Consider the following 72,089-nt stretch of genomic DNA (forward strand, 5'->3'; position numbering starts at 1 on the left):
ATCTATGCCCCAAATACAAGGGCACCCACATTTGTGAAAGAAACATTAATAAAATTTAAAGCACATATAGATGCCCACACATTAATAGTGGGAGACTTCAACACCCCACTCTCAACAAAGGACAGGTCAACAAAACAGAAATTAAACAAAGAAACAATGTCTCTGACAGAGGTCATGAATCAAATGGACCTAACAGACATTTACAGAACTTTACACCCAAACAGAAAAGAATTTACCTTCTTCTCAGCACCTCATGGAACCTTCTCCAAAATAGACCATATAATGGGTCACAAAGCAAGCCTCAACAGATACAAGAAGATTGAAATAATCCCATGTATCTTGTCTGATCACCATGGAATAAAGCTGGACCTCAACAATAACAGAAATAGCAAAAAGCCTACACACACATGGAAACTGAACAACTTGTTACTAAATGACAGCTGGGTCAGGGAAGAAATAAAGAAAGAAATTAAAGTCTTTCTAGAAACCAATGAAAATGAAGACACAACATACCCGAACTTGTGGGACACAATGAAAGCAGTGCTAAGAGGAAAGATCATAGCACTAAGTGCCTGCAAGAAGAAATTCGAGACAGCTCATTCAAGCACCCTAATGGCTCACTTAAAAACCCTAGAAAAGGAAGAAGCAGACACACCAAGAAGGAGTAGACAGCTGGAAATAATCAAACTCAGGGCTGAAATCAATCAATTGGAAACAAATAAAACAATTCAAAGAATCAATGAAACCAAGAGCTGGTTCTTTGAGAAAATCAACAAGATAGACAAACCCTTAGCCAGGCTAACTAAAAGGCAGAGAGACACCACCCAAATCAACAAAATCAGAAATGAAAAGAGGGATATAACTACAGACACTGAGGAAATCCAAACAATTATTAGGACTTACTTCAAAAGTCTATATGCCACAAAATTTGACAATCTAAATGAAATGGACAATTTTCTTGATCGATTTGACTTACCAAAGCTGAATCAGGACCAGGTAAATCAACTAAATAGTCCTTTATCCCCCAAAGAAATAGAAGCGGTCATCAAAAGTCTCCCATCCAAAAAAAGCCCAGGACCAGATGGCTTCAGCGCAGAATTCTACCAGACCTTCAAAGAAGAGCTAACACCAATTCTCTTCAAACTATTCCACAAAATAGAAACAGAAGAAATATTACCAAATTCATTCTATGAAGCCACAGTCACCTTGGTACCTAAACCTCACAAAGACTCAACAAAGAAAGAGAATTTCCGGCCAATCTCCCTTACGAACACTGATGCAAAAATACTTAATAAAATACTTGCAAACCGAATCCAAGAACACATTAAAGATATTATCCACTATGACCAAGTAGGCTTCATCCCAGGTATGCAGGGTTGGTTCAATATACGGAAATCCATCAATGTGATCCACCATATTAACAAACTGAAAGAAAAAAACCACATGATAATCTCCCTAGATGCTGAAAAAGCTTTTGACAAAATCCAACATCCATTCATGTTCAAAGTATTGGAGAGATCAGGGATACAAGGCACATATCTAAACATAGTAAAGGCGATATACAGCAAGCCTATAGCCAACATCAAACTGAATGGAGAGAAACTTAAAGCAATCCCACTGAAATCAGGGACAAGACAAGGCTGCCCACTCTCTCCATATCTCTTCAACATAGTGCTGGAAGTCCTTGCTAGAGCAATAAGACAGTTGAAGGAGATCAAGGGGATACAAATTGGAAAGGAAGAAGTCAAATTATCACTATTTGCAGATGATATGATAGTATACGTGAGTGACCCCAAAAACTCTACCAGGGAACTCCTACAGCTGATAAACACCTTCAGCAAAGTGGCCGGATACAAAATTAACTCAAAAAAATCAGTAGCCCTCCTGTATACAAAAGACAAAAGGGCTGAGAAAGAAATTAGGGAAACAACACCCTTCACAATAGCCACAAATGACATAAGGTACCTCGGAGTAACCCTAACCAAGGAAGTCAAAGACTTGTATGAAAAAAATTTCAAATCTCTGAAGAAAGAATTAGAAGAAGATATGAGAAGATGGAAAGATCTCCCATGCTCATGGCTTGGCAAGATTAACATAGTAAAAATGGCCATCTTACCAAAAGCAATCTACAGATTCAATGCAATGCCCATCAAATTACCAACACAATTCTTTACAGAGATGGAAAGAAAAATTCTCAACTTCATCTGGAATAACAAGAAACCCAGAATTGCTAAAACAATCCTCTACAATAAAAGATCATCCGGAGGTATCTCCATCCCTGATCTTAAGTTGTACTATAGAGCAACAGTTTTAAAAACTGCATGGTACTGGCATAGAAACAGAATGGTGGATCAATGGAACCGAACAGAGGACCCAGAAATAAACCCACACACTTATGGACACCTGATCTTTGACAAAGACGCCAAAACCATACAATGGAAAAAAGATAGCATCTTCAACAAATGGTGCTGGTCTAACTGGATGTCTACATGTAGAAAAATGAAAATAGATCCATACTTGTCACCCTGCACAAAACTGAAGTCCAAGTGGATCAAAGACCTCAACATAAAACCAGACACATTAAATCGGCTTGAAAAAAAAGTGGGAAATACCCTAGAACTCATTGGTACAGGAGAAAACTTCCTGAACAGAACACCAACAGCACAGGCTCTAAGAGCAACAATCAATAAATGGGACCTCATGAAACTGAAAAGCTTCTGTAAAGCAAAGGACACCGTCATCAAAACAAAGCGACCACCTACAGATTGGGAAAGAATCTTCACCAACCCTTTATCTGACAGAGGACTCATATCCAGTATATATAAAGAACTAAAGAAGCTGAAAGGCAGCAAACCAAGTAATCCACTTAAAAAATGGGAAACAGAGCTAAACAGAGAATTCTCTGTAGAGGAATACCGAATGGCAGAGAAGCACTTAAAGAAATGCTCAACCTCACTAGCCATTAGGGAAATGCAAATCAAAACAACCCTGAGATTTCACCTTACACCCATGAGAATGGCCAAGATCAAAAACTCAAGTGACAACACATGCTGGAGAGGTTGTGGAGAAAGGGGAACCCTTCTCCACTGCTGGTGGGAATGTAAACTTGTACAACCACTCTGGAAATCAATCTGGCGCTTTCTCAGACAACTAGGAATAGCGCTTCCTCAAGATCCAGCCATACAACTACTGGGCATATATCCAAAAGAGGCTCAAGTACACAAAAAGGACATTTGCTCAACCATGTTTGTAGCAGCTTTATTTGTAATAGCCAGAAGCTGGAAACAACCCAGATGCCCCTCAACTGAAGAATGGATGCAGAAATTGTGGTACATCTACACAATGGAATATTACTCAGCAATGAAAAATAAGGAAATCATGAAATTCGCAGGTAAATGGTGGGATCTGGAAAGGATCATCCTGAGTGAGTTGTCCCAGAAGCAAAAAGACACACATGGTATATACTCACTCATATAGACATACAACATAGGACAAACCCACTAAAACCTGTGCATCTAAAGAAACTAAGCAAGAGAGAGGACCCTAACTAAAATGTCCAATCCCCATCCGGAAAGGCAAAGAGGATGGATATCAGAAGAAGAAGAAAACAGGAAACAACCTAGGAACCTACCACAGAGGGCCTCTGAAAGCCTCTGCCCTTCAGACTATCAAAGCAGATGCTGAGCCTGATGGGCAACTGTTGGGCAGAGTGAATGGAATTTTAGGTAAGAACTGGGAAATAGTAAGAGCTGGAGAGGACAGGGTCTCCACAAGGAGAGCAACAGAACAAGAAAATTTGAACACAGGGAACTTCCCAGAGAATCATACTCCAACCAAGGACTATTCATGGAGATAACCCAGAACCCCTGCACAGATGTAGCCCAGGGCAGTTCAGAGTCCAATTGGGTTACATAGTAATGTGAAGAGGGACTGCCTCTGACATAATCTGATTGGCCTGCTCTTTGATCACCTCCCTCTGGCGGGGAGCAGCCTTACCAGGCCATAGTAGAGCACAATGCAGCCACTTTTGATGTGAACTGACAGACTAAGATCAGAAAGGAGAGGAGAACCTCCCCTATTAGTGGACTTGGGGAGTGGCATGCAAGCAGAGGGAGGAGGGAGGGTGGGATTGGGAGGGGAGGAGGGAGGGGCTTATGGGGGGATGCAGAATGAATAAAGTGTAATTGATGAAAATTTTAAAAAAAAAATCTAAAAGAAATGGACAATTTTCTTGATAGATTCCATCTACCAAAATTAAGTCAAGACCAGGTAAAAAGATTGAATAGCCCTATATCTCCCCAAGGAAATTGAAGCAGGCATCAACAGCCTCCCCTCAAAAAAAGCCCAGGGCCAGATGGTTTCACTGCAGAATTCTACCAGACCTTCAAAGAAGTACTAACTCCAATTCTCTCCAAATTATTCCACAAAATAGAAACTGAAGGAACATTACCAAACTCGTTCTATGAAGCCTAAATTACACAAAGAGCCAACAAAAAAGAGAACTTCAGACCCATCTCTCTTATGAACATTGATGCAAAGATACTCAATAAAATACTTGCAAACTGAATCCAAGAACACATCAAAGATATCATCCACCATGACCAAGTAGGCTTCATCCCAGGCATGCAAGGGTGTATCAATATACGGAAATCCATCAGTGTAATCCACCATATAAACAAACTGAAGGAGAAAAACCACATGGTCATCTCCCTAGATGCCGAAAAAAGCATTTGACGAAATCCAAAACCCATTCATGTTTAAAGTCTTGGAGAGAACAGGAATACAGGGCACATGCCTAAACATAGTAAAGGCAATATACAGCAAGTCTATAGCCATCATAAAACTCAACGGAGAGAAACCTAAATCAATCCCACTGAAATCAGGGACAAGGCAAGGCTATCCACTCTCCCCATATCTCTTCAACATAATTCTTGAAGTCCTAGCTAGAGTAATAAGACAAGTAAGGGAGATCAAGGGGATCAAATTGGAAAGGAAGAAGTCAAAGTTTCACTATTCACAGATGATATGATAGTATACCTGAGTGACCCCAAAAACTCAACCAGAAAACTCCTTCAGCTGATAAACACCTTCACCAAGTGGCAGGATACAAAAATTAACTCAAAAAAAAAAATCAGAAGCCCTCTGTATACCCAAGACAAAAGGGCCGAGAAAGAAATCAAGGAAACAACGCCCTTCACAATAGCCACTAATAACATAAAGTAACTTAGGGTGACTCTAACCAAGCAAGTGAAAGACCTGTTTGAAAAAACTTCAAGTCTCTGAAGAAAGAAATCAAAGAAGACATCAGAAGATGGAAAGATCTCCCATGCTCATAGATCAGTAGGATTAACATAGTGAAAATGGCCATCCTGCCAAAAGCAATTTACAGGTTCAATGTAATTCCCATCAAAATACCAACACAATTCTTTACAGACCTCTAAAGAAAAATTATCTACTTCATATGGAGAAACAAATAACCTAGAATTTCCAAAACAATCCTGTACAACAACAGATCCTCTGGAGGTATCTCCATCCCTGATCTCAAGTTGTTCTACAGAACAATAGTAATAAAAACTGCTTGGTACTGGCATAGAAACAGAAAAGTGGATCAATGGAAACGATTAAAAGACCCATAAATAAACCCACACACCTATGAATACTTGATTTTTGACAAACAAGCCAAAACCATTCAATGGAAAAAAGACAGCATCTTCAACAAATGGTGCTCTTCCAACTGGATGTCTACATGCAGAAAAATGAAAATAGATCCGTATTTATCACCGTGCACAAAACTAAAGTTCAAGTGGATCAAAAACCTCAATATAAAACCAGATACTCTAAATAGGTTAGAAGAAAAAGTGGGGAAGAGCCTTGAACTCATTGGCACAGGAGACAACTTCCTGAACAGAACACCAACAGCACAGGCGCTAAGAGCAAAAATCAATAAATGGGACCTCATGAAAAGCTGAAAAGCTGAAAAGCTTCTGTAAAGCAAAGGACACTGTCGCCAGAACAAAACGACAGCCTACAGATTGGGAAAAGATCTTCACCAACCCAACATCTGACAGAGGGATGATATCTGGAATATATAAAGCACTAAAGAAGTTAAAAGGCAATAACTCAAGCAACCCTATTAAAAAAGGGGGTATGGAGCTAAACAGAGAATTCTCTGTAGAAGAATATAGAATGGCAGAGAAACACATAAGGAGATGTTCAACATCCCTAGCCACCAGAGAGATGCAAATCAAAACAACCCTGATATTTCACCTTATACCCATCAGAATGGCTAAGATCAAAAACTTAAGAGGCAATGCATACTGGGGACGTTGTGGAAAAGGGGAACCCTCCTCCATTGATGGTGGAAATGTCAACTGGTTCAACCACTATGGAAATCAATCTGGTGCTTTTTCAGACGATTAGGAATAGTGCTACCTCAAGATCCAGCTATACCACTCCTGAGCATATATCCAAAAGATATTCAAATACACAACAAGGACATTTGCTCAACCATGTTTGTAGCAGCTTTATTTGTAATAGCCAGAACCTGGAAACAACCCAATGTCCATCAACGGAGGAATGGATAAAGAAATTGTGGTACTTTTTTTACACAATGGAATACTACTCAGCAATTAAAAACAAGGTAATCATGAATTTTGCAGGCAAATGGTGCTATCTAGAAAAGATCATACTGAGTGAGGTATCCCAGGAGTAGAAAGAGACACATAGTAAATACTCACTTATAAGTGGGTACTAGACCTATAAGATAGGATAAACATACTTAAATATGTACACCTAAAGTAGATAAACAAGAAAGAGGTCCAGGAGTAGGATGATCAATCCTCATCTAGAAAGACAAAGGGGATGGACATTGGAAATAGGAGAAAACAAGTAACAGGACAGCCTACCACAGAAGGCACCTGAAAGACCCTACCTAGCAGTGTATCAAAGCAGATGCTGAGACCCATAACCAAGCCTTCGGTAGAGTGTAGGGAATTATATGAAGGAATGAGGAATTAGTATAACCTAGAGGGGACATGGAGCCCCACAAGGTCCAAAAATGTCTGGGCACAGGGGTCTTCTCTGAGACTGTTTATCCAACCAAGGACCATGCATGGATATAACCTACAACCCCTGCTCAGACATAGCCCATGGTAGCTCAGTATCCAAGTGTGTTCCCTAATAAAGGGGACAGGAATTGTTTCTGACATGAACTCAATGTCTGGTTCATTGAGCTTCTCCTCCCTGAGGGAGGAGCAGCCTTGCTAGGCCACAGATAAGGACATTGCAACCATCCTGAAGATACCTGATAAGCTAGGGCCAGATGGAAGGAGAGGAGGACACCCCTCTCAGTGGACTCGGAAGGGGGCAGGGAGGAGATGAGGGAGGGAGGGGAGGATTGGGAGGGAAAAAGGGAGAGGGCTACAGCTGGGATACAAGTGAATGTATAAAATTATTTAAAAATAAAAAATATTAAAAAATAAAATAAATTTTAGCAAAAATTATAGCTTCCAATTTTGTGTTTTCATAGTTGTGTGTGCATGTACATATGTATGTATATATTTCTTCTGCTATTTCTTTGTCTTTTCTTGTTTGTTTGTTTGCTGGTTTATTTTCTAAACAGAGAGAAAAGGAGACCTAGAATAGGATGGATAGAAGGATGAGGAGGATCAAGGATGAGGGGAGGGAAACTGTGATCAGAATATGCATTAAAAAACTAATGTCATTTAAAAATAAATTAAATATGTAGGCTTTTTATTAAGAAGACCAAGAATAAAATGGCAAAAAGCTTTTGATGGGATTTCTATTGCTCTTTGACTTCCCTACTTTCCTTAATCTTCAAGGGGGAGGGTATTTGTTAAAAATGGAATTATTTCTAGAGTTTTTGAAAATCCAATGAAATTATATTAAAAAATGTTTTTATAGGTATGTTGCCTTCAGGCTCCAAAAATAGCTTTAGTAGTTGTGTCACTTTTCTTTCAAATGGAATTAGTTCTTCTCCTAGAAAGGGAAATTCCCTGATGACTAAGGACATTTCTTTAAGTCCTCTGCCATTCGCTATTCCTCTACAGAGAATTCTGTTTAGACCTGTACCCCATTTTTTAATTGGATTATTTGATTTGTTGCTGTTTAACTTCTTGTGTTCTTTATACATTCCGGATATTAGACCTCTGTCAGATATAGGGTTGGTGAAGATCCTTTCCCAATCTGTAGGCTGCTGTTTTGTTCTGTTGACAATTTGCTTTACAGAAGTTTTTCAGTTTCATGAGGTCCCATTTACTGATTGTTGCTCTTAGAGCCTGTGCTGTTGGTGTTCTATTCAGGAAGTTGTCTCCTGTGTCACTGTGTTCTAGGCTTTTCCCCACTTTTTCTACTAACAGATTTAGTGTGTCTGGTTTTATGTTGAGGTCTTTGATTCACTTGGACTTTACTTTTATGCAAGGTGATAAATATGGATCTATTTGCATTTTTATGAATTTAGACATCCAGTTAGGCTAGGACCATTTGTTGAAGATGCTGTCTTTTTTATGGTTTTGGCTTTGCTATTGTATGGATTTGTCAAAATTCAAATATCCGTAGGTGTGTGGGTTTATTTCTAGGTCTTCTATTCGGTTCCATTGATCCACCAGTCTGTTTCTATGCCAATACCATGCAGTTTTTATAACTCTTGCTCTGTAGTACAGCTTGAGATCAGGGGTGGAGATACCTCCAGATGATCTGTTGTTGTACAGGATTGTTTTGGAAATTCTGAGGGTTTTTGTTTTGTTTTGTTTTTCCATATGAAGTTGATAATTGTTCTTTCAAGGTCTATAAAGAATTGTGCTGGTATTTTGATGGGAATTGCATTGAAACTGTAGATTGATTTTGGCAGGATGGCCATGTTCACTGTTAATCCTGCCGATCCATTATCACAGGAGATCTTCCTATCTTCTGATATCTTCATCAGTTTCTTTCTTCAGAAACTTGAAGTTTTTTCAAACAGGTCTTTCACTTGCTTAGTTAGAGTCACACCAAGGTAAATTATGTTATTAGTGGCTATTGTGAAGGGTGCTGTTTCCCTAATTTCTTTCTCAGTCCTGAGATTTCACCTTATACCCATCAGAATGGCTAAGAGACAATATATGCTGGGGAAGATGTGGAGAAAGGGAACCCTCCTCCATCGCTGGTGGGAATGTAAACTTGTACAACCACTTTGGAAATCAATCTGACGCTTTCTCAGACAATTAAGAATAGTGCTACCGGGGCTGGAGAGATGGCTCAGTGGTTAAGCGCACTGTCTGCTCTTCCAGGGGTCCTGAGTTCAATTCCCAGCAACCACATGGTGGCTCACAACCACCTATATCCTCAACCGCTCTCTTCTAGCATGCAGGTGCACATGCAGATAGAGCACTAATATAAATGCATAAAATAAATAAATAAAAGAATAGTGCTACCTCGAGATCCAGCTATACCACTTCTAGGCATATATCCAAAATATGCTCAAATACACAAGGACATTTGTTCAACCATATTTGTAGCAATTTTATTCATAATAGTCAGAACATGGAAATAACCCTGATAGCCCTCAGTGGAAGAATGGATACAGAAATTGTGGTACATCTACACAATGGAATACTACTCAGCAATTTAAAACAAGGAAATCATGAAATTTGCAGGCAAATAGTGGGATCAAGAAAAGATCATCCTGAGTGCGGTATCCCAGAAGCAGAAAGACACACACAGTATATACTCACTTATAAGTGGATACTAGACCTATATAATAGGATAAACATACTAAAAATCTGTACACCTAAAGAAGCTAATCAAGAAGAGGGTCCCTGGGTAAGATCATCAACCCTCACACAGAAGGGCAACAGGATGAACATTGGAAGAAGGGGAAACCAGGAAACAGGACCACAGCCTACCACAGAGGGCCTCTGAAAGACTTTACCCAACGGAATATCAAAGCAGATGCTGAGACTCTTAACCAAACTTTGTGCAGAGGGCAGGGAATCCTATGAAAGAAGGGGGAAATAGTGAGACCTGGAGAGGTCAGGAGCTCCATAAGGAAAGTAACAGAACCAAAAAAATCTGGGCCCAGGTATCTTTGCAAAGACCAATACTCCAACCAAGGACCATGCACTGAGATTACCTAGAGCCCTTGCTCAGATGTAGCCCATGGCAGCTCAGTAACCAAGACAGTACCCTAGTACAGGGAGCAGGGACTGTCTCTGACATGAACTCAGTAGTGGGCTCTTTGACCACTCCCCTCCAAGAGAGGAGTAGCCTTGCCAGGCCACAGAGGAGGACAATGCAGCCAGTCCTGATGAGACCTGATAGGCTAGGTTCAGATGGAAGGGGAGGAGGAACTCCCCTATCAGTGGACTTGGAGAGGGGATGGAAGGAGATGAGGGAGGGAAGGTGGGAGTGGAAGGAAGTGAGGGAGGCATCTACAGCTGGGATACAAAGTGAATAAAATGTAATTAATGTAAAAAATTAAAAATGTAATTAAAAGTGTTTAAAACAACAAAGAAAAGAAAAAAGAAAAGGATATTCATAGTAGCTGTAATTTTAAAGCACCATTTGTTCAAATTATTGTAAACTTTTATCTTTAACCTCAGTTGTCCTTACAAAATTTTTATTATTATTCACAAATGAAATATTATGGTTCGAAGAGATTGTGTAATACTCACTAATTCATGTAGCTAGCGAATATCAAATACAATCTTAGATCACCTATGAAGACACGTATTTTCTTAATCTCAGTCCTACATAGCCTGTATTTGAACTAATTACTGACACAGAAGGAGTAATTTCTATCTTTTAATCAGTAAAAAAAATGTTTATATACTAAAACAAATATACCATTTAATGTAACTTTAGTTTATCATTTCACAATACAGTCTGATGTGATTTCCTTAGTTTGACTAAAGTTGAGCTGCCAACTGTAAAATATAATTTAAAAATAAGAATTCAAATGATGTCATGGGTGGACTCGCAGAAGACATTGCTGGTTGAATAAAAATTGCACTACAAGGTATCCCATCCTTCCTGTGATTTATTGGCAAAGGTGAGCTCCAAGGTCTGCAGAGCTACACGGGCTGTTGCCGTTGCCCTTGGTTACCCAACGTGATACATGGTAAGAACTCCAGTCCTGAAGATGCTGCACACCTTGACTGTGGAAAGCAGAGAAAGCGCTCTCAGGACACCCAGGGAACGTTCTCTTTACTACACGATTTCATAGTTCTGAAATATTCCATACAGGCTTCTGGAGAGCAAAGACAGCAGTGACCTTACCCAGTACTAGACACTTGATGCTGCTTCCGTCCTGCTAGATAAAAGGTCTCCACTGGTGCGATAGAGGCAAGACTGTTCAGGATGAGTAACCACTTTCTGAACGGATCTGAGGCTTGCTTCCCGGGGCAGGATTCTACATTTTGTTGATATCCTGTGTGTAGAGCCCACGGACAGGAAGGTCGTAGGTCCAAGTTATTTGAAAGGGCGATGTTATCAAACCCCATCCAAGTGTTTATGTTCATACACACATGGGCTGCTCTCAGTCTTTATCAGAAGGGCTTCTTTTGCAAGTAAACAGCAGTCAGTGCAGGGATGCATAACTGGTCAAAGTGCACAGAGTGACTGGGTGCTCAGCCAGAAATGGGACATTTATTTCAGTCACCTTCCACCAAGGCTCCAGGACCATGAAGAAAGAGGAGGTAGAGAGAATGTAAGAAACAGAAGGTGGGAGGAATGCTATGACTAGCATCTTCTGGACAGGGCATGTCTACACACGCATGATACCACAGGAGCTGTGGTGACCTACACAAGACCTATACAGGATCAAGGCAGTCAAAATCCCAGCACAGAGAAGGCAGATGGTTGCCAGACCCCACCCCTTACTGAGGAAACATTGGTAGTGTGTACTTGGTGGAAAGAGAGATTCATTCTTTCCTGAGCACGTGGCCACTGGTAGGCTCCCAATACTCCGGAAGGTGGCCTCACATCCATGGACATATGGGCATCACTAAATGGCTTATGACAAACAAATAGAAAAAGCATGAGGTTGTGAGAGTTGGAAAGGAGAAACAAAAGGGTACATATATTTCATCGCATACATATATGAAGTTCTCAAATATGAATGAATTTGTTTTTAACCCCGTATCTGTGAACCCATATTAATATCATAATCTTCCAGTGTTTTACATCTTTGATACATAGATGTTTATTACCTCCAATTTTCATACAATTTTAATAATATTCAGAAAATCTTAAATGGTGACAGTATCAGCTTTGGCTACGATCTGATTCGGAAAAATTAACATTTATAAAATTATTTCTCCTCTCATTCACTGAAAATGTTTTTGTGCCTTAATTTTTTCATTTGATACATAATATTTGTGTCAGTTCTACTATGGAGATGAAAGAACAAGAATTTTAAAAGGAAGCATGTCAGACAAAAGCATTTAAAATTATATGGCATATTTTTACATACATTCCAGGTAGCATGAGATACTGATTTATGATCTCTTCTCTGCCACCAGCTCAAGACACTAATTCATTGTAATGAAATTGCAGTACACTGGGCATAGGAGATTGCCCAGTGGTTAAGAATGCTTGCTGCACATTCATGGGGAGCAGAGTTTGGGTATCAGTAGCCACATAAACTCTGAGCATAATCCCATGTATGCCTGTAACCCAAGAACTGAAGAACAGAAACAAAGTCTCTGGGGCTTGTTGATGGTGATCCTAGCTGAACTCCAGGTTCAGTGAGAAACTCTGCCACAAAGGAACAAGACAAGAGAGAAAGATGGAGATGCCCAGTACTGCCCTCTGGTCTCCATACATAAGGCAAGCACACTCACGCATATGATACAAACTCCTATTCTTGCCCACCACCCCAAATATATGTAGATAAAGTAATATCCATGATAGAATACACACACCATCTAAAGGAATATAAAACATGATACACATTTGTATGGAAGTTAGAAAAGGAAGCTTAAGAAACAGTGCCCAATGAAATGAAAAAGAAAATAATAATATGTATATAAAGCCAAGTCTAAATGAATTTTGCCATTAACAGAATAATTTTGGAAACAGAGATAGTAACCAAAAATAGTTTCATATTCCACAATATGAATATGTATCAAATGCTTCATAATATTTACACAGATCCCCCAACTCCTCCAGGATGGAATGTTTCAATGCATAGGAAATGTTAAACAATACCTACAGAGGTTTAAAGGAATGCATAATATAGTTACTTTCAATTTAAAAAAAAAAAAGTTGAGGGATTGGAGAGATGGGTGAGGGGTTAAAAGCAAGTGCTGTTCTTTCAGAGTACACTGGTAAAATTCCCAGAACTCAAGTGATGGTTCACAACCAACCATAACTGCAGGGAATCCAGGGTCCTCTCCTGACATCTGGGGTGCCAGGTTTGCAATGTATACACAGAAATATGTGCAGGCATGCAGTCAGACTAAACACCGACACATACAAAATACTTTTATTTTTAGAGATAAAACTAATGAGCTCATTATTTAAAGTTTCATGCCGTCATTTTTGAAGAGGTACAATGATATTAATGTTCACTTGTACTTTCATTTGTTTCTATAAAACATTACTTTGTTAATGAAATCCTTGAAGGCTTGTTTTACTTGTTTGTTTCTCAATGTGTAAATAAAAGGGTTCAACATGGGAGCAATTGAAGTATTGAGAACAGCCACCCCTTTGGTCAGGGATGCCCTTTCATTTGCAGAAGGTTTGACATACATGAAAATGCAGCTTCCATAAGAGATGGAGATGACAATCATGTGAGAGGAACAGGTGGAGAAAGCCTTTTTCCTCTGACTGGCAGATGGGAACCTGAGAATGGTGCTGATGATACAGATATATGACAAGATCACTAGTGCCAGTGTGAACAGCAGAGTGATGGAGGCAAAATAAAGGCCAAATGCCTCTAAAAGCCTTGTATCTGAGCATGACAGTTGTAAAATAGGGAAGTAGTCACAGCAGAAGTGATCAATGACATTCGAAGCACAAAAATCTAACTTGAGAATAAGCATGAGTAATGGGAAAATGGTCAGAAATCCTGCTAGCCATGAGGTGAGGACAAGAAGGATGCAAACTTTCTGACTCATGATGACAGTGTAGTGCAGTGGCTTGCAGATGGCGACATAGCGGTCATAGGACATGGCAGTTAGAAGAAAGAACTCAGACACTCCCATGGAGATGAAGAAAAATAGCTGAGCCAAACAGTTGTTATAGGAAATGGTCTTGACTTGAGTAATTATTGACTCCAAAAATCTAGGGACAGAAACACTGGTGAACATAATTTCTAGAAAGGAGAAATTCCGGAGGAAAAAGTACATAGGAGTCTTTAACTGAGAGTCTAGCAAGGTGAGGAAGATGATGGTTAGGTTTCCACACACACTTAATACATAAGCTATAAATAAAAAGATAAAAATCACAACCTGAAATCCTGGTGAGTCAGATACGCCCAAGAGCACAAACTCAGTGACCACAGAGTAGTTTCTCATGCTGATTTACTGTCCACAGAATCTATTAATAAAAAAGAAATCAAAGTATAAATTCAATGTAAAATAAACAAAAGTTTAAATACTGATATTACTACATCCAATAAAATAAAGCAATGGAACATTTCCACTAGGATTTTCTCTCTGCTCATTTCCCTTTAACAAAATATTGTTAAAAGAAATATGTAGAAAGGAAATATTTTTGTACATGACTGTTTAAAGCCCTCTTAAGCAATTATACACAAATACTCCACATATTATCCTAATTTCTGTATGTATAACGTACTTTTGAACTATAGATTAATGTAACAATATTTTCATAGCATCTTCATTTTTAATATGAAACATTGTTTTTGTAATCCCAGAGAGAGAGAGAGAGAGAGAGTCCCTGCAAGAAACAGTGCTGGATAATTGGGATAGTCACATGAGGAGGAATGAAACTAGACGCCTGCCTCCCAACTATAGGACAGTCAATAGATTAAACACCTTAGTATTTAATCTTAATGACTCCTAAAAGAAAACATAGGGCAAACATTTTAAAATACAGGTAAAGACTCTGACTAGAACTCTAAAGGCCAAAGAAGTAATAGCAAGTATTTTTTAATGATATTCTGTGACATAAAAAAAAATGTACACAGTAAAGGAAACAGCATAGAGTAAAAAGAAGCCTACACGATGGGGTATCCATGCCCAGCTAGTCATCTGACAGGTCAATATCCAGAACATAAAAAGAACCCAAAAATTAAACACAAAAGAAAACGATCATTCAAATCAAGTGGAAAGAATGAATTGAATAGCTTCATAAAGAAATATAAATGATAAATACATGAAAACAAGAAAAAAGGCACTGGAAAGTAAAACACTTTAAAGGTCTCTGGATAAAATAAAATTGAAATCTGCATAGACCTAACTACAACTTTACCTTCTCTGGCCAGTGTATTTGTCTCTGATACACTCAACTAAAGATGAGAAGGAGGCAGCCACAAGTTTAAGACATGTATGTATCAATGTTGTGATTCACCTTTCTTGAAAACAAAAAATAGAGAGAGAGAAAGAGAAAAAAGTGTGCCTATCATCTTATAACACCCAACCTGGCTTCCCGTTGGTCAAACAATTTCCCTAATAAGTGCATGGACTCAGCCTATGCTCAGGAGATAATTTATTCTCAACTCACTTGGGATTAGTTAAACCCAGGAATAAACTGCCCTACAATGGGCTCTTCTTTGAAATTCTTACTGACATTTTACTAATTAGTAAATTCTGCCAGTGTAGAGCAGAATAGAAAACTAAAAGAGCACTGTGTTAATATCTTTAAAAGTTAGAATTACATTTTGCCCTTGTATTCTGTTTTTTAACTTCAAAATTGATATGTGTTCCATGATATGAGACCCAGAGCTACAGAATTGTGTCCCTACCCTAGCCTACCTTTATTTCAAATCTTTTGATTATTTGAAATAAAATATACTGTATTATACCAAATTGTCTTATATGTTATACAAACATAATCATATACTCATATGTTTTTTCATGTAGATTATTACATTTTACAATTAGAGATTTTGAAACTTTATTATATAGATTTTTCTCCAACCTTCTTATCTTGTTTTTTTCAGCTCACACTGAGCTCCTCTTCATCAGTCTTACAATATGTTACTATTTAGTAAATTCTGCCAGTGCAGAGCAGAATAAGAAACTAAAAAAGCATTGCATTAATATCTTCACAAGTTATGATTATGTCTTGTCCTTGTTTTCATTTTATAATTTCAAAATTGATATTTGCTCCATGATATGAGATCCAGAGCCACAGCAGCCTATCCTTGCCCTGCCCTAGGGGTGTGCATTTCTTTTAACTCTTAATTAGTCTAAAGAAGCTGTCATCAAAAGTCTCCCATCTAAAAAAAGCCAAGGACCAGATGGTTTCAGAGCAGAATTCTACCAGACCTTCAAAGAAGAGCTAATACCAATATTCTTTAAACTATTCCACAAAATAGAAATAAAAGGAACACTACCAAACTCATTCTATGAAACCACAGTCACCTTGGAACCTAAACCTCACAAAGACCCAACAAAGAAAGAGAATTTCAGGCCAATCTCCCTCATGAACATTGACGCAAAAATACTCAACAAAATACTTGCAAACTGAATCCAAGAACACATCAAAGATATCATCCACTACAACCAAGTAGGCTTCATCCCAGGCATTCAGGGGTGGTTCAATATACGGGAATCCATCAATGTGATCCACCACATAAACAAACTGAAGGAGAAAAACCACATGATCATCTCCTTAGATGCTGAAAAGACATTTGGCAAAATCCAACATCCATTCATGTTTAAAGTCTTGGAGAGATCAGGGATACAAGGCACATACCTGAACACAGTAAAGGCAATATATAGCAAGCCTATAGCCAACATCAAACTCAATGGAGCGAAACAAATCAATCCCACTGGAATCAGATACAAGGCAAGGCTGCCCACTCTTTCCGTATCTCTTCAACATTGTTCTTGAAGTCCTTGCTAGAGCAATAAGACAATTAAAGGAGATCAAGAGGATACAGATTGGAAAAGAAGAAGTCAAAGTTTCACTATTTGCAGATGATATGATAGTATACCTGACTGACCCCAAAAATTCTACCAGGGAACTCCTATAGCTGATTAACACCTTCAGCAAAGTGGCTGGATACAAAATTAACTCAAAAAAATCAGTAGCCCTCCTGTATACAAAAGACAAAAGGGACAAAAAAGAAATTAGGGAAACAACACCCTTCACAATAGCCACAAGGACATAAAGTACCTTGGTGTGAACCTAACCAAGCAAGTCAAAGACTTGTACAAAAAAAATTTCCAGTCTCTGAAGAAAGAAATAGACAAAGATATCAGAAAATGTAAAGATCTCCCATGCTCATGGCTTGGCAGGATTAATATAGTAAAAATGGGCATCTTACCAAAAGCAATCTACAGACTCAATGCAATTCCCATCAAATTACCAACACAATTCTTTACAGACCTTGAAAGAAAAATTCTAACCTTCATATGGAGCAACAAGAAACCCAGAATTTCTAAAACAATTCTCTACAGTAAAAGATCTTCAGGAGGTATCTCCATCCTTGATCTCAAGCTGTACTATAGAGCAACAATACTAAAAACTGCATGGTACTGGCATAAAAACAGAATGGTGGATCAATGGAATCGAATAGAAGACCCTGACATAAGTCCACACACTTATGGACACCTGACTTTTGACAAAGATGCCAAAACCATTCAATGGAAAAAAGACAGCATCTTCAACAAATGGTGCTGGTCTAACAGGATGTCTACATGTAGAAAAATACAAATAGATATATACTTATCACCCTAAGCACAAAACTAAAGTCCAAGTGGATCAAAGACCTTAATATAAAACCAAGCACACTGAACCGCTTAGAAGAAAAGTGGGAAAGAGCCCTGAATTAATTGGCACAGGAGACAACTTCCTGAACAGAACACCAACAGCACAGGCTCTAAGAGCAACAATCAATAAATGGGACCTCATGAAACTGAAAAGCTTCTGTAAAGCAAAGGACCCTGTCATCAGAACAAAACGACTGCCTACAGATTGGGAAAGGATCTTCACCAACCCTATCTCTGACAATGGACTGATATCCAATATATATGAAGAACTCAAGAAGTTAAACAGCAACAAACCAAGTAATCCAATTAAAAATGGAGTACAGAGCTAAACAGAGAATTCTCAATAGAGGAATATCGAATGGCAGAAAAACACTTAAAGAAATGTTCAACATCCTTAGTCATAAGGAAAATTCAAATCAAAACGACCCTAAGATTTCACCTTACACCCATGAGAATGGCTTAGATCAAAAATTTAAGTGATAACACATGCTGGAGAGGTTGTGGAGAAAGGGGAACCCTCCTCCACTGCTGGTGGGAATGTAAACTTGTACAACCACTCTGGAAAGCAATCTGGCGCTTCCTCAGACAATTAGGAATAGCACTTCCTCAAGATCCAGCTATACCACTCTTAGGCATATACCCAAAAGAGGCTCAAGTACACATTTGCTCAACCATGTTTGTAGCAGCCTTATTTATAATAGCCAGAAGCTGAAAACAACCCAGATGCCCCTCATTGGAGGAATGGATACAGAAATAGTGGTACATCTACACAATGGAATATTACTCAGCAATGAAAAACAAGGAAATCATGAAATTTGCAGGTAAATGGTAGGAACTGGAAAAGATCATCTTAAGTGAGTTATCCCAGAAGCAGAAAGACACACACAGTATATACTCACTCATATAGACATATAATATAGGATAAACCTACTAAAATCTGTAAACCTAAAGAAACTAATCAAGAGGGAGGACTCTGGCTAAAATTCTGAATCCCTATCCAGAAAGGCAAAGAGGATGGACATCAGAAGAAGGAGAAAAGAGGGAACAAGTCAGGAGCCTGACACAGAGGACCTCTGAAAGGCTCTGCCCTGAAAACTATCAATGCAGATGCTGAGACTTATGGGCAACCTTTGGGCAGAGTGCAGGGAATCTTATGAAAGAAGTAGGAAACAGTAAGATCTGAAGAGGACAGGAACTCCACAAGGAGAGCAACAGAACCAAAAATTTTGAGCACAGGGGTCTTTCCTGAGACTGATACTCCAACCAAGGACTATGCATGGAGATAACCTAAGACCCCTGCACAGATGTAGCCCATGGCAGTTCAGTATCCAAGTGGGTTCCATTGTAATAGGAACAGGGGCTGTCTCTGACATGAACTGATTGGCTGGCTCTTTAATTACCTCCCCCTGAGGGGGAAGCAGCATTACCAGGCCACAGAAGAAGAAGACAATGCAGCCACTCCTGAAGAGACCTAATTGACTAGGATCAGAAGGAAGGAAAAGAAGACCTCCCCTATCAGTGGATTTGGGGAGGGCCTGCATGTAGAGGGTGGAGGAAGGGAGGGATTGGGACAGGAGGAGGGAGGGAACCACAAGGGAGATACAAAGTGAATAAAGTGTAATTAATAAAAAAATTAAAAAAGGAGATGTCCTATATTATATCAAGTTATTTGAATGTATTACACAAACACAATTGCACATTCAAATATTGGATTCTTTCTTATGTGATTTATTGTATTTTATAAGTCTACAAATAAGATACTATAAGATTTTAATACACAAAATGATCTACAGATTTCCTACTTTTTTTTCAGTTAACACTGAGTAATGAAATAATTTTTTTGTCAAGCTGTCTAGAAAAAAACTTCATCCTCTTTTAACAATTACATGAGATATCCAAGAAGATTCATATGTAATTTATTAATTTGATTGTTGGTTCAGATTAAGGTTGGATCTACATTTCATTCACTAGTAAATCTCTGCCATCACAGAACAGCATAAGTAACTTAAAATCATTTAACTACCTTTCTAAATTAGGATTGCATTGCTGGTAAGAGTGCAAACTTAGACAGCCACTGTGGAAATCAGCATGGTGGTTGCTCAGACAGAAAGAACTAGATCTACCTCACGATCCAGCTGTGCTATTCTTGAGCATATACCCAAAGGATGCTTCATCCTACCACAAGGACACTGTTCAACCACATCCATTGGCTTTATAAATTCATAATAAAAATTGGAAACAACCTAGATGTCCCTCAATAGAAGAACTGATAAAGAAAATGTGGTGCATTTACACAATGAAATGTTACTCAGCTGTTTGTTTGTTTGTTTGTTTGTTTTAAGATATCAAGAAATTTTCAGGCAAATGGATAGAAACAGAAAAAAATCATCTGAGTAAAGTAACTGTAACCGAGACCCAGAAAGATAACTGGGGTATGTATTTTCTTATATGTGAATATCAGCTACAATCCATATGGACAGGGAGGTTAGGTATAGAGGAAGAGACTAAGGGGAAGACATGGATCTTCTTGGGATGGGAAATGGGACAGATTTTACATGTGGGCTGGAAGTGTGGAGAGTTATGGGAATAGGAGGACCACATCAAGGGAAGATGTACTTGAGGGAGACCATGCAGGAAAAGACAGCTAGAATTTAGGGGACTTTGAGGGGTGGCAGGGAAACCTAATGCATTGGAAACATTGGAATATCCCAGGCTCTCATTTAATATCTCAGGTGCTCTCAAAAGGCACCTGACTCAACCTGGAAGACTCATATACTCAGACACCTGTCTGAGATCAGAGACTGTAACCCCAGACCTCTCTCACTCAGCTTATGGATCCTATTGTGACTCTCGTGACTTATGAACATGAATCAGCCAGCCGAGTCAGGAATACCTCACCCACAACCAACTCTCACCATCCCCGTGACTGATCCCAAAATATCACCTAACCCTATCAGTGGCCTTGGAGAGGGGCATGGGAGGAAATGAGGGATGGAAGGCAGGATTGGGAGGGGATAAGCAAGGGTGCTACAGCTGGGATACAAAGTGAATAAGCTGTAATTAATAAAATGAAATAATTTTTTAAATCACCTAATGGAATCAAAACCTAGTAAGCTAAGGTAATCCAAAGAATAGAACCGGGCTGGAGAGACGGCTCAAAGGTTAAGAACACTTGTTGTTCTTCCAAAGGTCCTGAGCTCAATTCCAAGCAACCACGTGGTGACTCACAACCAACTTTACTGTAATCTGGTGCCCTCTGCTGGCCTGCAGGTGTACATGCCGGCAGAATAGTATACACTGTATAAATAATAAATAAATAAATCTAAAAAAAAAAGGAAAGAACAACAACAAAAAAGGAATAGATCCAAGTGTATACCCTGAAGGTAGATCAGAAAACTCTTAAAAGAGATACATACATCCCAGTTTTCAATAAACAACATCAATAACAAAAGTAATACATATCCTTAAAAAAAATTACCAATCACATAGTAATGGACCTCAATAAGAACAACTTAGATGAAACTCTGCCCAAAGTATGGAAAAGAACAATTGTAAATTTGTTCAAAAAATTGAAAACAAATGTGAATGAAATTAATCCACTTAAAGAAAATAGGAATATCAAATTACATTCCCTCAACAGTATAGAAACATCTCTCTTATCCATATCTATGCCAACAAGCTATCTTTTGTCTTTTTTCTCACAGTCACTCTTTTTTTAACTTTTATTAATTACACTTTATTCACTTTGTATCCCCCCCATAATCCCTTCCTTTCTCCCCTCCCAATCCCACCTTCCCTCCCTCTTCTTCACACATGCCCCTCCCCAAGTCCACTGATAGGGGAGGTCCTCCTCTTCTTCCTTCTGATCTTAGTCTATCAGATCACATCAGGAGTGGCTGCACTGTCTTCTTCTGTGGCCTGGTAAGGCTGTTCCCCCCTCAGGGGGAGGTGATCAAAGAGCAGGCCAATCAGTTTATGTCAGAGGCAGTCCCTCTTCCCATTACTATGGAACCCACTTGGACACTAAACTGCCATGGGCTACATCTGAGCAGGGATTCTAGGTTATCTCCATGCATGGTACTTGGCTGGAGTATGAGTCTCTGGGAAGACCCCTGTGTTCAAATTTTCTGGTTCTGTTGCTCTCCATGTGGAGTTCCTGCCCTCTCCAGATCTTACTATTTCCCACTTCTTTCATAAGATTCCATACACTCTGCCCAACAGTTGGCCATAAATCATTACAGAAATGTATGGATAATCTTACAAATTTAAAAATAGAATTAATATACCATCTAACAATTATACTGCCAGGCATATTTTTAAAGAAAATAAAATCTTTATCCTATAGATAAATTGCCACTTAGATTTTCATTGCAGCTTTGTCAACAATAAGGGAGACACAAAAATGACTGACTGTCAACAGATAAATGGATAAAGAAAATTTTTGGTAGAAGAGAGAGAGAAATGCATAGGCACACACACATGGAGTAAAATATTATATATAGCCTTAAAATGCCTATCTTTGCCACAATACAGAAGAACCTGAATGGCATCATGATAACTAAGATAAACTAGACACAGAAAGACAGTTTCCCTTATATGCAGAACTAAGAAAGTTGTACAGCTAGAGCCCCAGTATGGCTGCCAGGAACTGAAGGATAAAAGAAATGAAAACATACTGGTCAGAGTGTATATATATCAATTCCAGGCCTGAAGAGATTGCTCACTTGCTACAGTGTTTACTGTCAAAGCATGAAAACCGGAGTTACATCTTCAGTACCTACATAAAATGGGGTGTAGCAACATACACCTAAAATCACAGAGCAGTAAAGGCAGACACAGGAGCATCCCTGGGGCTTCCTAATCAGCCAGTCCAGCTGAGTTGGTGAGCCCAAGGTTTTCTATCCCATAAGCAAACAAAGATGAGTAAGTTCTAAGATTCTAAAACACACCACGTTAACTATAGTTAATAATCACGTTTCATACACTTAGGAGTTGATAAGACATCTTAAATCTCCTCATTACAAAAGTAAGTAACGAACATGGCAATGTGTTGGCTAATCTTATGTTAACTTGACACAAACTATAGCCATCTGAGAGGAAGGAATGGCAGTTGGAAATAGGTCTCCTTAAGACTGGGCTACAGAAAAATCAAATCTGTGCTGCACTTTCTTAATTAGTGATAGATGTGGGAGGGCCCAGCCCATTGTGGGCGATGTCACCCTGGGATGGTGGCTCTGGTTTCTAAGACAGCAAGCTGAGCAAGCCATGAGAAGCACACCAGTAAGCAGCATTCTTCCACACCTCTGTATCAGCTCTTGCCTCCATATTTCTGCCCTGCTTGAGTTCCAGACCACACTACATTTGATGATGAACTGTTATACGGAAGTATGAGTGACATAACCCCTTTCCTCTCTGGGTTTCTTTTGGTCATAGTGTTTCATCACAGCAGTAGTATCCCTAGCTAAGAGAGTAGTCATTTTTCATTGTTCATGTATATATAAACATACATATGTATGTTTTATTTTATCAAACATGCCTCAATAAAGCTGGGAAAACATTGGCTCCAGAAAAAAGAAAAAAGAAAGTAGGAATAAACTTCTGAGTGAATTCCAAAAGAACATAAATAAGCAGCTAAATGAAATTCAGTATATGAAATTAGAATGAAAATAAGGAGGTAGAAATGCTGAAGAAAAGCCAAACTGAAATGGAGTTGGAGATGAAAATGTCTATAAACCAAGAGAGAAGCATGGGGGAAAGCCTGAACGACAGAATGGACCATGTACAGAACAGAATATCAGGGCTTAAAAACAAAAAGAAGAATTAGATTGTGTGTCCAAAGAAAATGGCAAATGTTTAGTCACATAAATGGTATATACAGATAATTGGGAGGATGTAAAACACCAATGTGTGAATTATGGACATAGAAGATCAATTCTATGTCAAAGATATCTAAAATAGTTTTAGTAAAATGTAGAATAAAAATTTCCAAATATGTGGAAAGAGGTGCCTACCAAGGTACAAAAAATGTGCAGAAGAGTAAACAGAACCAGAAAATAAACTCCTCAACCAAATCACAGTCAGAGCACATAGTCACTGTGATGTTCGGTGTCACTTGTAACTTGACAGAGTCTAGGATCACCTAGTAAATAGGCTTCTAGGTGTGTTTTGGTCTCTACCAAGGTTTAAATTAACTGAGTTAAGATGATACAAAGAGTTAAGAGATACAAAGGAAAATCTTATCTTGAAAAACAAAATAAAACAGAGAGAGAGAGAGAGAGAGAGAGAGAGAGGTGTTTCCTAATATACATATCTATATTCGGAAAAATTTGTATGGAAAAATAATGTCCATGATAAAAACAAGCTAAAGAAATTTATGCCCACTGCAGAGCAAAAAGAAGGATAAGCCTACCCAAGATACTATTGAAAATAAATAAACAACATTAAAACAGTTAAGTAAAGCAATATAAAAAAGAAAGTCCAGTAAAATTAATAAAAATTAATGCCCCTCAGTTGAGGAATGGATACAAAAATTGTGGTACATCTACACAATGGGATATTACTCAGCAATGAAAAACAAGGAAATCATGAAATTTGCAGGTGAATGGTGGGAACTGGAAAAGATCATCCTGAGTGAGGTATCCCAGAAGCAGAAAGACACACAGGGTATATACTCACTCTTAAGTGGATACTAGACATATAATATAGGATAAACATACTAAAATCTGTACAACTAAGGAAGCTAATCGGGAAGGAGGACTCTGGCTAAGATGCTCAATCCCCATTCAGAAAGGCAAAGAGGATGGACTTCGGAGGAGGGAAAAAACAGGGAAGAGGACAGGAGCCTACCACAGAGGGCCTCTGAAAGGCTCTACCCTGCAGGGCATTGAGGCAGATGTTGAGACTCATAGCCAAACTTTGGGCAGAGTGCAGGGAATCTTATGAAAGAAGTGGGAGATAGTAAGACCTGGAGTGGACAGGAGCTCCACAAGGACAGTGACAAATCCAAAAAGTCTGGGCACAGGGGTCTTTTCTGAGACTGATACTCCAGCCAAGAACCACTCATGGAGATGGCCTGGAACCCCTGCATGGAGGTAGCCTATGGCAATTCAGTATCCAGGTGGCCTCCATAGTAATGGGAAAAGGGACTGTCTGTGACATGAACTGATTGGCCTGCTCTTTGATCACCTCCCCCTGAGGGGGGAGCAGCCTTACCAGGCCACAGAAAACAATGCAGCCACTCCTGATGAGACCTGATAGACTAGGGTCAGAGGGGAAGGGAGGAGGACTTACCCTATCACCGGACTGGGAGAGGGACATGGGTGGGGAAGAGGGAAGATGGGATTGAAAGGGGAGGAGGGAGGGAGGTACAGGGGGGATACAAAGTGAATAAACTGTAATTAATAAAAATAAAAATAATTCAAAAATGAAAAGAAAAAATTCTCCATTTCTCAGAATGAAGATTCTTAGATTGACATATTATCATTTATTTCTTGGGTCATGTGAAATCTCAGATGGAATTCAATATATCTGAATAAACTATCTAGGTATCATAAAAAATTAAAATTACAAAGCAACTTTTCAGTAATAATTCTGGTTCCTTTCCTCTAACTCCTTCCAGATCCTCTCTTCTTCCCTATCCATCCAACTTTAAGTTCTTTCTCAAAAACAGACAAACCCAATACAACAACAACAAAAAAAGCCCAAACCAAGAAAACAAAATAAAACCACACCCAAATTAAAAAAAAAAACTATAACCAAATAAAATCACACAAAAGAGGTGGGGGAGTGGAGTCCATTACTCGTTGCTAACTACTCCAAAACATGAGGCCTGTCCTGGAGTGGTTGATATACCCAGTGTCACTCTACTAGAGAAAACCGATGTTCCCTATCCAGCAGGTATAAGGGACACTGTAGTGGTCAATATTTACAATATTGGCTAGGTTTTCATTCATTTATTCATTCATTATTTTAAATATGTGAGACACAAACCATCGCATCGAAGTTGGGCAAGACAAACCAATAGAAGGAAAAGAGCCCAAGAGAAGGTGAAATCAGAGGCTTGCTGCTTCAGTCTCTGTGAGTTCCTCCGAGCTTTGCTTGTGTTGACTTAAAGGGCCTTGTTTTCTTGGTGTCCTCCATCCTCTCTGATTCTTACACTCTCTCTATCTTTTCCTCCAGGAGTTCCAGGTACTCTACAGTGAGGAATTTGGTGGAGACAATCTGCTTAGGAAATGAGTGATCCAAGATCTCTCACTCTCTGTATAATGTCTGGCTATGGGTCTCAGTGTTTGTTCCCAGCTTCTGTAGGAAGAAGATTCTCCGATGATAGCTGAACAAGCTAGCACTGAACTTATGAGCATAATATCACTATAAGTCATTTTCTCACTATATATTTTTGGTATTTTTAGACCAGTATTATGAACTTTTGGCTTTACCCTCATTTGCCCTTAGAAAATTTTTATTATTCACCAATAAAGCATTAAACTATACAGCTAACAAAAGGCAAATATAATCTTAGATTACCTAAAATAAGTGTTACCTTAAAAACAGCCCTGCATAGACTTTATGTGAAATAAACACAAACACAGAAAGAGTAAATTCTACCTTTTAATCAATACAAAACTAGTTTTACCCACTAGAACAAAATAGATCATGTAATATAATTTCAAAATATGGTCTGATATAATCTACCTAGTTTGACCAAAGTTGAGAAGTTAACTCAAAAATATAACTCTAAAAACCAGAACTAAAATGCATTACACTCCATGTGTAGACAGTCATTGCCAGAAACCACTGGTAATTAAGTGACAATTACAGTTAAAGGCATCAGATATCTCCCTGTGATTTATGGACACCAAGGTCTCAAAACCACAAATGCTATTACTATTTCCCTTGGTTACTCAACATAATAAACATGATTAAGATTCTACTCTTGAAGGTACCACACAATTTGGATGCAGGAACTAGAGACATCACCTTCAAACCACCCAAGGAACTTCCTTCTTGCTACAAGCTTTCACCATGCAGAGAAGTTTCATACCCGCTGTTGGGGGAGCAAAGACATCAATGATCTTAACCACGACTAGACACTGAGTGCTGCAGTGCTGTCCTGCTAGACAAGATGTGTGCACTAGCACAATAGTGTCAAGACTGCTCGGGATAAGTCATCACCTTCTGACGGGATTAGAGGCCTGTTCCATAGGACAGAATCCATACTGTTTGCTATAATCTTGGTCAAAAATCCATGGATTTGTTTTGTTTCATCAGGAGCCCGACAGAGTTGTCTTCTGAGAGGATCTACCCAGCAAAGCCTCAAAACAGATGCTGAGACTCACAGCCAAACACAGTGTGATGTGCAGGGAGTCTTGTGGAAAAGTGGGAGGAAAGAGAAAAGGACTTGGAGGTGACGGGAGCTCCACAAGAAAACCAACAGAGCCAACTAACCAGGGCCCAGAGGGGCTTGCTGAGACTGAAGCATCAACCAAGGACCATGCAGGAAATGGACCTAAGGTCCCCTACAAAGATGTAGTATATGGGCAGCATAGACTTCGTGTGGCTCCTCTAGTAAAGGAAGTGGGAGCTACATTGGACACAGACTCACTTCCCAGCGTGAGGGCCTGGGACTTGGAGAGGAGGAAGAATCGGCCTGAAACAAGGAAGTAAAGTGAATTGAAAAATTAAAAAATAATAATAATAACTTGAGGCATATCATTGACTTAGTTGCAAAGTCTTCCAAAATTTAGTTTCTGAAGGTAAACAGTATTATTTAGAAAATGCTCTTCTCACAATAGATGGTGTCTATAAATTCTAATACAAAAAAAAAAATACATGTAAAATAAGGGGTATAAAAAGCCTACTGAGGCAATGAAGTATCTTGATTTACATGACTAATTTTTAAAAATAATAAGACTAAAAAAATAATTTTAAAGTGCTTTAAATTATAATCTCATAAATTAAAGGTAATTATGTAAGGTTAAAAAAAATCCATGGATTTAGAGGTCATAAATCCAATTTATTTTAGATAGTCATGTTGTCATGCTGGGAGCCAAAGCTATCTATGGAAGCCAAAGTCAAAGCTATCTAGTGGAGACAAAGGTAGTTACTGAAGCCAAAGCCAAGTAGAGAGCAAAGGTCATTTAGTGGAGACCTAAGGCTGTTTAGTGAGAGTGTTATCTAAGACCCTAAATCATGGGTGATAGATTGTGAGGACATCCATTTGTTAGAGCATCCGTAAGATATCTTTAGAAACCATCCTTATGGTATCTTGCAGGTACAATATTTAACCCATGAAAGCACTCTTCCTATTTCCTGCAGCAATAGATTAACCTTCCCCCTTTCCTGTCTTCTCCCTATATAAGTTGGGTAAAAATTTCTAATAAACAGAAGCCTTGATCAGATGAACAGACTTGGCTTTCATTCCTGCGTCTCTTGTCCCCTCTTCCCCATTCCTTCCATTCTCCTACTTTAGGAACCCCGTTGAAGCCCCGCCGGTTGGGGCATTGTCATATATCTTCTAAATAGTTATATTTATATCAGAAAACCTGGTTGCTCTTATTTATTGCCAGAAAAGAAACTTTTGCAAGGAAGCAGCAGTCAGTGGAGGCAAGCATTTTTGGTATGCAGGGTGACTGGGGCAGCCTGAATGGGGCATCTATTTTAGTCACCTTCCACCAAGGCTCAGGGAGCATCAAGAAAGAGAAGATGGGGGGTTGGGGATTTAGCTTAGTGGTAGAGCGCTTGCCTAGCAAGCGCAAGGCCCTGGGTTCGGTCCTCAGCTCTGGAAAAAAAAAAAAAAAAGAAAGAGAAGATGGAAAAAATGTAAGAACCAAGAGATGGGATGAGTGCTATTAATACCATCTTCTGGACATGGCCTGTCTACCACGCGCACGATACCACAGGAGCTGTGTGACCTGCACAAGACCTATCCATGATCAAGGCAGCCAAATTCCAGCCAGAGAAGGGAGGTGGTCGCCAGACCCCACCCCTTGCCGAGGAGCCATTGGCAGTGCGTAGCTGGTGGAAGAGGGAGATTCTTTTTGAGGATATGGCCACTGGAGGATCCTCATGCTGCAGAAGATGACCTCACTTCTAGGAACAAACAGTAAAAAAAGGGGAAGGGCATGAAGTTGGAGAGGGTGAGATGGAAGGGAGAAATTGGGGTAAGTATATTTCGTTGTAAGCATTTATAAATTCCTAAAACATAAAAAATTTAAGTTAAGCTATTAGCTAACAAATAATGTTAATATCAGAATTTTCCACTGTCTTATATATGTAGTTACATAGATATATATTTCCTCTAATTTCCATACAATTTTAATAACATCCAGAATGACTGGAATAGTAACAGTATCAGCTTACGACTATGATCTGATCCAGAGAAATGAGTATAAAAAATTCCTCCTCTCTTTCACTGGGAATGTTTTTATATATTAGTTTGTAATTTTATAGTTAGTATATGCATTAATTTGACTGAATAAATAAAGAGCAAAAATTTTAAGAAGAGTAACAAACAGAAAGCATTTATATTTTTAATTTATTTATATTTATTACAATTTATTCACTTTGTATTCCAGCTGTAGACCCCTCCCTTGTCTCCTCCCAGTCCCACCCTCCCTTTCTCTTCCTCCCCTATACCCCTCCCCTAATACACTGATACAGAAGGTCCTCCTCCCTTTCTATCTGCCTCTAGCCTATCAGGTCTCATCAGGACTGGTTGCATTGTCTTCTTCTGTGGACTGACAAGGTTGCACCCCCCATGGGGAGGTGATCAGAGAGCCTGTCACTGAGTTCATGTCAGAGACAGTCCCTGCTCCCCTTACTAGGGAATCCAAGGAGACTGAGCTGCCATGGGCTACTTCTGAGCAGAGGTTCTAGGTCCTCTCCATGTATGGTCCTGGGTTGGAGTATTGGTCTCTGCATAATTCCATGTATCATGAGATACTGATTTATGATCTCTTCTCTGCCACCAGCTCAAGGCACTAATTCATTGTAATGAAATTGCAGTACACTGGGCATGGGAGATGGCCCAGTGGTTAAGAGTGCTTGCTGCACATTCATGGGGAGCAGAGTTTGGGTATCAGTAGCCACATAAACTCTGAGCATAATCCCATGTATGCCTGTAACCCAAGAACTGAAGAACAGAAACAAAGTCTCTGGGGCTTGTTGATGGTGATCCTAGCTGAACTCCAGGTTCAGTGAGAAACTCTGCCACAAAGGAACAAGACAAGAGAGAAAGATGGAGATGCCCAGTACTGCCCTCTGGTCTCCATACATAAGGCAAGCACACTCATGCATATGATACAAACTCCTATTCTTGCCCACCACCCCAAATATATGTAGATAAAGTAATATCCATAATAGAATACACACACCATCTAAAGGAATATAAAACATGATACACATTTGTATGGAAGTTAGAAAAGGAAGCTTGAGAAACAGTGCCCAATAAAATAGAGAAGAAAATAATAATAATAACAAGCATATAATTCCAAGTGTAAATGAATTTTACCATTAGCATCAAATTTTACAGACACAGATTGCAACCAAATAAGGCTCTAATTCCAAAATATGAATATCTAAAAAATGTTCCATAACATTTTACAGTAATCTCACCTCCTGAAAGGTGAAATGTTACAACACAGAGTAAATGCCAAACAATACCTTCATAGTTTTAAAGGAACATATTACATGGTAACTCTCCATTGTAAAAATAAATTGGAGCCAGAGTAATGGGTGAGGAGTTAAAAGTATTTGCTGTTCTTTCTGAGAACACTGTGAAATTCCTGAGAACCAACAATACGACTATTTGTAAATCTGCTTCCAAGGTACCCAATGCCCTCTTCTGGCTTCTGTGGAAACCAGACTTCAACTTGGTACACAGAAATAAATTTAACCAAAACACTAACATGCACAAAATAAAATTTTTAAGAAACTAAAAACAATGAGCTCTTATTATAAAATTCCATTCCTCCCTTTGGAAGGGCACAATAATATTCAGGTTAACCAGTACTTTCATTTATTTCTATAAAACATTATTTTATTAATCAAATACTTGAAGGCTTGTTTTACTTGTTGATTTCTCAATGTGTAAATAAAAGGGTTCAACATGGGAGCAATTGAAGTATTGAGAACAGCCACCCCTTTGGTCAGGGATGCCCTTTCATTTGCAGAAGGTTTGACATACATGAAAATGCAGCTTCCGTAAGAGATGGAGATGACAATCATGTGAGAGGAACAGGTGGAGAAAGCCTTTTTCCTCTGACTGGCAGATGGAGATCTCAGAATGGTGCTGATGATACAGATATATGACAAGATCACTAGTGCCAGTGTAAACAGCAGAGTGATGGAGGCAAAATAAAGACCAAATGCCTCTAAAAGCCTTGTATCTGAGCATGACAGTTGTAAAATAGGGAAGTAGTCACAGCAGAAGTGATCAATGACATTTGAAGCACAAAAATCTAACTTGAGAATAAGCATAAGTAATGGGAAAATGGTCAGAAATCCTGCCAGCCATGAGGTGAGGACAAGAAGGATGCAAACTTTCTGACTCATGATGACAGTGTAGTGCAGTGGCTTGCAGATGGCGACATAGCGGTCATAGGACATAGCAGTTAGAAGAAAGAACTCAGACACTCCCATGGAGATGAAGAAAAATAGCTGAGCCAAACAGTTGTTATAGGAAATGGTCTTGACTTGAGTAATTATTGACTCCAAAAATCTAGGGACAGAAACACTGGTGAACATAATTTCTAGAAAGGAGAAATTCTGGAGGAAAAAGTACATAGGAGTCTTTAACTGAGAGTCTAGCAAGGTGAGGATGATGATGGTTAGGTTTCCACACACACTTAATACGTAAGCTATAAATAAAAAGATAAAAATCACAACCTGAAGTTCTGGTGAGTCAGATATGCCCAAGAGCACAAACTCAGTGATCATAGAGTCGTTTCTCATGTTGATTTATTGTCCATAGAGTCTATTGTTTAAAAAAAAATCAGAGCATAAATTTAATGTAAAGAAATAAAGTTTAAATATTGATATTACTATAACCAATGAAATGAAACAGTATGTGCTCATTCCTGTTAAACAGGAAACATCTCATTAAAAGGAAAAATAATTGTAGATATATAAAGTCCCCTTCAACAATTATACACAAAACCCATACATACAGCCATAATTGATATATGTGCAGAGTATCTTTTTGTTTTTTATTAATTACAGTTTATTCACTTTGTATCCCAACTATAGCCCCCCCTTGTCTCCTTCCAATCTCACTCTCCCTCTTCTCTATCCATGCCCCTCCCCCAGTCCACTGATGGGGGAGGTTCTCCTTCCCTTCCATCTGATCCTATTCTATCAGGTCTCATCAGGACTGGCTGTACTGTCCTCCTCTGTGGCCTGGTAAGGCTGCTTCCCCATCAGGGGGAGGTGATCAAAGAACCAGACACTGAGTTCATGTCAGAGACAGTCCCTCTTTCATTTACTAGGGAACCCACTTGGACACTGAACTGCCATGGGCTACATCTGTGCAGGGGTTCTAGGTTATCTCCATGAATGGTCCTTAGTTGTAGTATCAGTCTCAGAAAAGACCCCTGTACCCAGATTTGTTTTGCTCCCCTTGTGGAGCTCCTGTCCCCTCCAGGTCTTTCTATCGCCCCCTTCTTTCATAAGATTCCCTATGCAGGATATCTTTGAACTATAGATTTGTATAACAATATTTTAATTGTACCTTAATTTTCAAAATGAAACATTGTTTTCTGATTTCATGTATTGTATGCTTTCAGGACTGAATATATAACATTTGATTTTAATTAAATAATTTCCAAACTTCTCTGGTTTATTGGTAGAAACTGAGCACCCAATCATATTTCCTAAACTTCAATACTGTCATAGTTATTTGTAACCTTAATGTATTTGCTAAACTGGTGGATCAATGGAATCGAATAGAAGACCCTGACATAAATCCACACACTTATGGATACCTGGTTTTTTACAAAGATGCCAAAACCATTCAATGCAAAAAGAACAGCATCTTCAACAAATGGTGGTGGTCTAACTGGATGTCTACATGTAGAAAAATGGCAAATAGATCGATACTTATTACCCTGCACAAAACTAAAGTCCAAGTGGATCAAAGACCTCAACATAAAACCAGATACACTAAATCAGCTAAAAGAAAGAGTGGAGAAGAGCCTTGAACTCATTGGCACAGGAGACAACTTCCTGAACAGAACACCAACAGCACAGGCTCTAAGAGCAAAACTCAATAAATGGGACCTCACGAAACTGAAAAGCTTCTGTAAAGCAAAGGACACTGTCTTCAGAACAAAACGACTGCCTACAGATTGGGAAAGGATCTTCACCAACCCTATATCTGACAGAGGACTAATATCCAGTATATATAAAGAACTCAAGAAGTTAAACAGCAACAAATCAAGTAATCCAATTAAAAATGGAGTACAGAGCTAAACAGAAAATTCTTAATAAAGGAATATCGAATGGCAGAGAAACACTTAAAGAAATGTTCAACCTCATTAGCCATCAGGGAAATGCAGATCAAAACGACCCTAAGATTTCACCTTACACACATCAGAATAGCTAAGATCAAAAACTCAAGTGACAACACATGCTGGAGAGGTTGTGGAGAAAGGGGAACCCTCCTCCACTGCTGGTGGGAATGTAAACTTGTACAACCACTCTGGAAAGCAATCTGGCACTTTCTCAGACAACTAAGAATAGCACTTCCTCAAGATCCAGCTATACCACTCCTAGGCATATACCCAAAAGACGTTCAAGTACACAATAAGGACATTTGCTCAACCATGTTTGTAGCAGCTTTATTTGTAATAGCCAGAAGCTGGAAACAGCCCAGATACCCCTCAGTGGAGGAATGGATGCACAAATTGTGGTATATCTACACAATGGAATATTACTCAGCAATAAAAAATAAGGAAATCATGAAATTTGCAGGTAAATGATGGGATCTGGAAAAGATCATCCTGAGTGAGTTATCCCAGAAGCAGAAAGATGCACATGGTATATACTCACTTATATAGACATATAATATAGGATAAACCTACTAAAATCTGTACACCTAAAGAAACTAATCAAGAGGGAGGACTCCTGCTAAAATGCTCAATTCCTATCCAGAAAGGCAAAGAGGATGGACATCAGAAAAAGGAGAAAAGGGGGAACAAGTCAGGAACCTGACACAGAGGACCTCTGAAAGGCTCTGCCATGCAGTCTATTAAAGCAGATGCTGAGACTTATGGGCAACCTTTGGGCAGAGTGCAGGGAATCTTATGAAAGAACTGGGAAACAGTAAGATCTGTAGAGGACAGGAACTCCACCAGGAGAGCAACAGAACCAAAAAAATCTGAGCGCAGGGGTCTTTCCTGAGACTGATACTCCAACCAAGGACTATGCATGGAGATAACCTGAGACCCCTGCACAGATGTAGACCATGACAGTTCAGTATCCAAGTGTACTCCATAGTAATGGGAACAGAGACTCTCTGACATGAACTGATTGGCCTGCTCTTTAATTACCTCCCCCTGAGGGGGAAGCAGCCTTAGCAGGCCACAGAGGAAGACAATACAGTTATTCCTGATGAGACCTAAATGACTAGTATCAGAAGGAAGGAAAGGAAGACCTCCCCTATCAGTGGACTTGGGGAGGGGCATGCATGCGGAGGGTGGAGGAAGGGAGGGATTGGGATGGGAGGAGGGGAGGAACCACAGGGGGGATACAAAGTGAATAAACTGTAATTAATAAAGAATTTAAAATATATATGCTATTTAAAATGACTGGGAAATAAATATGTTTACCAACACAAATATAAGGTTTTCGTTTATTATAAAAACAAATAAATTCATGATTTGTGACAATTAAAACAAGAACAAGAGAAAATAATTTAAAGAGATCTGGGGATAAATAACTATTTTCTGTAAATTCTGAGGCACTTGTATCATTTAACATTTTCTTTTTACTAAGTCTTACTTTGTTATTTTATCTTTAAACTTTCTTGAGTACAAAAGGAACTCATATAAATGTATTTTATCTCAAAGTTAACTAGTTCCTTCCTTCTCAAAGAACTTTCAGAATGAATAAAATTATGTATAGGACTTACTGATTCAGTCCAACCACAGATCTCTACACTGGAACCTATCTGACCTCTATCAGTCCCATTCTCTCCTTATATGTAACGGACAGCGCAGCCTGTGATGTAAGTTGTGATCAAATCTGTTCTCCTTTTCCTATGTCCAGCAGCTCAGCAAGTGATAAGTGCTAAATCTGATAACGGGCTTAGTCACTTTTCCTGTTTTAGTCTTCCGAGTCTCAGTGTTCTTCTATATAGGAATATATATCTTTTTCATCCATATGTCATCAAGACTGACAGGGAACTCTTATGTGGTTTACATGATAGTTAAAGTATACTAAAATGTAAAAATGAATAGTAACAAATATATTTAAGTGATAATTGGTGAATTCTTGCATTTTTCCAGTGAAGTGGAGCTTTCAATGATGGATAAAAATGCATTTGTTCACAAATATGAAACACACTGTTAAGTATATATGGTAATACCACTCAGAAATAAAACTCTGAAGTCTTCAACCATGGCTTAAATTCTGCCACTTACAACATAAAATGAAACATATTAATAATATTCCTAAAAATGTGGCTTTGTCCTTCAGTTTACTCTTGCCTCTGCCTATTGCACAGGAAACTGCCACATTTTTAAAAAAATATATATGTTGCCTATCATAGAGGGCCTCTGAAAGGCTCTACCCTGCAGGGTATCCAGGTAGATGCTGAGACTCATAGCCAAACTTTAGGCAGAGTGCAGGGAATCTTATGAAAGAAAGGGAAGATAATAAGACCTGGAGAGGACAGGAGCTCCACAAGGACAGCAACAGATCCAAAAAGTCTGGGCACAGGGGTCTTTTCTGAGACTGATACTCCAGCCAAGGACCACTCATGGAGATGGCCTGGAACCCATGCACAAAGGTGGCCTATGGCAGTTCAGTGTCCAAGTGGGCTCCATAGTAATGGGGACAGGGACTGTCTCTGACATGAACTGATTGGCCTGCTCTTTGATCACCTCCCCCCCCTGAGGGGGGAGCAGCCTTACCAGGCCACAGAACAAAACAATGCAGCCACTCCTGATGAGACCTAACAGACTAGGATCAGAAGGAAGGGGAGGAGGACCTTCCTTATCAGTGGACTGGGAGAGGGACAGGGGTGGGAAACACAGAAGGAGGGTGGGGTTGGGAGGAGATGAGGGAGGGAGGTACGGGGGGGATACAAAGTAAATAAACTAATTAATAAAAATAATTCTAAAAAAGTAAAAATAAAAAAGATTAAATCTGAAAGCAAAACATTAATCCACATAAATAAGCATATTTTTCTTTTTTTTTCTTTATTAATTACACTTTATTCACTTTGTACCCTCCTGTGGTATTTTAAAGATAAATATTGAACTTTTGAAACTGAAGAAGTGTAGACATTGGTTATGGGATGTAAAATGTTTAAAATAAATATTAAGAATATGAGCAATTAAGAATGGGAAAGATCACAGAACAACAAACAGTCTTTCAATGTTTTTTAAAATGAGTGAGGCTCATAATAAAATGTTATTGTCAAACACAATAATACAATATAACATTCGGGAATGCTTGTTTAAAATTCTAGACTTATTGTAAATAGAATAGATTCAGTACTTTAATATTTTTTTAAAAATCTACTTTCAAGTAAAAATTTAACAGCAATAAAACCAACAAAATAAAACACACCTCAAAACCGTAAAAAAACATACCTGTTGAATTGCTTGTAAAATTGTTAAAAGTCTCACTTAGAAATAAAAATAAATTTATCTTTAATCTCTTTTACCATTTCACAAAAACTGAGTGTGCTATGATTCAAGTCCAAAATATACTTCTGATATCTTGAAAGTCTTTAAGAAAATGAAATAACTGATGTGGTTTTTAAACACTAGAAGATGAAATTGTTTTCCAGGTCTCTGAATAAGATAAAACTGAAAACTGTACAGACATAACTACAACTTTACCTTCTCCGGCCAGTGTGTAAATCCCTGATACACTCAACTAAAGACAAGAAGGATGCGAGCAGACGGTCAAGACATATATGCAGTGATGTCCTGACTCTTCTTTCTTGAAAAACCAAACCAGACAGAGAGACAGAGGGGGAAAAAGTGTACCAAACAACTGACAACATCCAGCCTGGCTTCCCTTTGGTCAAACAATTTCTCTAATAAGTGCAAGGACTCAGTCTATGCTCAGGAGAGAATTCATTCTCAACTCACTTGGGATTAGTTAAACCAGGACTAAACTGCCCTATAATGGCTCCTCTATGAAAGCCTTACACATATTCTAAAATTAGTAAATTCTGCCAATGCAGAGCTGAGTAGATGACTTAGAAAACTTTTAAATTTATCTTTTAAAGTTAGGACTGTATCTTGTCCTTGTTTTCTATTTTTTAATTTCAAAACTCGTATGTGGTCCTATATAAGATATAGCACCACAACAGGGTGTCTTTGCCTTGTCCTGCCAGCCATGCCTTTATTTCAAATCTTCTGATTATTGAAAATAAAATATACTATATTATAGCAAGTTGTTTGATTGTATTACACAATCACACTCAGATATTTTATATACTTTATTACAATTTACAAATACAGACATTGTGATTCAAGCAGATCTCTATAAGTTTGAGGCCAGCCTAGTCTACAAAGAGAGTTCTAAGACAGCAAAGATTACACCGAGAAACCCTGTCTCAAAAAAAGGGAAGAAAGTACCATAAAAAATAAGATCAGAATATATTACATAAATATATTAAACTGTTGAAGAATAAATTAAATAAGTACATATACTTTTTCTAGCTTTAAATATTTTCACTACTTACTTTTATAGAAGAGGTGGTCATATATTTTTGAATTTCATCTTTGAAATCTGGTAGCAGCCAACAGTGACACTATCTGAACCTGGAGTTGTATTTTTAAAAGTTGTCTCTACACAGATTCTTCAGTAGACATAGTGATATTCAGATAAATGCTTTCTTCAGGGAATTTTGGTGAATTCATAAAAGAATTTGTTCATTTTACCAACATTTTGAATTTTAAAAATATATAATCTGTTACTTATTAGCTGTTTCTGACATACAATAGCACAAAGTTAATATTCTCATTCAAATACAGAGGATTTTACATCAATGTACACAATACATACAATGAATACAAATAAAGAATTACATTAGAAAATAAGACTAAAACACACACACACACACACACACAAAAAAAAAAAAAAAAAACATTAAACCTTGTAATCAATACCCAGGATTGAGAGAGAACGTGTAAGTGTTAAACCATCTCTGCAGCACCACTGGCTGGATTCCACACAGGATTTCTCACGGACTGGACCACTCATTGCCCACATTATTCCCTGACAGATATCCAATGTCTCTGTCCTGTTTAGGGACATAATGCTACCACCAACTGCCTGGTTATTAATAACCACTCTTAAACAGGGCTACAGTAAAAAGTAAAATGGGGCAGAAATAAATGCAAAATGTACAGTTTAAAAAGAAAAGAAGCACCAGGAAACTTCATATTTAGTCCTTTGGCATTGGATGGGTAGCCTCAGAATTTGGCACTTGCCCTGCTGTGTTTTGGTATTGTTTTGGTCCAGTTTCTCCTCACTACTTCCTATTTCTTCATTTTGGAATGGTAAGTACATCCTGTGCTATTGTAGGCCAAAAGAACATTTTCAAAGATCAAAAAACAGTTTTTTTTTTATTTTAATAGTAGGTGATCTAGTATCCAGAAGTACACAGATATAGTATATGGAAGAAGTATACTATTCTTTCATGCACTGGAGTGTACTGATTGTCAACATAATATAAGCTTGATACAATTACAAATATTCACAGTTCTTTGAAATAAATAAAAGCCAATATTAAATTGAAACATTTAAGTTAACCTGAGTATAACTCCATTTTAAAATAAAGAGCCATCTTGACTGGGAACTGAATTTAATTATCAGGAAATATCACAGAATGTACACTTGGCAGAGAATAAAGTTAACTCTCCTAGCAACATCTGCCAGGAAATAATACAGAATAAATGCTTCATAGAAAATAGAGACAATCTCCCTGGCAATAATCAATGGGAATCGGTTGGAAATCAGGTGGGAAAATTCTCCCCAATGTTTCAGATATGGTTTAGAAAAATAGCCATTGTAATTATATGCCTTAGCCATTGTGATTGTGTGCCTCAGAAAAGGTCACCCCGCCTTGCTAAACTTCACCCAATTCTGTAACGCCAAGGCTTGTGCCCCCCTGCTTGCTGCCATGGAAACCCCCTGCTCACAGAGTTTCCCTTTAAAAACCCTGCTCACTCAGGACTCAGGGTCCAACGTCTCTACTGCTGCGTCAGTGAGACTTGGGTCCCAAGTTCAATCGCTTTCGTAATAAAGCTCTCTTGCTATTGCATCAAGTCATCTTCTGGTGGTCTCTGAGGGTCCTGTGAAACTGGCATTATAAAATAAAGTGCCTATGATTCCTAGATACATAACCCATTCCCACTGAGGAATGGATACAGAAATTGTGGTACATTTACACAGTGGAATACTACTCAGCTATTAAAAACAAAAATTCAATGGCTGTAAAGGCCTGAATGATCATGGCTGCATCACACTGTTGTGAGACTCTAATCTTGCATATATACCACAGGCAAACCAAGGAGACCAACACCAGAAGGCCTGCTAACACTCCCATGCCCGCCCATTCCTTCAGATGATTCATGGCTGCAGCAATCCATGTTGATAATCCTGTGGCTAGTCCTGCGTCCACTCCGGTAGAATTTACTGTGACAATGGCCACTCTCAGCTGCTCCATCGTAGTATCGAATTCTCCAGTCCAATTACCTAAAATATAGCTCGACAATTGTTTAGACAGATTTGCAGCGCAGGAAAAATTCTCATGTTGTATGCTAGTGACACAAAGTCCAGCATACTTTCATTGACAGCCAGGTTGAGCGATTTGCCATAGGGTATCAATTTGCTCCTGCAAGAGGTCAATCCTCTGATTGAACACCATCAAGCTTCCTTTTAGTTGAGCATTAATTCCTTTATGTACAACTAAGGCATGAGCTACATTGGCTAAATGATTATTCAGGGTCTGAGCAGTCTGCCCAGTATGACTCATGGCTAATGCCCTGGTGGTAGCTCCAATAGCCGTCAATGAGATGGTAGTAACAATGGTGGCTGTAGTTCCAAGATCCCTTTTCTGTCTGAAGAGAGTCATAGCGTGAGGGGCATCAATGGACATAGGCACCCAGTGAGGCATGAGAGTAACCAGGGCATACCTAACTTTACTAGCATTGGGGTTTAAAAAAAAGCGAGTATCATTACCACAATTACTTGGCTCTATCTGGCTAATAATGCATAAAAATGGGGGATAGAGACAAACAGGTGTGGGCTTATAGGAAATATTATGAGAAGCCTTAACCCCACGTTGGAACATCCCCAAGCATGGTTGGATACCATAAAAAGCTAAAATGATACGCTCAGGATGCGAGGCTAAGCACTGCACTCAGGGTCAGCCGCTTTGGACCCAGAGAAGAGCATGTCTGATTGCATGCGGGTTGATGCCCCAGGTCCCGCCTCTGAGAAAAAGGTATCTGACGGGTCTGATGCTCTTTGGGTGGATGACACCTAAATGAACATCTGTACAAAGTCCCAATTTATTTCTAATATCAGAGATCAGACCTCTACTCTTGCCTGATGCGTCTAAAACAAAAAGGGGGAACTGTAGAGAGCTGCAGAATGCTATGCCTTAAAGATGGAGCTGGTTTCCGCCCTCCACCTTCCCGATGGTGAGTGCTCTCTGTCAGGAACAACTCCACATTTGGCTAAGGCCGAGGATCTGGCTTGCTTCCATGTATGTGGACCTATCTGCATTGCCCCCGTGGCACGCCTGGGTTGGCTACCCAGAGGCTATTTAAGCTGTGGGCTGGCTTTCCCCGGGGTCCGAGGATTGTTCAATGTTCCTGAATAAACTGCATTGGAAAAAAAAAAAAAAAAAAATTCATGAAATTTGCAGGCAAATGGTGGGAACTAGAAAAGATTATCTTGAGTGAGGTAACCCAGAAGCAGAAAGACACACATGGTATATACTCACTTATAAGTGGATATTAGCCACGTAATATAGGATAAACATACTAAAATCTATACTCCTAAAGAAGCTAAAAAACAAGAAAGACCCTAGGGAAAATGCTCAATCCTCATTCAGAAGGACAAATGTGATAGACATCAGAATCAGGAAAAGACAAGGAACAGGACAGGAGCCTACCACAGACAGCCTCTGAAAGGTTCTACTGATTGAGGTATTGAAGCAGAGACTGAGACTCTTCGCCAAACTTAGGCAGACTGTGGGGATTCTTATGAAAGAAGGGGGAGATAGAAAGACCTGGAGGGAACAGGAGCCCCAAAAGGAGACCAACATAACCATAAAAACTGAGCCCTGGGGTCCCTGAATAGAATGATACCCCAACCAAGGACCATACATGGTTAAACCCCAGCTCAGATGTAGCCCATTGACTCAGTCTCCAAGTGGGGTCCCTAGTAAGGAGAGGAAGAACTTCCTCTGGCATGAACTCAGTGACAGGCTCTCTGAACACCTTCCCCAGGGAAAAGGGGTGCACCCTTGCCAATCCACAGAGAAAGACAATGCAACCAGTTCTAATGAGACCTGATAGGCTAGCATCAAATAGAAGAGGAGGAGGACCTCCCCTATCAGTGGACTAGGGGAGGGCCATAAAGAGAGAAGAAGGAAGGAGGGTGGAATTTGGAGAAGAGAGAGAGGGCCACAGCCAGGATACAAATTGAATAAATTGTAATAAATGGTGATAATTTAAAAAGAAAAAATAGATATTACAAAAACGTTAGGCATGGTCACTTGTAAAATATAACTTAAATATGCCACTAAATACATTTTGAGAGATTATTAAAAAAGATCAGGACAATTTATCTATGTTGATTGGAACAAAGAACTCTGGGTTAAAGAAAAATAAATTTAAAACATCAGTTTCTCTGAGACACTGAGACAGTGGAGTTTGAATTCTTTATTTATTCTTGGTGTGTGTGTGTGTGTGTGTGTGTGTGTGTGTGTGTGCGAGCATGCATTCATGGACTTGTGCATGCATGTATGCTTATTTTATTAATGTTTTTTACATCCTGTGTAGAATAATTTTTTGTTCCTGTTTTAAAGGGATTTTAACATATTTAATAAAGAACTCCATATTTTTTTTAAAAATCTAACAACATTCAAGTATATAAGGTTGTGTGTCCTTGTGTAAGGGTTTCTTTTGTAATTCCTGTTGACCTGAATGAAACAAAAGATCCTCAGAAGTTACCGAATGATGAAAAGTTTTATTTTATTACATTTTCTTTGCACTACATTTCACAATTTTTGCATAACTTTGCCTAGAAAATATGAGTGTTGCATTAATTACTTTTGGTAGTGGTGGGTATGTGCAATCGTAGACATCAATACCAGTGTGGAAAAGAGAAAACACTATATGCAACTTAATAAGAAATTAATAAACAGTATTACTCTAGATGAACATGGGCTTTGCTATTGGGAGCTTTCCACAACCCGACTGTAAGGCCCTGAGGCTGAAGACACCTGCGCATCTCGCTGACCACAGAGAAGTCAAGCCGATGCCTGACTACAGCCTTCACCTCGTGGACTAGTGTTCAGGGGACTGAGAACAAAGGTAAACACTAAGCAGGCTCTAACCCTTTCACCCTGCCTCCAGGATACACTGGTGCAACAGTGGCACAATGCTGTGGGCTTAGTCACCCACTATCCGACTGGATTTCAGCCCAGCTCTACAAGATGGAACCCATGATTCACATTGCTCAGCTCACCAAAATCCAAGACTAGATGGACCTAGAAAAAAGCCAAATATTATTTTCCTGCTAGACAATAGCAATGTAATGACTCCTAGCAACATTTTGCTATACCCGCAGACCATCACCCAGTCTTGCTCAGCCATCACCAGAAAGCTTCCTCCTACAGTAGAAGAGAACAAATGCAGAGACTCACAACTGGACAATGGCCAAAGAATGGAGACCTTGGAACACTCAATCCTAAATGGGATGTCTACATCAAACCTCTTCCCTTGGTGCTCAGGGAACCCTGCAGAAGAGGGGGTAGGAAGATTACAAGAGCAGTGAGGATGGAGGACACACAGAAAACAATGCCTTCCAAACCAACAGAACTGACAGGTATAAACTCCCAGAGATGGGGAAGCATGCACAAACCTGCACACAGCTAAGCCAGATGGAGTCCCAGCACTGAGAAGAAAAGCAGAAATGATCTCCCATCCCTAAAAAGGAGGCTATCTCTCCTTGACAACCACTCACAAAGAAAAACTAATCTGCTTCAGTGGTGTCTCATTGGATATACAAATTACAAAAAAGGCAAGATCCATGCCCTGCAGTAAATGGCCAACACGAAATGAACTCAATGTTATTTTTGGAGATATTTTGTTTCTTAAGGCCTTGTGTGGAAGTTTTATTTTTACATCACTGCTATTTTATTTAAATATGGTTTCCAATTTTATGTTTTTAATGGTGTGTGTGTGTGTCTATGTGTCTGTGTTCATGTGTATGTGTTTCTTGGGCTATTTATTTGTTTTATTTCCTTTTTGTTTGTTTTGTTCTATTCTGGTTTGTTTGTTAGTTATTTGATTACTTCTCTGTTTTCTAAACAGAGACAGAAAGAATGCCTGAAGTTATATAGGTGGGAAGGTGAGGAGGATCTGAACAGAGATGAAAAAGTGGAAACTATGATCAGAACATATTGTAAAGAAAAAAATCTATTGTCAGTAAAATATTAACAAAATAAATATATGTGGTTTGCATTAGAGAGACAGAAAATAAAAGCACTAATAGACATTTCAAGATTTCTGGTGTTAAATTTCCTTAATTTCCTTAATCTTCAATTCTTTTGTTGTTTAATTTTGAGACAGAATTTGTTTTATTTTCTTTTTAATTTAATCTTATTTATATATTTGTTTATTACAATTTATTCACTTTGTATCCCCACTGTAGCCCTCTCCCTCATCTCCTCCCAGTCCCATCCACCCTCCCTCTTCTCCCCCTATGCCTTTTCCCTAGTCCCCTGATAGGGGAAGACCTCCTCCCCTTCTATCTGACCTTAGCTTATCAGGTCTCATCAAGGCTGGGTGCATCATCTTCCTCTGTGGCCTGGCAAGGCTGCTCCCCGCCTAAGGAAAGGTGATCAGAGAGCCAGCCACTGAGCTCATGTCAGAGACAGCCCCTGTATCCCTTATCATTCAATTCTTTTTTAAGGGAATAATAATTTCAATAGATTTTTCTGAAAATTTGGTGAGAGTATAAATAATTGTTCATTATGAAAGTGATATATATATATATCACTTTGCATATAGGCTCCAAAAATTAGCTGTAGTAATTTTGTCATTTTTCTTTCAACTAAAATTAATTCTTAACTTGGGGAAGAATGTTTCCAGTTGTTGTAAATTATAAAAGGTATTATTTATTCTAATCGCCATAAATTAATCTTTAAAGTCATTTGGACTTATAAAATTTTTATTATAATTCACAAATAAAGCATTATGGTTCAGAAGGATTATATAATATGCACTAATTCATATATCTAGCAAATGTCAAATATAATATCAGATCCCCTATGAAGAAGTGTATTATCTATTTTTTTTAATTCCTTCATAGCCAGTATTTGAATTAAACACAGGCATAGAGTAATTCTACCATTTAATCAGCAGGAAATTAGTTTTTATATACTAAAACAAAATATACCCAATGAAGTTGAGAATTGTTCTTTCAATGTCTGTAAAGAATTGTGTTGGTATTTTGTTGGGAACTGCATTGAGTCTATAGACTGCTTTCAGTAAGATGGCCATTTTTACTATGATAATCCTACCAATCCATGTGCATAGAAGCTCCATCCTCAAAGGATCAAAATAGATGCTAAGACTCATAGTGAAAGATTGGGCAGAGTTCAGGGAGCCTTGGGGAAGAGTTGGGGAAGGATAGAAGGACCCAGAGTGTGCAGGCGCTTCACAAGAAGACCAACAGAGATGATTAACCTGGGCCAAGGGGGTTGTGCAGAGACTGAAGCACCAACCAAAGACCATGCATAGACACCTTATAGGCAACTTGTCTTCTTTAGGTCCCCTGGTAAGGGAAATGGGGGCTCTATTTGACATAGACTCTGTTGTGTGCTTTTTCATCACTTCCTCCTGATGGGACTGGCTTGCCAGGCCAATGTGGAAGAGGATGTGCTCAGTCCTGATGAGACTTGAAGTGGTGGGGTAGGTGAGCAAAGTTGAGGGAACTTTACTGAGGAGTAAGGGAATGGGAAGGGGGAACAAGAGAGGAAGAGTGAGACCAGAAGGAGAGAAGGATGGGAACTATGATTGGAATGTAAAGTGAACAACCAAATAACGGTAAAAGTTTTTTTAAATATTAAAATTTATATCATTATTGTATCTGTAATATATCATTTCACAATACAGTCTGATGTGATTTCCTTAGTTTGACTAAAGTTGAGCTGCCAACTTAATTTAAAAATAAGAATTCAAATGATGTCATGGGTGGACTCGCAGAAGACATTGCTGGTTGAATAAAAATTGCACTACAAGGTACCCCATCCTTCCTGTGATTTATTGGCAAAGGTGAGCTCCAAGGTCTGCAGAGCTACACGGGCTGTTGCCGTTGCCCTTGGTTACCCAACGTGATACATGGTAAGAACTCCAGTCCTGAAGATGCTGCACACCTTGACTGTGGAAAGCAGAGAAAGCGCTCTCAGGACACCCAGGGAACGTTCTCTTTACTACACGATTTCATAGTTCTGAAATATTCCATACAGGCTTCTGGAGAGCAAAGACAGCAGTGACCTTACCCAGTACTAGACACTTGATGCTGCTTCCATCCTGCTAGACAAAAGGTCTCCACTGGTGCGATAGAGGCAAGACTGTTCAGGAAGAATAATCACTTTCCGAATGGATCTGAGGCCTGCTTCCCGGGGCAGGATTCTACATTTTGTTGATATCCTGTGTGTAGAGCCCATGGACAGAAAGGTTGTAGGTCCAAGTTGTTTTACTCAGTCATGCTATCAAATACCTTCTAAATCACTGGTTTTTCAACCTTCCTAATGCTACAACCACTTAATACAGTGGCTCATGTTGAGGTGACCCCAACCATGAAATTCTTTTTGTTACTACTACATAATTGAAATTTTGCAACTGTTATGAATCATAATGTAAATTTCTGTGTTTTCCAATGATCTTAGGAAGGTGTCCACAGACAGTGGGCTTGGCAGGTGGCCTAGGGTTGCAGCAGTGCCGGGCAGGAGCCCGGAAATTTTTTCCAGTATTAGCCAGGTGGCCTGAAGATGGACCTTCGAGTATCCCCATGGATTCTCCTCTCACCTGATAAACACAGATGTCGGGGTTTGAGGGTCCACAATTCGGCCTGCCCATCATCCAGCTCTCACTGCTGAGCTGCTGTTCAGATACTCTGCATGTCCATATCCCATCTTGGATCACCAGCCTCCCAATGGTCTTAAAGTGACCCCTGTGAAAGGATCATTTGATCCCCAAATGGGCAGTGACACACACATTGAGAACCTCTGTTCTAAATGTTACATTTGCACCCATAGACCCGAGCTGCTCTCGGTCTTTGTCAGAAGGGATTATTTTGCAGTAAGCAGAAGTAAGTGGACGGATGCCTAATTGCAAAAATGCACAAAGTGACTGGGTACAGGAGCCAGAAATAGGACGTTTATTTCAGTCACCCTCCACCAAGGCTCAAGTACCATCAGGAAAAGGGAGGTGGAAAGAATATAAGAACCAGAAGATGGAAAGAGTGCTATGAATAGCATCTTCTGGACATGACATGTCTATCACACATGATGCCACAGGAGTTGTGGTGACCTGCACAAGACCTATCCAAAATCAAGTCAATCAAAATTCCAGCACAGAGAAGGCTGGTGATCTCCAGACCCCACCCCTTACTGAGGAGCCATTGGCAATGTGTACTTGGTGGAAAGAGAGATTCATTGTTTTCTGAGCATATGGACACTGGTAGGGTCCCCATGCTCCAGAACGTGGCCTCACATCCAAGAACATATGGGCATCACTAAGTGGCTTATGACAAACAAACAAAATATGGGGGCATGAAATTGGGAGGGGTGAATTGGAAGGGAGAAACTGGGGGTAGGTATAATTCATTGTAAACATGTTTGAAATCTTAAAACAAAAAAATTAAGTTAAGCTATTACCTAATGACTCAAGGCTTAAATCAGAATCTTACATTGTCTTTTATATATTTATACATAATACATGGATATAAATTACCTCCCATTTCCATATAATTTTATAGCACCAAAATGGATTCAGTACTGATAATATCAACTTATGACAATCATCTGCTGCTATCAGGAGAGCCAATGCAGTCTGGCCTCTGTGGGTACCAGGCTTTCAATAGATAACACAGAAATGTACACAGGTATACACACAGGCAAAACACCCAAACATACAAAATACTTTTTTAAAAAGCTAAAACCAAGGTGCTCATGATAAAAATAAAATTTCATTCATCCTTTCTATAAGAGGTACAATAATATTCATATGAACCAGTACTTTCATTTGTTTCTTAAAAATATCACTTTATTAATGAAGTCGTTGAAGGCTTGTTTTACTTGTTGATTTCTCAATGTGTAAATAAAAGGGTTCAACATGGGAGCAATTGAAGTATTGAGAACAGCCACCCCTTTGGTCAGGGATGCCCTTTCATTTGCAGAAGGTTTGACATACATGAAAATGCAGCTTCCGTAAGAGATGGAGATGACAATCATGTGAGAGGAACAGGTGGAGAAAGCCTTTTTCCTCTGACTGGCAGATGGGAACCTGAGAATGGTGCTGATGATAGAGATATATGACAAGATCACTAGTGCCAGTGTGAACAGCAGGGTGAAAAGGGCAAAATAAAAGCCAATTGTCTCTAAAAACCATGTATCTGAGCAGGAGAGTTGTAAAATAGGGAAGTAGTCACAGCAGAAGTGATCAATGACATTCGAAGCACAAAAATCTAATTTGAGGAACAGCATGAGTAATGGGAAAATGGTCAGAAATCCTGCCAGCCATGAGGTGAGGACAAGAAGGATGCAAACTTTCTGACTCATGATGACAGTGTAGTGCAGTGGCTTGCAGATGGCGACATAGCGGTCATAGGACATAGCAGTTAGAAGAAAGAACTCAGACACTCCCATGGAGATGAAGAAAAATAGCTGAGCCAAACAGTTGTTATAGGAAATGGTCTTGACTTGAGTAATTATTGACCCCAAAAACCTTGGGATGGAAACACTGGTGAATATAATTTCTAGAAAGGAGAAATTCCGGAGGAAAAAGTACATAGGAGTCTTTAACTGAGAGTCTAGCAAGGTGAGGATGATGATGGTTAGGTTTCCACACACACTTAATACATAAGCTATAAATAAAAAGATAAAAATCACAACCTGAAGTTCTGGTGAGTCAGATACGCCCAAGAGCACAAACTCAGTGACCACAGAGTGGTTTCTCATGCTGATTTACTGCCCATAGAGTCTACTGATTAAAAATATCAAATCATAATTTTAATGTAAGAGAATTCAACTTTAAATATTGATATTACTATATCCAATGAAATGAAACGATATCTGTTCATCCCTGTTAAACAGAAAACATCTTGTTAAAAACAAAAGTATTTGTAAATGGATATATAAAGCCCCCTTCAACAATTATGCACAAATACTCTTCATACAGTCATAATTTCTATATGTTAGTGTACCTCTGAACTATAGATTTATGTAACAGTACTTTAATAGTATCTTTATTTTCAGTGTGAAACATTGTTTTCTGATTTCACATATTATATGCTTTCAGGACTGAATATATAACATTTAATTTCAATTCTAATAGTACTTCTAAACTTGTATAATTTATTGGTAGAAACTGAGCCCACAATCCTATTTGCTAAGCCTAAATGCTGTCATGGTTATTTTCCATCTTCATATGTGTTATTTTAAAATGGGTAAGGAAGTAAATGTGCTTGCAAACACAGAAATAAGACTAGATTTTCTTTTATTAGAAAAACAAATAAAACAGGCGATGATGGCATGTGCAGAAGCAAGACAATCTCTGTGACTTTGAGGCTGGCCTGGTCCACAGAACTAGGTTTGGGACAGACAGGGCACAAAAAGACCTTATCTTAAAAAGATGAAGTGAACAAACAAACAAAACCCAAACAAATAAATTCTTGATTTATGGTAATTAAAGCATGGATCAGTGGAAATAATTAAACAGAGCCAGCAATCAATAACTATTTTCTATGAATTCTGAGGCACTTGTATCATTTTAACATTTTCTTTTTACCAAGTTTACTTTGTGATTTTATAGCTAAACTTTCATAAGGACAAAAGGAACTCATACAAAGGTATTTTTATCTCAAAGTTAACTAGCTCTTTTCTTCTTAGAGAATTATCAGAATAAGTAAAATAGGATTTACTTCAGTCCAACCACAGATCTCTACACTGGAACCTATCTGACCTCTATCAGTCCCATTCTCCCCTGACATGTAACGGACAGCGCAGGCTGAGATGTAAGTTGTGATCAAATCTGTTCTCCTTTTCCTATGCTGGGCAGTTAGGCAAGTGATAAGTAAAATGGGTAATAGTGGGCATTAGTCACCTTTTCCTATTTTATTTTCCTATTTCCTTCTGAGCCTCAGGATTTTTCTCCTTAGAAATATGAATCTTTTTCATCAATATGTCATTGAGACTGACAGGTAACTCTTACATGGTTTACATAATAGTTAAAATATATTAAAATGTAAAATTAACAGTAACAAATATATTTAAGTGATAATTTGGGGATTCTTGCATTTTTTCAGTAAGGTAACCATCCAATTATGGGGAAAATGCATTTGTTCACAAATACAAAACACATAGTTTGGTATAAATGATAATACCACTTAGATATAAAACCCTAAAGTTGTCAGCCACAACTTAAATTCTGCCACTTAAAACACAAAACTAAAAATATTCATAATTCAGAAGATGTTTTCATCATTCAGGTCACTCTTGACTCTGTATATTGCCTTTCATGTTAAAAATACATGCTGTGATTCACATAGACTGTAAACCAGATGGAATGAGAGCTGGAGAGAAGAAGCCAACGAGGGAATCCTCATTTCTGTTTGCTGATCTATCATGGCAATAGCTTAGTTTCCACACCGCATTCCACTCAGTGACAGGATGAGCCTTCTGTATTTGTGAACCAAAATAAACTCAACCTTCTCCAAAATAAAAAGTACATGCTGAATTGCTTGTAAGGTTGTTAACAACCTCACTTAAAAATGAAAATAAATGTATCTTTAATCTCTCTTATCATTTCACAAAAACTAATTGTGCTATAAAACATTATAATCATTCTTGAAATTCTTTAAGAAAGTGAAACAACTGATACTGTTTTAAGACACTAGAAAATAAAATATTTCCAAGGGCACTGTATAAAATAAAATGGAAACCTGCACAAACATAACTACAGCTTTACCTTCTCTGGCCAGTGTGTTTATTCCTGATACACGCAACTAAAGACAAGAAGGATGCAAACAAAGTTCAAAGCCTGTACATAGTGTGTTGTAACCCATCTTTCTTCTCCCCCCCCATCTTTCTTGAAAACCAAGCAATATAGAGAGGCAGAGAAAAAAGTATACCAATCGACTGATAACATCCAACCTGGCTCCCTTTTGGTCAAGCAATTTTCCTAATAAGTGCATGGACTCAGTCTATGCTTAGGAGATAATTTATTCTCAACTCATTTGGGATTAGTTAAACCCAGGACTAAACTGCCCTCCAATGAGCTCCTCTTCGACAGTCTTACTGATATGTTACTAATTAGTAAATTCTGCCAGTGCAGAGCGGCATAAAGAACTAAAAATGCATTACATTGATGTCTTCAAAATTAGGATTATGTCTTGTCCTTGTTTTCATTTTATAGTTTCAAAATTGACATTTGCTCCATGATATGAGATCAGAGCCATAACAACCTATCCTTGTGCTGCCTTAGGGGTGTGCATTTCTTTTAGCTCTTAATTACTTTAAAGAAGATGTCCTATATTATACAGAATTTTGTTTTAATATATTACACAAACACAATCACACATTCAGATACTAGATTCTTTCTTGTGTACTTTATTGTATTTTGCTACAAATGCAGACATTATGAGATTTTACCATAAAAACGTTCTACAAATTTCTTATCTTGTTTTTTCAGTTGACACAGAGTAATGAAGTCATTTTTTGTCAAGCTGTCTAGAAAAAAAATTCATCCTCTTTTAGCAATTACATCAGATAGCTAAAGAGATTTGTATATAATTTATTAATTTGACTGTTGGTTAATGGGTTCGATCCACATTTCATTCACTAGAAAATCTCTGCCATCACAGAACAGCATAAGTAACTTAAAATCATTTAACTACCTTTTTAAATTAGGGTTGCATTGCTGGTAAGAGTGCAAACTTAGACAGCCACTGTGGAAATCAGCATGGTGGTTGCTCAGACAGAAAGAACTAGATCTACCTCACGATCCAGCTGTGCTATTCTTGGGCATATACCCAAAGGATGCTTCATCCTACCACAAGGACACTGTTCAACCACATCCATTGGCTTTATAAATTCATAATAAAAATTGGAAACAACCTAGATGTCCCTCAATAGAAGAACTGATAAAGAAAATGTGATGCATTTATAAAATAAAGTGTTACTCAACTGTTTAAAAAAGCATCAGGAAATTTTCAAGCAAATGGATGGAAACAAAAAAAATCATCTGAGTAAAGTAACTGTAACCGAGACCCAGAAAGATAACTGGGGTATGTATTTTCTTATATGTGAATATCAGCTACAATCCATATGGACAGGGAGGTTAGGTATAGAGGAAGAGATTAGGGGAAGACATGGATCTTCTTGGGATGGGAAATAGGACAGATTTTACATGTGGGCTGGAAGTGTGGAGAGTTATGGGAATAGGAGGACCACATCAAGGGAAGATGTACTTGAGGGAGACCATGCAGGAAAAGACAGCTAGAATTGAGGGGACTTTGAGGGGTGGCAGGGAAATCCAATGCATTGGAAACAGTGGAATATCCCAGGCTCTCATTTATCAAAAGGCACCTGGCACAACCTGGAAGACTCATACACTTAGACACCTGTCTGAGCTCAGAGACTGTAACCCCAGACCTCTCTCACTCAGCTTATGGATCCTATTGTGACTCACGTGACTTATGAACATGAATCAGCCAGCTGAGTCAGGAATACCTCACCCACAACCAGCTCTCACCATCCCCATGACTGATCCCAAAAAAAATCACCTAACAGAATCAAAACCTACTAAGCTAAGGTAACCCAAAGCATAGCTCCAAATAGATACCCTGAAGGTAGGTCAGAAAATTCTTAAAACAGATGCACAAGTCCCAGTTTTCAATAAATAACATCAATAACAAAAGTAAATATGCATCCTTTAAAAAATACCAATTGCTACATATTCTCAATGGAATGCTACTCAACAATTAAAAACATGGAAATCATGAAATTTGCAAGCAAATGGTGGGAACTGGAAAAGAACATCCTGAGTGAGGTATCCCAGAATCAGAAAGACATACATGATATATACTCACTTATAAGTGAATATTAGACATATAATATAGAATAAACATACTAAAATCTGTACACTTAAAGAAGCTAAGCAAGAAGAAGGACCCTGGGTAAGATGTTCAATCATCACTCAGAAAGACAAACAGAATGGACTTTGGAAGAAGGAGAAAACAGGAAACAGGACAGGAGCCTACCACAGAGAGCCTCTAAAAGACTCTACCCAGCAGTGTATCAGAGCAGATGCTGAGACTCATAACCAAACTTTGGGCAGAGTGCACTGAATCTTAGGAAAGAAGGGGGAGATAGTAAGATCTGGAGAGGACAGGAGCTCTACAAGGAGAGCAACAGAACCAAAAAATCTGGGCACAGGGGTCTTTTCTGAGACTGGTACTACAACCAAGGACCACTCATGGAGATAACCTAGAACCCCTGCTCAGATGTAGCCCATGTCAGCTCAGTATTCAAGTGGGTTTTCTAGTAAGGGGAACAGGAACTGTCTCTGACATGAACTCAGTGGCTGGCTCTTTGATCACCTCCCCCTAAATGGGGAGTAGCCTTGCCAGACCACAGAGGAGGACAGTGCAACCAGTCCTGATCAGACCTGATAAGCTAGGGTCAGGTGGAAAGGGAGGAGGACCTCCCTTATCAGTGGACTTGGAGACGGGCATGGGAAGAGATGAGGAAGGGAGGGTGGGATGTGGAGGGAATGAGGAAGGAGTCTACAGCTGAGATACAAAATAAATAAATAAATAAACTGTAATTAATATATAAAAAATAAAATTCTAGAGCTATCCCAGAAGCAGAAAGACGCACACAGTATATACTCACTCATATACACATATAATATAGGATAAACCTACTAAAATCTGTACACCTAAAGAAACTAATCAAGAGGGAGGACTCTGGCTAAAATGCTCAATCCCCACTCGGAAAAGCAAAGAGGATGGACACCAGAAGAAGAAGAAAACAGGAAACAAGTTAGGAGCCTCCCACAAAGGGTCTCTAAAAGGCTCTGCCCTGAAGACTATCAAAGCAGATATTGAGACTTATGGCCAAACTTTGGGCAGAATGCAGGGAATCTTATGAAAGAAGTGGGAAATAATAGTTAGATCTGGAGAGGACAGGAGGTCCACAAGGAGAGAAACAGAACCAAAAAAAAAAAAAAATTGAGCACAGAGGTCTTTCCTGAGACTCATACTCCAACCAAGTACCATGCATGGAGAACCCCTGCACAGATGTAACCCATGGCAGTTCAGTGTCCAAGTGGGTTCCATAGTAATGGCAACAGGGACTGCTTCTGACATGAACTGATTGGCCTGCTCTTTGATCACCTCCCCTTGAGGGGGGAGCAGCCTTACCAGGCCACAGAGGAAGACAATGCAGCCACTCCTGATGAGACCTAACAGACTAGGATCAGAAGGAAGAAAAAGAAACCCCCCCCTACCAGTGGACTTGGGGAGGGGAGTGTGTGGAGAAGGGGGAGGAAGAGAGGGATTGGGAAGGGAGGAGGGAAGGAACTAGAAGGGGAATACAAAGTAAATAAAGTATAATTAAAAAATAAAAATAAATAAATAAAATAAAATTCCTAATTAAAAAATGAAAAAAATTACCAATTACATAGTAATGGTCCACATTAAGAACAACTTAGATGAAACTGCCCAAAGTATAAAAAAAAACAATTGTAAATTTGTTCAAAAAATGAAAACAAATGTAAATAAAATGAATCCATTTAAAGAAAGTAGAAATAAGCTCCTGAATGAATTCCAAAGGAATATAAATAAGCAGCTAAATGAAATTCAGCATATGAAAATAAGGAGGTAGAAATGGTGAAGAAAAGCCAAACTGAAATGGAGTTGTAGATGAAAATGTCTATAAACCAAGTGAGAAGCATGGGGAAAAGCCTGACTGATAGAATGTACAATCTACAGAACAGAATATCAGGGCTTAAAAACAGAAAGAAGAATTAAATTGCACAGACAAAATGATAAAATGATAACTGATATACAAAATCTTTGGCAGGCTATCAAAACACCAATGTGTAAATTATGGACATAGAAGATTTATTATGTATCTAAAATAGTTTCAACAAAATATAGAAAATTTTTTTTCTAAATATGTGGAAAAAGGTTCTATCAAGGTACAAGAGATATCCAGAATACCAAATATACAGGATCAGAAAATAAACTCCACAAAACAAATGATGCTGTTCTAACTAGATTTTGTCTGAAGGTAGAAGAATAAAAGCATATTCATATTTATTATTCTGCACAAAACTCAATTCCAAGTGGATCAAAGACCTCAAGATAAAACCAGATACACTGAACTTGACAGTAGAGAAACCTGAGAACAGCCTTACATGCATTGGCACAGGAGAAAACTTTCTGAACAGAACATCAATTGCACAGGCCCTAAGAGCAAAAATTAAATAAATGGGAATTCATGGAACTGGAAAGGTTCTCTGAGGCAAAGGACATCATCAATAGGACAAAATGGCAGCCTACAGAATGAGAAAAGATTCTGACAAAGTTAACATCTGACAGGGCTAATATCCAAAATATATAAATAACTTAAGAAACTAGACATCAACAAATGAAATAATTCAACTTAAAAACTGGGGTTCATATCTGAACAGAGAGTTCTCAGTAGAGGAATTTAAAAGAAATGTTCAACATCCTTAGCCATCAGGAAAATGCAAATCAGAATGACTGAGATTTCATCTTTTTTTGTTTTTTTTTGGGTTTTTTTTTCTTTTTTTATTTTTATTTTAATTTTTCATCAATTACACTTTATTCATTCTGCATCCCCCCATAAGCCCCTCCCTCCTCCCCTCCCAATCCAACCCTCCCTCCTTCCTCTGCATGCATGACACTCCCCAAGTCCACTGATAGGGGAGGTTCTCCTCTCCTTTCTGATCTTAGTCCATCAGTTCACATCAAAAGTGGCTGCATTGTCCTCTACTATGGCCTGGTAAGGCTGCTCCCCCCAGGGGGAGATGATCAAAGAGCAGGCCACTCGGGTTATGTCAGAGGCAGTCCCTCTTCACATTACTATGTAACCCAATTGGACTCTGAACTGCCCTGGGCTACATCTGTGCAGGGGTTCTGGGTTATCTCCATGAATAGTCCTTGGTTGGAGTATGAGTCTCTGGGAAGTTCCCTGTGTTCAAATTTTCTTGTTCTGTTGCTCTCCTTGTGGAGACCCTGTCCTCTCCAGCTCTTACTATTTCCCAGTTCTTACCTAAAATTCCATTCACTCTGCCCAACAGTTGCCCATCAGGCTCAGCATCTGCTTTGATAGTCTGTAGGGCAGAGGGTTTCAGAGGCCCTCCGTGGTAGGTTCCTAGGTTGTTTCCTGTTTTCTTCTTCTTCTGATGTCCATCCTCTTTGCCTTTCCAGATGGGGATTGGACATTTTAGTTAGGGTCCTCTCTCTTGCTTAGTTTCTTTAGATGCACAGGTTATAGTGGGTTTGTCCTATGTTGTATGTCTATATGAGTGAGTATATACCATGTGTGTCTTTTTGCTTCTGGGACAACTCACTCAGGATGATCCTTCCAGATCCCACCATTTACCTGCAAATTTCATGATTTCCTTATTTTTCATTGCTGAGTAATATTCCATTGTGTAGATGTACCACAATTTCTGCATCCATTCTTCAGTTGAGGGGCATCTGGGTTGTTTCCAGCTTCTGGCTATTACAAATAAAGCTGCTACAAACATAGTTGAGCAAATGTCCTTTTTGTGTACTTGAGCCTCTTTTGGATATATGCCCAGGAGTGGTATGGCTGGATCTTGAGGAAGCGCTATTCCTAGTTGTCTGAGAAAGCACCAGATTGATTTCCAGAGTGGTTGTACAAGTTTACATTCCCACCAGCAGTGGAGAAGGGTTCCCCTTTCTCCACAACCTCTCCAGCATGTGTTGTCACTTGAGTTTTTGATCTTGGCCATTCTCATGGGTGTAAGGTGAAATCTCAGGGTTGTTTTGATTTGCATTTCCCTAATGGCCAATGAGGTTGAGCATTTCTTTAAGTGCTTCTCTGCCATTCGGTATTCCTCTACAGAGAATTCTCTGTTTAGCTCTGTTCCCCATTTTTTAAGTGGATTACTTGGTTTGCTGCTTTTCAGCTTCTTTAGTTCTTTATATATACTGGATATGAGTCCTCTGTCAGATAAAGGGTTAGTGAAGATTCTTTCCCAATCTGTAGGTGGTCGCTTTGTTTTGATGACGGTGTCCTTTGCTTTGCAGAAGCTTTTCAGTTTCATGAGGTCCCATTTATTGATTGTTGCTCTTAGAGCCTGTGCTGTTGGTGTTCTGTTCAGGAAGTTTTCTCCTGTACCAATGAGTTCTAGGGTATTTCCCACTTTTTTTTCAAGCCGATTTAATGTGTCTGGTTTTATGTTGAGGTCTTTGATCCACTTGGACTTCAGTTTTGTGCAGGGTGATAAGTATGGGTCTATTTTCATTTTTCTACATGTAGACATCCAGTTGGACCAGCACCATTTGTTGAAGATGCTATCTTTTTTCCATTGAATGGTTTTGGCGTCTTTGTCAAAAATCAGGTGTCCATAAGTGTGTGGGTTTATTTCTGGGTCCTCTGTTCGGTTCCATTGATCCACCATTCTGTTTCTATGCCAGTACCATGCAGTTTTTAAAACTGTTGCTCTATAGTACAACTTAAGATCAGGGATGGAGATACCTCCAGAAGATCTTTTATTGTAGAGGATTGTTTTAGCAATTCTGAGTTTCTTGTTATTCCATATGAAGTTGAGAATTTTTCTTTCCAGGTCTGTAAAGAATGAGATTTCATCTTAACACATGTCAGAATGGCTGGGATCAAAACACAAGTGACAGCTCATGTTGGCAAGGATGTGGAGCAGGAGGAACACTCCTCCATTGTTGGTGGGAGTGTAAACTTGTACATCCACTTTCAAAATCAATAAGGCAGTTCCCCAGAAATTTGGAAACAGATACACCTCAGACCCAGCTACAACTCTTTGGCATATAATCAAAGAATGCTCCATCCTACCACAAGGAGACTTGTTCATAGTGGCTTTATTTATAATAGTCAGAAACTGGAAACAACCTAGATGTCTCTCAACCAAAGAAAGATAAAGAAAATATGTAATGAAATCTATACACCTAAAAAAGATAATCAATTGAGCAGACATGGGGTAAGATGATCAGTCCTCGTTTAGAAAGACAGATGGGATGTGCATTGAACGTATGACAGGAGTCTACTGAGCGCATCTGAAAGACTCTAACTAGCAGTGTTTTCAAAGCAAAGACTCATGACCAAACCTTTGACAGAGCACAGGGAATCATAAGAAAGAAGGGGAGTTAGTCTGATGGGGAAAGGATAAGAGCTCCACAAGGACCAAATATATCTGGGCACAGGGTCTTTTCTGAGACTGACATTCAACTAAGGACCATGTATGGATATAACCTAGAACCTCCACTCAGATGTAGCCTGTGATAGCTCAGTAACCAATTGGTTTCCCAAAGTGAGGGGAACAAGGACTATTTCTAACAGGAACTCAATGACTGGCTCTTTGGCCTCCCCACCCCTCAAGGGAGGAGCAGTCCTGTTAGGCCACAGAGGAGGGCTTTGCAGCCAGTCCTGAAGATACCTGATAAAACAGGATCAGATGAATGGGGAGGAGGTCCCCCCCATCAGTGGACTTGGAAAGGGGCATGGTGGAGATGAGGGAGGGAGGGAGGGGCTGGGAGGGAATGAGGGATCAGGACACGGCTGGGATACAGAGTTAATAAAATGTAACTGATAAGAAAAAAATAAAATTAAAAAAAAAAGAAAATGTGGAACATTTACACAATGGAGTAATACTAATCTGTTTTTTTTTAATGAATCATGAAATTTACAGACAAATGGAACTAGAAAAAAATCACCCTTAGTGAGGTAACCCAGACCCAGAAAGTGAAACATGTCATGTACTCACTTATAAGTGGATATTAGCTGTAAAGTAAATGATAATCGAGCTACAATCCATAGACCCAGGGAAGTTAAACAAAAATGAGGGCTCTAGAGGCAGGACACATGGATCTCCCTGGGAAGAAAAATAGAATAGATTTTGTGGGTAAACTGGGGGTGGGTTTGGATGGGAGCAATGCAAAGGGAGAAATTGAGGGAGAGGGTGTGGAAATGGAGGAAGAGGGTGTGGGGAGGGACAATGGAAGCAGGGTCACTGGGTGGGGTAGAGACCCAGTGCAGTGGAAACTTCTTGGAATCTATGAGGTGGACTAGTGAGGACTCCTAGTGACGGAGGCCATGGATTCTGATTGGCCATCTTTTGTTGCCAGGCAAGCTTTCCCGTGGTTTGACTGAGTTGCATTTGGTTGAGTTGTTAGCAGAGAGAGACCAATGGAGATCCCCAAACAACCCAGGATGGTGCTAGGACAGAGTTGCTCTCTGCAAACTGACACTGGCCTGTTGCCAAGAACAACACCTATAACTGGTTGGAGAGGCCAAGCTGGTGCCTGCACATGACCTCCACCCTGACAATCCAGTCTCTTTGGTGAGGGAAGGTGCTCTGCAGGCTATGGAAATATAAAGCTGGCCACCAACCCAGGCACAAAACCCTAGGCCTACAATCTGTCCTGCCTACCAGATGTGCTAACACAGTGGTGTCACAGAAATTTTGGAGTGGCCAACCAATGCTGGGTTTAACTTGAGGCCCACACTACAAGAGAGAACCCATGCCCTACATTGTCTGGATGGCCAGGAAACAGAGACAAGATAACAAAGGGACCTAGACTGGCCAAAAACAAATCAAGGAAATGATTCCTGATGGTATTTCACTATGGTCAGAGATTGGTGCCTTGTCCAGTTGTCATCCAAGAGGCTTCTTCCAGTGTAGAAGGAATCTCTTGTGTATTGTATAGACGCAACAATTAAAAAATTAAAAAACATATGGTCTGTCGCTTAAGCAGTAAATAGTAGTGGGACATCTGGTAGGCAGGGAGGATTCTGGGATTGAGCCAGGTGCAGGAAGAGTCAGCAGCAAGATGCATTTACATATCTGAGCTCAGGTAGCCAGCCACATGGCAGAATATAAATTAGTATAATGGCTTAATTTAAGTCATGATCTAGTCGTAGAAGAGCCTAGCTATATGGCATAGGTATATTTGTATAACAGTTAATGAGTCTCAAGTCATTATTCTGAGAGCTAAGGGGTGGGAGTAGATACCACACACAACATAATGGCATCCAACCACTATACTCCAGGTAGCGGGCGCAGAAACCCACAGCCAGTCATTTTGCAGAGGAATCTCTAATAGCGGCGAAGCACACAACCTTCATCATCGGGGAAATTCAAATCAAAACGACTCTGGGATTCCATCTCAACATCTGTCAGAATGGCTACGATCAAATACTAACGTAAAAGCACATGCTGGCGAACAAGGAGAACACTCCTCCATTTGTTGGCGGGAATGCAAACTTGTACAATCACTTTGGAAATGAGTCTGGTGCTTTCTCAGAAAATTGGGAATAGCTCTACCTCAAGACCCAGCTATACCACTCCTGTGCATATACCCAAAAGATGTTCTACCGTACCACAAGGACACTTGCTCAACTATGTTCATAGCAGATTTATTTATAATAGCCAGAAACTGGAAACAACCTAGATGTCCCTCAGTGAAAGAATGGATAAAGAAAATGTGGTTCACTTATACAATAGACTATTACTCAGCTTTTACAAACAATGACACCATGAAATTTGCTGCCAAATTGATGGAACTAGAAAAGATCATTCTGAGTGAAGTAACCGAGATCCAGAAAGACAAACATGGTATATGAATTTTAGCCATAAAGTACAGGATAACCATGCTACAATTCACAGACCCAAAGAAGGTAAGTAACAAGGAGGACCCGACTGGGAGCCTTGAATCTCACTGAGAAGGGGAATGGAGAGATGGCGTTGGTTGGGGGAAGGAGTGGAGAAAGAAACAGAAGAGATCAAGTTGAGGGAGGACTAAGGGAGAGAGAATGAGGAGGGAGAACTAGAATTTGTGGAGTGTAGAAACCTACACTAGAAAGTCTAGGAATCTATGAGGATGACTCTAGCTAAAACTCTTAGTAATGGGGGATACGAAACCTGAAATGGCCACCTCCAACCAGAAAACTGGGACACCAACCCTGTAGTGGAAGTTTTGGTTATGTTATGTAAATGTGTTTTTTTCAGTCCTAAGTGTGAAATGTAGGATCCACAGCTGATAATAGCCTCCTGAGAGGGTTATTGATTTTTTTTAGATTTATGTATTACGTACACAATGTTCTGCCTGCACATACACCTGCACACCAGAAGAGGAAACCGATGATTGTGAGCCACCATGTGGTTGCTAGGAATTGAACTCAGAACCTCTAGATGCTCTAGGGCAGCCAGAGCTCTTAACCTCTGAGCCATCACTCCAGCCCAAGGGCTAATTGATCATTGTCAGCTGATAAACAGCCTCCAAGTGATCCTTGTCAGCTGGAAACTGCCTTGTGCAGGGGCTGTGATTTTGGCCAGGTGAAAAACCTGTTGGTGTGGACTCTGAGAAGGTATAAATAGAAGCACAGACAAAGAGAGAATGTTTCACTTCTCTCCTAGAATGATACACTTCGTAGAATGCTTCAAAGAAGCTGCTGCTGGTGGTGGTGGTGGTGGTGGTCCTTGTTGCTGCTTTCGCTATTGCTGGAATGCTGGACTACTGATGAAAAATGGAATCACCCCAAGAAACTGCTTCTAAAGAGGTCTACATCCTGTTTCTACTAGCCTTCTTTTTCCCTTACCTGGAGTTGGGGGGCTGGAAGGAAGGTAGAGGTATTAAGGTACCCCAAATAAAGTAGGTTTTAAAAAAAATCAAAGTCTACAAGTGGTGCCCAATGTGGGCTTAGGCATAATGGGAAACTTATTTCTAATGCTGCAGAGGAACCAGCAGGTTTTGAAGAACGTCAGCAAAAGGTGGCTGCCCCTAGATTCTCTGTTGCCTTGCTCCTAGAGGGGATTTTCTGTTTTTGCTTCATCATGTTTCTATATGCTCTTTTTAAAAAGGTCAGGAAAATTGCTGTCAGAGAAACTTCTATAAGGCAAATGACACTGTCAATAAACCAAAAAGCAACGGCTTGCTTCCATGTATGTGGACCTATCTGCATTGCCCACGTGGCATGCCTGGGTTGGCTACCCAGAGGCTATTTAAGCTGTGGGCTGGCTTTCCCCAGGGTCCGAGGATTGTTCAAGGTTTCTGAATAAACTGCATTGAAAAAAAAATCAAAAAAACAAAAACAAAAAAAAAAGAATGGAAAAAGATCTTTACCTACTCTACACGAGACAGAGGGCTGATATCCAAAATACATAAGAACTAAAGAAACTAGACATCAACGAACCAAATAACCCAATAAAAATTGGGGTACATTTTAATTTCCATTTCCATGGTGACTAAGGATGTTGAATATTTATTTAAGTGCTTCTTTGCTAATAAAGATTCCTCTGTTGAGAATTCTCTGTTCAGCTCTGAGTCTCTGCATTACCGGCATGCCATCCAATGCAGAAGAGATAAGTATAGCTACAACCCCTCATTAATGAAGCCTCTCTGTACAACAAATGGAGACCATCACAGAAACTGTAACAGGAATAATGCAAGTGTAACAGACTATAGAGAGCCCGCCCAGTGGATACATCTACAGCACAGCTCTTGTATTTCTGAACATCGTGGAAGGTGGAGCAAAAGGATTGTGAGAGTCAGAATACCAGGATGTCTACTGTGAAACAGTCTCTCTTTAAAATGTCTGCATACACAAGATTGGAAATGGCAATATCAGTCGTCATGTTCATGTGGAAGGTGTGAAGTATCATGGGGCCCCACCCAGAGACAAAGAATTGCAGGTAGCTAATGATAGCTGGGAGGAAAATGAACCTCTCCAGGGATGAATAAGCCTTCTTATTGGTTGTCCAACGTAGTGACCATCACTTAAGCCATATACACATGCAACAAAAAGAGCCTCAGAAGATCGTATATACATGCATACATACATCTATACATATGTAAAAATAATCAAAGTAAACAAGGCTACCAACCTGAGGAGAGACATGGAAGAGGTTCAAATGAAGGTAGCTTGGATGGGCTAGAGGGAACAAAGGAAATGGGAAAGATATCATTCAATTTCAATTAAAATTTTATTGAAAAAACTTTCCAACAATAAAAAAAATAAACAATAAAAATGTAAAATGTAATGGAAGTCCATGAGGGTTTTTTCAGTCACATCAGTTGATATTTTCTTCTTGGTGGGTTTTGATGTTCTAGTTCAAATCTGGAAAAGCAAATCTGGATTATGTTTCGTTGCAGTTAGACCAGCCTCCTTTGGAAGTGCACTGAGCTGAGCAGTTCAGTTTCCTCTTTGATGATCTATCCGGTTCAGCAGCTCTGTATTAGCAAAAACGGGGTAGAAGCCTTGCTGTAGTTTCCTGCTGACGTCAGCGGGAACTTTGAGGGCAAGGCTGCTTAGGGTTCAGACTCACATTTCAGTCCCGTCAAGTATATATAATGATTGGTTCTGCCCCGCTTTGGGCTGTGCAGAACCTCAGTACCTATGGTGTTGTTGTGGGGCAAAGATGGGAGCTCTTCCTGTACATTCCTGCCAGCCTCACCCATCAGCCTTATGAGAGAGTGTGCCGCTGCCTCTCAGCTCATTTATCAATCTATCTGTCCATGGCGTAGAGAGCCATCAGTCTGGTGGACTCCAGGCTCTGTTCTAGCTCTTGTTGGTGTGGATGGGAGGAGAGGGTATAAGTCAGTGTCGGACAGTACTGACTGGAACAAACTGTGTTCTGCGTCAAAGTCTTCAACTCCCAGGAATCCCCACCAACTATGTATCCAGTCCTTGGCCATCCAGCTAACTATTATGGGAAGGATTTCCTGTAGTTGCTCTAACCTACACCTAGCCACTGGTGACAGCTGAACACTGCTCACATGACATGAAGGCTACAGGATGTGAAGAACTATCTCTCTCATATGTTAGCCCCTCTCATCTGTTGTCTAAAAAATATCTCAGCTGGGATTGATAAATTCATTTACAATTATCATTTCTTTCAGGAATAAAAATTGCTGTGTATCAATCACCCTGCCCATTTCACCAAGTCAAATGGATTAGGTGTCTAAATGCCTTTTTACCTAGCAGTCTTTCGGTGATTATTTTAAGCAATACTTATAAGCATATTGGGAAAACTGTAAAACAAAATCTGAAATTGTCACTACTTTAGTAAAAGCAGCAATTAATTATGTAATTTTATGTATTGTCTCCATTTTTCCTTAACTAATTAAAATTTATAAAATATAATGCATAATTTTTATAACAAGCTTTAAACAAGAAATGTGGTTTATTAGATAAATTTTAGGTATAATTTCAGTTTGTGCATTACATATTATGTCTAAGCCTGTAGATTCGTGTAGAATAAGATCCTGCTGCAGTCTTAATGAACTTTATCCAATACTGTATCCTCTGTCTCCAAAGACACTGTCTCTAAAGAAGCACAGCCTAGCTTACTTTTTTAAACCTAAAATTAGGTTACTCGGAAGATTCACTAGTAAACATATATCACCAGGGATTCTGTTTATTTAGTTAGTTGCATTTTTATCAAATAAGCAAATATTAAGGTAGATTCAGCAGCTTCTCATCGCTCTAATAAGTCAGAGTAACAACTATCATGAGTGGAGATAATTCTTCACACCCTACAGCCTTAATATCATGCTATTTGTTTGTTTTCACAGGAAGAAGGCTAAAATAGTACAATGAGGAAGTCCAAGAAAATAGATGAAAATAGATTCTACTGAGGTGTTTATGCATCCTCAAGCAGTCATGAACCGGACAGTGGGAAAGGTGACTAGAAGTGAATATAAGAATATTCATCTCAATTTAGGAATTTTAAGACTTCAAATTTCAACAACCAATAAAATTTATCATTGACTGTCATATGGTAAGCACAATCAATTTTCTTGTCTTTATTATATTTACTTTGTTTGAGCTCAGTTTTTTATATCATGAAAGGAAAAATTAACTCTTAAAGTGGGAAATTAATATAAGTAATAATTTCTGTATTTTATAAAGATTGTTTTATTTATACAACACAGTTTATTTGCATCTGTAAATATAATCTGGCGATATTTTTATGTAGAAAAATATGTTGGCATTTAAGTGTTAACCTTAGCTGGAGACACATGTCTATAATCTCAGCACTTGGAATTTGATGGTTACTGAGAAATCTATTACCAATACTGACAAATTGATAACCATTGAATTACCTCATTAGACATCTCTGTCCTCATTTCATTTTGAGAACAGAATAAACAAAAATCAGTTAGCTACATTGATAGCCCTGACTACTAAAGACCAATGGTGACAATCCTAATTGTTTACTCAGTGGTGTAATCTCGTGTCACTTCTGAAACTGGAGGTAGAGTAGGAAGAAGGATTTTGTTGTTGTTGTTGTTAAATTATATTCAGTTCATTCACATTATGTCATACAGAATTTTTTATTTTTTATTTTTTCAATATTAATCACAGGTTACTTACTTTGTATCCCAGCCGTAGCCCCCTCCCTCATTCCCTCCCAATCCCATCCTCCCTCCCTCATCACTTGGAAAGGGACAGGGAGGAATTTTTTGAGAACACCTGGAAAAAAAAAAAGAAGTCAATTCCTCTGTTGTGATCTATAAAGATAAAAAGAGCAAAATGTTAATCTCTTTAAGAACCAAAGTAGCCATTTGTGGTAAAGTGTGTCTCTAATCCCAGAATGAGACTAGTGGATTGGGGTTAAAAGTCATCCTGGATTACATATAAAGATCCTGCCTAAAAACAGTTTTAACTAAAACTATATATAATCAAAACATATACTTAACCATCAGTTCAAATCATACAAAATGTGAATAACCAAAATCAATATGAAAATGCTTTGCATTAGAAGTCCGAATAGAAAGGAAAATATCTTCGTAGACATCTGTTTGGAGAACATGCAATAGACAAACACATTTAGAAGAATTTGCTAAACAACCAGTTGCCTGTGGGATGTGTCAAGCAGTATAATGGAGAAAGAAGGTTCACGTTCCAAGATTCCCGACTGAGCCTTCTTCCTTGTGATTTCCTAGCAGTAATGTTTCCCACAGGGCTGCAGAGATGCAAGTTAGCAGCACCACAGTTGTCAGGCTTGCAGGAAACTCTCCGGAAGATTTTAAACTAGAATTGAAAATCAGTAGGGAAATGAAAATCAACCCAGTGAGTTGGGAACAGAGCACTGCTGTGCTGTTGGAAGCAGTAGCTAAGACACCGTCCTTGGGATGCGATCCATATTATAGTGTATTACCTTTATTGAAAAGACCATAATACTGGAATGTGTTGTATCTGAATCATGATCAAGCGAATTAAGTCAGGCCACAACTGAGAATCAAAAAGGCCCTAGAGAACTAACGATAGGGGTATAATGGGGATCTCTTGAATAATGATATTTTAACACATAGGAACTGATGAAAATACCATGATTTTTTTAAGTAAAGAAGAATAAAGACAATACCAATTTTAATAATTTTGTCAGTGGTCTAAAACAACAAAAAATATTTCAAATTGACTCTCACAATCTCATAATTTGTAGAAAAGCCATTGTTTCTAACTGAATATGCAAATGCTGATTCTAAATCAGTTACTGTTTACTTATATAAGTGTCGTCAACTGTGTCACAATCCTTATTTTCTTCTAACTCAGGTTAGTCATTTTTCTTATTTTTTATTCATGTTTTATCTTGAAGTTAAGACTAGTCTACATAGAAGGGCAAATTAAAGTGTGAGTCATCACAGGCAGCATCTTTGCAATGTATTTATCAGAGCATTTCACGAAAGAATATTGTGTTTTCTGCATAATTCTATCATGCATTAACGTCTTCTGGGCTATGTACCATCCTGAACTGTTAAGTGGTCACTGAGGGACAGAAAAACCCAATAAGGAGGCAGTATCAAGGGAGCAACTAGGGAAGTATGTGAGTGTGTGTGTGTGTGTGTGTGTGTGTGTGTGTGTGGTGTTTTGTGTATATACCTGTATGTGTGTATGTGTGTGTGTGTGTGTGTGGTGTTTTGTGTATGTACCTGTGTGTGTGTGTGTGTGTGTGTGTGTGTGTGTGTGGTGTTTTGTGTATGTACCTGTGTGTGTGTGGTGTTTTGTGTATGTACCTGTGTGTGTGTGTATGTACCTGTGTGTGTGTGTGTGTGTGTGTGTGGTGTTTTTGTGTGTATCTGCACACATAGCTGAGTTGATAAGTGTACAGGCACTGTACATTTATGGATGCTAAGTCCGGAAGTCTTCACGGTGAAAACACAAATTACAGTAGACTGAATTTAAACATTTTGAGTGTAGAACTAGGATAGAGACCTGACACAACTTTATTGTGCACAGTGATCTCATATCTGGCTTGTTTCAGCACTTCACAAAGGAGCAACCCACTTGGAAAATGCATCACAAAGTTCCAGCCAATTTTCACAATTCTTGAGCCAAAAATATCTTTGTTCCCCCTACCCCACAAAAAAAAAAAAAAAAAAAAAACACCCCGCAAAAAAATCAAACGATAGCAGAACCACAGGAGTTAGAAGTCCTTACACAGTAGAAATTGAAGGGTAATATTTTTTAGAGGTATAATAATTTTTTTAATCTGGAAAATTTAAAACTGTGAGCCTATATCAAAATGTCTCTGAACGTTCCTTGCAGATCTAAAAGAAACCAGAACCTGGTGATGAGGAACCACACTGTCACAACTTTCATCTTACTGGGACTGACAGATGACCAGCAACTGCAGGCGTTTGTCTTCATCTTTCTCTTCTTTACCTATTTACTGAGCATAACTGGAAACCTAGCCATCATCTCCCTCATCTTAGTGGATCCTCACCTTAAAACAGCCATGTACTATTTCCTTAAAAACTTTGCTGTCTTGGAGATCTCATTCACATCTGCATCCCCAGATACCTGTATAGCATAGTAACAGGTGACAAAACAGTTACTGTAATGCCTGTGTCGGCCAAGTATTTTTTACTGATCTCTTCGGCGTAACTGAATTTTTTCTCCTGGCTGCCATGTCCTACGACCACTATGTGGCCATCTGCAGGCCACTGCACTACATGACCATCATGGACGCCGCAGTCTGCAGAAGGCTTGTGTTTTGCTGTTGGGTCGCTGGTTTATGGATTTTGATTCTGCCTCTTAGCCTCGGCCTAAATCTGGACTTCTGTGATTCCAGTATCATTGATCATTTTATCTGTGATGCTTCTCCTCTCCTAAAAATCTCTTGTTCAGACACTTGGTTGATGGAGCAGACAGTTCTCATCTGTGCTGTGCTGACACTCATTATAACGCTAGTGTGTGTCATCCTCTCCTACGTTTATATTATCAAGACAGTTCTTAGATTCCCTTCTGCCCAACAGAAGAAAAGAGCCTTCTCCACCTGCTCGTCCCACATGATGGTGGTTTCCATCACCTATGGCAGCTGCATCTTCATCTGCATCAAGCCCTCAGCTAAGGATGAGGTGGCCATTAACAAGGGTGTGACAGTTCTCACTACATCCCTTGCCCCTCTGCTAAACCCCTTCATCTACACACTTAGGAATAGGCAGGTCAAGCAAGCCTTCTGTGCCTCAGTAAAAAGAATTGTAATGTTTTCCAACAAATAAGATCAAACTCAATAAACTTGGGTGGTAAACTTCCCAACTTCTGGGTCAAGTTAACTTTTCCTGAACACTCTTGGTCACTGTGGTCAACGAAATTCCTGCTCCCACAAACCTCTTTTGGGATCACATGCTTCCAAGTGTGTTAACAGCTTTCAGAAATCATAACCCCTGTTTCACTTTACAATTAAGACTACCAAAACAAGTCAGGTGTGATGGCAAAAGCCTTTAATCCCAGCACTCAGGGAGGCAGAGGCAGGCAGATCTCTGTTCAAGGTCAGCCTAGTCTACAAAGTGAGTCCAGGACAGCCAAGGCTACACAGAGAAACCCTGCCTCAAAAAAAATATACCAAAAAATAATAAAGTAAAACAAAACGATAGAGAAGTAATTGCCAAAAGATTTTTACATCTTCAGCAAAACACAAGTCATTGTTTCTTCCAGTCCAAAACATTCAATTGATTTATTCACTAATTTATTAAATGGTAGGCACTATTTAGGTCCTAAACACAGAGGAGGACAGAAACCAAAAAATAAAATTTATACGATTCCCCCATGTGCCCTGTGCTCAGAGACAGAAAGGAGGAATGGGACAAGCCAGTGAGAACACAATCAGAATGCTGCACATGCAGAGCAGGGAATACTTTTGACAGTAAAATGGAATTCTGTCATTTTTAATGCAGAGGGATAGAGGTAATTGTGCTACAAAAAGTCAAGCTCAGAGAGGCAAGTGTCTTTCGGATGTGTGGATTATAAAAGGACTGGTCTCGGAGAAGTTGAGAATCGGATGGTGGTTATCAGAAGCTGGAGAGGGGAATGAGGAAGACAATGCTGGGAAATTTTTGACTAAATTACAGGTAGGTAAAAGTCAAAAGTTCCAGTGAGTTATTGCATGTTTGGTGACTATGTAGATAATGATAGCATATTACATAATTCAGAAAGCTTGAAAATTAATTTGAATGTTTTTATCATGTATAAATTATTAATGTTTGAAGAAACAAATTTTAATCCTGATTTGGCTACTACAAAGTTTGCTCTTGTATCAAAATATCATGTGATAGTTCATGAATATGCACACTTATTATGGTTTAATGCATGTTTAAAAAATTAATACATACTAAAATAACTTTGGGGGGAAAGGTTTAGTGTGTCTGGTTTTATATTGAGATCTTTGATCCACTTGGATTTTAGTTTTGTGCAGGGTGGTAAGTATGGAACTATTTGCATTTTTTCCTACATGTAGACATCCAGTTAGACCAGCACCATCTGTTGAAAATACTATCCTTTTTCCATTGTGTGGTTTTGGCATCTTTGTCAAAAATCAAGTAGATATGCTCCCTGCTAGGAACATCCAAACAAGTTCTCAAAAATATTCATATTTAAAGGGTATCAAATTAACAACAATCAAAATCCTAAGTGTTATATTTTTTTCAAAAAAAGACATTAAAAAGAATAAATTGAAAATGCTTATTCTGAAGAAAAAAATGGCATTTTGAGACAAGATCTCTCTAAACAACCCTTACTGTCCTGAAGCTGGCCTGAAACTCACAGAGAATTGCTTATCTCTGCCTCCTGCTTGCTGAAATTAAAGGTATGGCCATCCTGCCCAACTATTCTGAGACATTTTTTAATTGCAGTCTGCCATCCACACATACATGTATAGAATTACACAAAATACCATTAGTATAAACAAACACATGCCAAAAATACTAAACTGGATTGGAACATGACAGAGAAGATTAGCACAGGCCCTGCACAAGGATGACACACAAATCACTAAAGCATTCCATATTTTTACAAGACAACTAAAGGAGATCAAGGAGATACCAATTGGAAAGGAAGAAGTCAAAGTATTGTTATTCTAAGATGATATGATAGTATACATGAGTAACGCCAAAAATTCACCAGAGAACTCCTACAGCTGATAAACATCTTCAGTAAAATGGCTGAAAATTAACTCAAAAAAATCAGTAACCTTCCTGTATACAAATGGCAAATGGACTGAGAAAGAAATCAGGGAAACCCTTCACAGTAGCCACAAATAATATGAAGTATCTTGGTGTAACTCTAATCAAGAAAGTCAAAGACCTGTATGACAAGAACTTCAAGTCTCTGAAGAAAGAAATTAAAGAAGATATCAGAAGATGGAAAGATCTCCATGCTTATAATCAGTAGGCTTAAAATAGTAAAATTGGCCATACTAGACAAAACCATACAATGAAAAAAAGAAATCATCTTTAACAAATTGAGTGGATCTAACTGGATGTCTACATATAGAAGAATGAAAATAGATCCATATTTATCATCCTGCACAAAACTAAGGTCCAAGTGGATCAAAGACCTCAACATAAAACCAAACATTGGAAGATGGAATCTCAGAGTCATTTTGATTTGCATTTCCCTGATGACTAAGGACATTGAGCATTTCCTTAAGTGCTTCTTTGTTGTGAATCTTGGTGCAGCTCTCTACCCCCTTTTTAATTGGATTATTTTCTTTGTTGATGTTTAATTTCTTGATATATTTTGAATATTAGCCTTCTGTGGGGCTGGTGAAGATTTTTCTCCATTTGGTAGGCTGCTGTTTTGTCTTATTAACATTGTCCTTAGCCTTACAGAAGCTTTTTAGTATCAAGAGGAATCATTTCTTAATTGTTGATCTTAGAACCTGAGCTGTTGTTGTTCTGTTCAGGAAGTTGTCTTCTGTGCCAATGAGTTCAAGCTTCTTCCCCACTTTTTCATCTAATAGATTTAGTGTATCTGGTATCATGTTGAGGCCTTTGAGCTGCTTGGAGAAGCACTTAAAAAATGCTCAACAGCAAAGCAGATGCTGACTTATGGCCAAACTTTGAGGAGATTGCAAGGAATCTTATGAAAGAAGTAGGAGTTAGTAAGACCTGGCTGGAGGGGACAGGAGTTCCACAAGGAGAGCAACAGATCCAAAACATCTGGGCACATGGGTCTTCCCTGAGACCGATAGTCCAACCAAGTAGCATGCTTGGAGATAACCCAGAACCCCTGCACAGATGTAGCCCATGACAGTTCGGTCTCCTAGTGGGTTCCATAGTAATGGGAACAGGGACTGTCTCTGACATGAACAGATTGGCCTGCTCTTTAATCACCTGCCCCTGAGGGGGGAACAGCCTTACCAGGCCACAGAGGAAGACAAGGCAGCCACTCCTGATCAGACCTAATAGACTAGGATCAGAAGGAAAGAAAAGACCTCCCCTACCAGTAGACTTGGGGAGGGGTATGCATGGAGAAGGAGGGGGAAGGGAGTGGTTGGGAGGGGAGGAGGGAGGGAACTACAGGGGGATACAAAGTAAATAAAGTGTAATTAATAAAAAGTAAATAAAAAGTTAAAAATAAATGCTCAACATCCTTAGTCATCCAGGAAATACAAAACAAAAAGACTCTGAGATTCCATCTTACACCCATCAGAATGGATAAGATCAAAAACTCAAGTGACAGCACATGCTGGCAAGGATGTGGAGAAAGGGTAACACTCCTCCACTGTTGGTGGGAGTGCAAAATTGTACAACCACTTTGGAAATCAATCTGGTGCTTTCTCAGAAAATTAAGAATAGCTCTATCTCAAGACCCAGCTATATCATTCATGGGCATATACCAAAAGATGCTAAACCATACAACAAGGACACTTGCTCAGCTATGTTCATAACAACTTTACTTGTAATAGCCAGAATCCCTCAACCAAAGAATGGATAGAGAAA

At 39.0% G+C, this 72,089-nt stretch overlaps 3 protein-coding genes and 2 pseudogenes across 3 annotated transcripts; 2 read left to right on the forward strand and 3 right to left on the reverse strand.

The window, feature by feature from the left end:
* Window positions 1–13,577: 13,577 nt before the first annotated feature.
* Window positions 13,578–14,516, reverse strand: LOC110542731 (olfactory receptor 6C3-like). The gene has a single exon (XM_021629257.1). It carries the CDS (start codon window positions 14,514–14,516, stop codon window positions 13,578–13,580), a length of 939 nt encoding a protein of 312 aa, XP_021484932.1.
* A 16,398-nt stretch (window positions 14,517–30,914) lies between these two features.
* LOC132655369 (olfactory receptor 6C3-like) lies at window positions 30,915–31,853 on the reverse strand. The gene has a single exon (XM_060388382.1). The coding sequence runs from the start codon at window positions 31,851–31,853 to the stop codon at window positions 30,915–30,917; it is 939 nt and encodes a 312-aa protein (XP_060244365.1).
* A 15,775-nt stretch (window positions 31,854–47,628) lies between these two features.
* Window positions 47,629–48,567, reverse strand: LOC110542732 (olfactory receptor 6C3-like). The gene has a single exon (XM_060388383.1). It carries the CDS (start codon window positions 48,565–48,567, stop codon window positions 47,629–47,631), a length of 939 nt encoding a protein of 312 aa, XP_060244366.1.
* An 18,871-nt stretch (window positions 48,568–67,438) lies between these two features.
* LOC110542112 (olfactory receptor 6C2-like) lies at window positions 67,439–68,369 on the forward strand (annotated as a pseudogene).
* A 1,689-nt stretch (window positions 68,370–70,058) lies between these two features.
* Window positions 70,059–70,157, forward strand: LOC132655500 (U6 spliceosomal RNA; annotated as a pseudogene).
* The last annotated feature ends 1,932 nt before the right edge of the window (window positions 70,158–72,089 follow it).

The sequence above is a fragment of the Meriones unguiculatus genome, chromosome 7 (assembly GCF_030254825.1).
Source record: "Meriones unguiculatus strain TT.TT164.6M chromosome 7, Bangor_MerUng_6.1, whole genome shotgun sequence".
Taxonomy (NCBI): domain Eukaryota; kingdom Metazoa; phylum Chordata; class Mammalia; order Rodentia; family Muridae; genus Meriones; species Meriones unguiculatus.

Coding starts and splice junctions, on each gene's coding strand:
- LOC132655369 (XM_060388382.1), bottom strand. CDS start 31,853: ATGAGAAACGACTCTATGATCACTGAGTTTGTGCTCTTGGGCATATCT.
- LOC110542732 (XM_060388383.1), bottom strand. CDS start 48,567: ATGAGAAACCACTCTGTGGTCACTGAGTTTGTGCTCTTGGGCGTATCT.
- LOC110542731 (XM_021629257.1), bottom strand. CDS start 14,516: ATGAGAAACTACTCTGTGGTCACTGAGTTTGTGCTCTTGGGCGTATCT.